A 71,763-nucleotide genomic window follows, 5' to 3' on the forward strand; every position below is an offset into this window, starting at 1 on the left:
TCTTTATGATATGTTTTGTAGCTGTAAAAACTTAATAATGCTACAATAAAATGATGCAAATATGTCTACACTGTACGCTTCAGCGTCTATTTAAACATAAAAAATTTTTGTGTTTTTGAAAGTTATGTATTAATACAACATATTAACAGTGAGACCAGGCTGGGGCTACTGTAGAAACATGACGATGCAAAATGGCGACTTCCATGTAAGGGAACCTGTGGTGTATGTAGATAAAAATGTCTCATTCTAAGGTACAAAAAACAGTTTATTATGTAAGGTCTACACCACTGATAATATGCTAAACTTATTATATTGCATTTCTGTCAAGAGATCCTTTTAAAGTTACACAATGCACATTTAAATGCCTATTCACTTCTTACTAAATATGACATGAAAAGCTGTCGGCCATAAAACGCTCGCCAACGCATCACAGAAACTAGGCACACCAGAAACCTCTTACATTTATTTAAACTTCATTTATTTTCAAATTACCAAAGTATTCAGAGGATTCAAACTCCGTCTTACACATTTAAAACACTGTCAACAGTTTATGTTGACAAATTTTCCTTTCGTTTTTATGCTGTGCACAATTTTTGTTCAGAATGATGTATTTTATGTACAGTATTTCATTTGTTCAGTCATACAGTAATTCATTCAGAACTCCATCAAGTTATACTGTAAGGGCCAAATGGTCTTGTAGAAAAAATGGTTCCAAGCTGTAACAGGGTCACTACTCTTAATAAATGTCCATTTAGTTACAGATATGTATACATTTTGTACCAATATTTAGGCACTAATATGAACTTTTATGTGCAAGGCGTACCTTTTGAAAGGTGACCATTGTCTGACAGTGTATTATTTATCACAATGGATCATTATAAGGTCTTTTCTATATCTTTTCTCCCTCATTGCATTTGATCAGGGCAGCAGGTTCTAATGTAACCTGAGTTTGTGTTCAGGGAGATGCTGGGGTCATCCGATCTCCTCTCACAATGACACAACTTCTCAGTGCTCCCCTGCTCAAGTGTCCCACTTTATCATGAAGAGTCTGTGTCAGTGTCGAGCTAAATGAAAACTAAAATGTAGATGTCTACAGAAAACCAGCCGGCTAATCAGACGAAGATGGATTTTATAACTCAATTAGGTAAAATTGACTTTGTATCCCTGATCTCAGTATAATTTTGCTCTCTGTGATGTGCCTTTCCAATTTCATAGTAACATCTTATCTTTCATTTCTTGCTTCAGACAAATCTGAGATGAACTGTATATATCTGAGAGTGTTTAAGATGAATGTATGAAGTAAATCATGGCAAATCAAGAGGGGTTGGAGGCTACGGCAGGTGTAGATGTCGGGACGGATGTAAATGGAGAACCGGACAGAAAGAGCACACATATAGATTCACAGGTGAGGCCATGGGGCAATGTTTAAGTTTTTGTGTGTTGGTAAGTTGATCAGTAATATGAGTTTTGATGATATTTTTGCTCCAAGACACAAATTTTCACACAGTATCCAGATTGTTCATTTGACAAACGTAATCTAACATGCGTTTCTGCAAATATCGTAATATATAAAAATTAGCATAGTGCATAGGTGATCATAATGTTTTATCATTTTGTACTTGTGTTCATGATTTTCGAGCATGAGGGTGTGGCATGCAACATGTGCATGTGGGCATCTGCTTAATTTGACTTGCAATATATTATTTGCATTGCTATTCACAGCAAATATTGGGGTTGTGCCCACACATTGAGTACAACTGGTTTAAATAACACATTCATCTGTGTGCATCATCTATTTGTTTCAGAAAAAGAAGCATCTAAAACAAATCTGTATAAATGATCATTGATTGTTTCTATGTGTGATGTATAGTAACTATGAGCGGGACACAAAGTAATGCTAAAGTTAGATAAATATTTTTACACAATCAACACACACATCTCTGTGAGTTATTTCCCCTTATATTAAAATCGTTTTTTAATATTTTACTATGTTCTTACCTCAACTGCGTGCCTAGGTCGAAGTGCTGCAAACTGAGTGCTCTTCCGCTGTACAATATAGTTCTCATTTTTATCCGCTTAAAAAAAATCGCCATGTTTTATTTGTGCCACCATACTTACTCGAGTAACTGCTCATGTAACAGTATTTAAATAAGGAAAACATGGAAGTGTTTGGTGGCTTCTAAACTCATCCCTGTTTGGATCCTAAGGAATGAATGGGGCTAGGCTAAATGCTAACACATTCACGACGCGCTGTACAAAGATTAAGTGCACACATTGAAAAAAGATAGGGATGTATTAATTTGTTTAAGTTGAGGTAAGAACATAGTTAAATATTGAAAATGGTGGTGTTTTCCTTTAACAGTTATCATTTTGATGAGTAGTATTTGTTTTCATTTCATTATCACTGTATACTGAGGTTTAATTGTAACACTATGTTACTGTAGCTAACCCCGCTGTGTAAAATGTTTTCAATCCCAGCTATCAGTTACTGTGAGTGAGATGTTTCAAAATGGTTATGTTTTAGGTAACAAGACAGTGATTGGGTTGGATTTGGTGACTTGCACACCCAACTCTTTGTTCAATATCTTAACCAAAACAAATCAAAACTTTTCACAAATTCACAGGAGATCATCTTCTGACAGTATGAGAAAAGACCAAAAGCACAGATTGCTCGACCCTGTATAAATATGTAAAGTAGCCGTGTTACAATTTACCCTGCGTTAGTTGGTGCCCCGCTCACCCCTACTGTATCCATGCTCTCACACAGGGGACAGTGGAGCAGAGAATAGAGGTAGTCTCTGTAACAGAGGAAGATATTCCTGCAATCGATAACCAAAACACGGTCAACGTCAGTCCTCTGGACAGTCAAAGTGCCAGTACTATACCAAACCACAGCACTGTCAAACCAACATCAGGAGACAGCAAAGACTCTCACAACAATGCTTCGACCCCGCCCAGCTCTTCAATGCCAGTTACCAAAGTCCAGCCCCTTGTTACAGGTATCAAGAATGTACATTATAATAATTCATGATCACATGATTTAAACATATTAAAACATAAGTATTAAAATATATGGGGGAGTTTTTACAAACACAGTAGTTTTTACAAACACACCTTACAAAAAAACAATACTGGTGTATCTAATGCAGCTCAAACAAGCATTTTAGTATGGGACTAGGATAAGGCCTGTCTGGGATACCGGCCCATAATTTTATATTAATAATTTATTTTATATGTTACAATGGTTTCCTCCTCAACCTCAAGTTATACTAAATTAGGAACAAAGAAACATGACTATGATTCATGGATTTGTAAATTCATAACTTTGTCCGAAAAGGTTTTTAAAAGGGGTGGTTGCACTTTAGTTTATGGTTCAATTATCCCTATTAAAGGTCCCATTTTTCCTGATCCCATTTTCAAACTTTATTTAGTGTGTAATGTTGCTGTTAAAAACATAAATAATGCCTCCAAAATCATAAAGCTCAAAGTTCACTGTCAGGCAATATATTTTCTTTAATAGAAGTCCCCTTTCAAAGCCTACAGTGAACGACAGGTTTGGACTACAGTCCTCTACTTCTCGGTTGAATGACATCAATATTATAGTTTTTAGGGTGACCATACGTGCCATTCTTCCCGGACGCATCCCGTCCAGGATTTTGTGTTCGTCTTCCGGACGTCATATTTGTCATAGAGGATTATTATTATTATTATTATTATTACAGAAAAGCAACCGTTACATTTTAAGGTAAGAATGAAACTACGATTGTATACATGGGTTTCAGTCATGTGACTTTTTACGTTATGCCGCCATCTTGAGGACCTACCGAGTACCAGTAGGCTACTGACAAGCATTGGCTGGCTTGCTACGATTTACGGATTTCTTATCTTTTACTGTCTATGATTCTTATGGATACGGGAAATGGCTACGAAAGACAACATGTCGCACCTCGACTGTCATGAAAAGAAACGCGACTTTAAAAAAATATACCTTGGTTTGGGTGTGATGCCTACTCAATCCCCGATACGTTCTTCCAGCCGCTGTTCGCTGCTACCGAACTACCACTATTTTACAACACTAAGGCGGCGCGTCACAACATGAAACTTTGCTCGAAGTATCACCTGGATCTCTACTCATGAACGCGAACATTGAGAACATTGTTTGTGTACACAGAGTTTAATAAAAAGAAAGTTTTGTACAACTGATTTTGGCTGTTATGGTGTCTGCTCGTCATCCCTGCCAGACGGAAATAATCGATTTCTGAATGCGAATGAATGAATCTCATATGAGGCTCCTTTTTCAACTAGAAGGTCAATATTGTTTTTCACTTGCGACAAAACAACGAATTATCTGTGCATTTATATGTAACTATGCTTTAGGAGATATCCATCTTTACTCTCCTCCCTCCTTACGTTCCATTCGCAGATCGATACATCTAGACTGGGAAGATGGCGGCGAGCGGAAGCCAAATCAACCAAAGTCAGTTGTTTAAAACCTTCTTTTTAGTAAACTCTTTGTTCACAAACAATGTTCTCAATGCTCGAGTTCACGTGTAGAGACACAGGCGATACTTCGAGCAAAATATCATGTTTTGTCGAGCCTTCTTAGTGTTGTAAAAATAGCGATTTTGATGCTCACAACATATTGAAGGCATAGCTTCTAGTTCTTTTGCGACCACTTCAGGTCCTCAAAATGGCGGAAGACAAGAGAGTGACGCCAGCTGAAACCCATGTATATCTTATGTTTTTAACCGAATGGCGTATGCGGTCAACAAATACGACTTCCGGAAGACGCACCGAAATCCTGGACGGGATGCGTCCGGGAAGAATGGCACGTATGGTCACCCTAATAGTTTTTGAGTAACCTTCGCCCACAGGAATACGTCAGTCGCCAGCTAAGCTAACGGCAAGCTAAGCTGCTGTCGAATCACAACCCACTAAACAAACTACACAATCAGAACTCGTTACGTATTTCTAAAGGAGGGACTTCATAGAACAAGAAAGACATCAGCCCGATTTTAGGACAATGAAAACAGCGGTGTAAAGCCAAGTGCATTGTGTGAAAAGTACTGCATTTTTTTACAAACGAAACATGAACACATTATTTGTTACAAACCATACACACAATCATAGCTTCTAAAACACAGGAAAACGGGACCTTTAACTACGGCTTTGCCTCAGTAAACTCCTGTAAGTACTGAGTGTAAGTACTAATAAACCGCCAGTATCCTAGAAGTATGCATGCTAATAAGCAACAGGTTATAAGTGAGAATTGGACCCTAAACTAAACTGCTATCTCAAATATAACTTTTGAATTTACATTATTGTGTAAAAATGTTTCCAAGCACCTAATTTTAAAAAGAGGCCATTGAAACTTAGCCTTGGTTGAGTTACTCTCAAGACACTGTGACATGTCATCCTCTTTAACCAATAACAATCTAGATGAGGAGAAAACATTACGTGGGAGTCTGTTTGCACGCCGGTTTGAGATACTCATTGGGGCTTGTGTACTGCTCGTCGTTATCTTTGTGTTGGGCATTGGATTGGGAGGTGAGTATGATGTCCTTGGTACGAAACACACCTGTAGTAAAAATGAACCAACACACAGCACTGAATTATTCACATGCTCTGTGTTGTGCAAAAGATGTCTGTTAGTCTAGGCATTATCTAATACAATTTTTTGTGTAAATACATTTTTATTCAGATTTAATTTTTTTCTTAATTTTATGATTTTTTGTTTACACTGTAATACAGTAATCATCATTAATTTCATTTTCTTATTAAGAAAAGAGTCTTATTAAGCATTTAGAATTAAGTACAACTTAACATTTTGCCATTGTGTATCAAGGGTGTGGTGAAATAAATATAGATCATTATTACCTATCCCACATAATTTAAGTTTAAATATCTTAATCTTTCTCATTAGTTGGCTTAAATTGTGTGGGGAAGTTTCGATGTGGTTCGTCTGAATGTATCAGCCTATCTGCTCAGTGTAATGGGAACGTAGACTGTGAGCATGGTGAAGATGAGCTTAGTTGTGGTAAGTACACTTCAAAAAATGCTTTCCCAGCACTGGGCAAAAAGGGAAAAACCCAGCCATTGGATGAAGCTAATCCAGAAAGTTCATATTTGATCCCTATAGATCATTATACGTGCCATTCTTCCCGGACTCATCCCGTCCAGGATTTTGTTTTCGTCTTCCGGAAGTCGTATTTGTCGACCGCATTTGTCATAGAGGATTATTATTATTATTATTACAGAAAAGCAACCATTACATTTTAAGGTAAGAATGAAACTACGATAGTATATCTTATGTTTTTAACCAAATGGCGTATGCGGTCAACAAATACGACTTCCGGAAGACACACCGAAATCCTGGACGGGATGCATCCGGGAAGAATGGCACGTATGGTCACCCTATATTTGACCCAACCACACACTGTAAAAAATCTGAAATGACTGTATTACTGGCAGCTGTTTGTTTACAGTTTTTTAAACCCAGCTCAATTGACGCACGTCGGCAAACTAGGGAATGAACTTGCGCTCCCTGGGCGGTTCAGCGCAAAAAAGGAGGCGTGTCCTGGCGCAAACCATCCCTGATGCTATTTTGCAGTTTCAAAAAACAATTGCGCCACTGACCAAAAAAAACTAGTCTAAAGTCAGTGGCGCGTTGCGCGTGGTTCACTATGCTATTTTAAGGGCGAATGCTTGACCATAATGTATAGCGTGCACAACGCGCATACACTTTGCTTATCTAATCTACACAGATGCAAGAGTTATTTTTGCAAATCATAAATTGTTACAATAAAAAATATTAACACATAAGATAAGGGAAAATCATAGTGGTGAGCATTGTGGTGATAGTTTTTATTTATTGTGTGTGGCTGCGTTAAAAAATTCTCATGCAAATAACGATTAAAATATTTTCATAAGTTTGTTGTGTGGTTGTATTACGTTTATTTTATGTAAATAATAATTCAAATGTTTTCATAAGAAACCTTAATGTATGCGTTTCTTGGGTCTGATTTCAAAGCCCCCAAACCCTTTCAGCGGTGAGGGTGGACGCAGCGATGTCCTCTGCTGGCGTCAGGTCATGTGTAGAGGCAGATCGACCTCCCGTTACACGGCGTGCCCGATTTATGCTGGCAAGCTTGGGATTCCCCCGTCTCCTGACATCATTGTAGCGCTTGGTTCAACGATGGGGATGCCAGCTGATGAGACAACTGTGGCTATTTCCTCTCACGCCTGTTTAATCTACGCTGATTTGAGCGGGTTTCTCCTATCCCCATACAAAACAACTTCTCGGTCTTTGACTGCTCTTAAAAGAACGTCGGTCTCCTCGGCTGTGAACCGCTCCTGGCATGCGCCTGGTAAATCCGTCATAATAATAGCAACCCGCCATGGAACTTGCGCACTTGCGTTTAAAGGGAATGTTGGATAGCGTTCTGATTGGTTTATTTGACGTTACGCCCAAACCACACCAATGAATAATGAACCTACTTCAGACCAACCCCTTATTGATTTGCGCCTGGCGCAAGAGTTATTTCTCCCGTCGGGAAAATAGCAACAGCGCCCAAGATCCACCCACACTTGCGCATTGCACTTCGCACTTGCGTTTCAGATCGTTAAAGTAGGACCCGAAGACTTATTCATGTTTAATGTTTATTTCTCTTTGAACAAAGTGTTGCCAGTAAATAACATAAATTTAAATCTACAGTAAGTTACTGGCAAACAGCTGCATTACTACAGCATTTTGTTTACAGTAACAGCCCAGGATAGGTTAAATTACAATGCTTTTAAACCCATTGTTGAAAATAACCCATGTATACTTATATAGTATACACTTGAAAAGAGCTGGATTGTTTTAAGCCATGGTTGAGTCAGATGTTGACAAGCCCATATAAATGTTTTAGTTATGATTGTTTGTGTTTCTTTGTATGGGAACAAGCATTTGGGGAATTTGTATAATACTCTCACACTCCAAATATGCACAAACATATAAAAGCGTATAAAGTTTTACATTTGCTTGTTTTGCTGGTCTGCTATAACATCCAATGTCCAGTATATTTGACTTTTATTTGAAATTTCAGAACATTTCCAGCACATTTCAAAGCACATTTAATTCTGTGATGAAAATAACAGCGATGGAAAAAAAATTGTAGGCTAATAAAATAACATAAGGACAAGTGGCCAAAAGTAGGACAAAAAGTACTATAGGACAAGTTTCTGAATTAACATTGTTGGTCCTCCTGAAACAACATTTTTGTCAACCAATCAGATTGTAGAATTACTGAATTCAGGTTCAATGAATAAGCGAAGCCTAATTGTTCCATGACAACAACACACCAAGGGTGCACACACACTATCCAAACCAAACCATGCCCCCGCGTGATTGTCTCTACTCCCCTAGAAGCACACACTCACACTGTACCTTTATCGATATGAGCTCAGGCGTGCTTTCATCATGAGGAAAATGTTTTGAACAAAGCAGGAAGAAAAGTGCTCTCTTAACACTGGAACCCATTGTAATGTTAAGTCTGTTTTTTTATTTAGAGTCATTTGGTGCACGATGACAAACAGCCCTCTCACATGCCTATCATATTGCTAAGTTGATCTGTTGCGTGTGCAGTGTAGACATTTATGTAACACTGATGTGTGAATAATAATTAACGAAAGCAGATGAAGGTGAGTGGTCACGCAACTGATGTCTCTCCTTTTGAAACACGATCTGGTCCGATTAGCGATCACACTGCGCCTTCCACACCTGAGCCTTACGGGGGGGCACACACCAGACGCGCAGCTCAGCGCCACGTCGAGTCACATCTAGGACAACTCCCAGGTATCGTAGAACCGGAAGTGCACATTAAATAGCGCAAGCTTAGTCAGATAGCGTCTACTTCAAAATGGAAAATATACGTTAGCAGCCAATGTTAATCGTTAATGATTTGGGACAAATATGATGTTATTTAACTCTTTCACCGCCAGCGTTTTTAAAAAAAGCTGCCAGCCAGCGCCAGCGTTTTTCATGATTTTCACCAAAGTTTAATGCCTTCCAGAAAATGTTCTTCTTTAAATATATAAACTCTGCTTTCAAACAAAAAAAAAAAAAAACGTTTCATCCTACCTTCAGTGGTTCTTTTGTAATCAGCTTTTGAATATGGGTAGGTTTCTGCAAAAACACCACATTTTGAGCAAAAAGCAGAGATAATTCCATTTTTGTGACGGACTTTTCATAGAGTTCCCATTCAGAGCGATCTTTAAAACAGACACGGACATGCAGCCGCTTGCCATAGGGCAATACTTCCGGGTTTAAAAAGTTGCGGATAATAGTGGTGGATAATAGCGGTATTGCGGAAAGACGGAAAATCTCGTCATTGGCGGGGAAGCGTTTTCTCTTAATTGACGAGATATCTCGTCAATGGCGGTGAAAGAGTTAATGTTAAACTATGTAAGTTGCACTTTGTGCGTACACTCATAGAAAACAAGGTGTTAAATTTTTTAGAACGGTGTGGCGCTGAACTGCAACCCCCGTCTGGTGTGCGACCCCCTTAAGTGAACTGCGCTCAAGCCCACCTCTGCAAGCCCGCCAGGGCGCGATAAACCAAACCGTACCCGGGCAGGTACATAGCGATCACACTAGTTAAACGAACCAGGCTTTGGGAGTCAAACACACCAAAGCACGGTTTGGTCAGGATAGTGTAAGTGCACCCTAAATCTGTCACAAAAATGTTTACCTATTTTGTTCTACTCTGGTGTAATTGCCAGCCTCCAATCCAGCCGAATATACAAAAACCGTCAAGATACACCTGAACACAAACCGTTTCCACATTCACCTGACTAACAACTGTCAAAATAAATCCTTTTCTATGTTTTTCACTTTGTTCCTAGCTACTAGTAAACATGACATTGTAATCTGCACTTTATGTTAGCTCATTGACAAAATGAGCTAAATCCTCTCTCATTGTATGTCGCTTTGGATAAGAGCGTCTGCTAAATAAATAAATGTAAATGTAAGGTTTAAAATTAATGTTAGCTTTAGGGCTTGTTTACATTCTTGACAGCCTACCTGTATTTGTCAGGAATGGGTAGGACAGAACCAAAAGGTATTTTAAACAACAAAAACTCCCTCGAGGGGGGTAAACAGGGCAAGAATTCAAATAATAACATTCAAGACAGGGCAAAACAAGACGGACTCCTGACGGTGTCGCACAGGACACACAAGGATCTGGCACAAGACATCAGACTAGAGATGCGCGGTTGGCGGTTACAGCCGCGGACTCCGCGGATAAACCGCGGATCGGGCGGATGACGTGACGAAAAATAATATTTTAATTAGATTCGGGCGGGTGGCGGATCGACTGCTTGTTAGCTGTGTCCTTCTAAGCATGCAACCTTAAAAGGTGAGCACTCTGTCTTTCAGGGTGGCAGCCTCAGAAGTTCTCAAAGAGAACTGAAATGAGACGGTCTAGCCTTCTGAGGACCCATAATTTGCGTCACCTGTTGCACGCGCCCCCAGTAGCCCCCACCGCGCCTGTCAGCAGAAAACAGCGGAGACATTTCTGACTTATTAAAATAAATATGTAATCAAAAATATTAATTTATTTTAGAAAATATGACACATTGATGTAGATTAAACTATTCAACAGTATATCAAATAATCAACATAAACAGAATAATATTAACACAAAACATAACTTATAATACTAAAACAGTGACAAGAAAAAGTTTTCTAATACACTTTTATTTAATAAAGGTTTTAATTGTTTGGGATAGCCTCGGCATGTTAAGAATCCATTCGTTCTATCATTAACAGCGCAGAGAAATGAGGACGCATTTTGACATAGCTCTTATCAACGCCTCAAAAAATGAGCATTAAAAACAAAGGAAATAGAAGCTCAGAAAAGGTTTGCCTGGAATAAGTTTTACAAAGTGGTAAATCAGGATGACACCAGTGCAGACTATGTAATTTGTGCGTTTAATTTAGGCATTACTTATTTATTTATTTATTTATTTATTTATTTTTGTCCCGTGTGCGCCGATCGGAGACTGAGTTCACTGCTGATATTCTAGAGCTTTCTAGTCTCGCGGCTGTCATCAGCAGCGTCTTGCATCGCCCAGTCAGCGGATGGCGGGCGGGTGCGGTTTTGAAAACTGGTCAGAAACGTTGGTGCGGATGGATGGCGGACGGATGATGAGTTTTGTGATGCGGTTGCGGATGAAATAATAGCCCATCCGCGCATCTCTACATCAGACACAATGGCATTAAATAGGGGAGAACTAAACTAGGTAATGAGGACACACAGGTGAAGGGTGTTAACTAATAATGAATAATTAACAAGGAGACAAGGGGGTGGGGTCAAGACTAGAGACGGCACACATAACACAACACTGGCCACGTGACTCTCCACACAGACACAAGACAAGGACACGGGGCTGTCAGGACCCTGTCATTAAAAACAAGACTAAACACATACATGACCGAAAAGATCCAGACACTATTGACAGCCCTCTGATTTTAGAGGTATGCTATGGTTAAGATTCGGGTGGGGCGTGTACATCAAAGCGTTAAAACGCCAGGCAGATGTCGACTTCTGCTTTGTTTATCAGTCATTGAACAATGCACTGGTAAAGTTTGGAAATGCAAGGTGTGGTACACTGCCTTTTGCTAGGCAAATATTGAGGCAGCTGTTAATGTCAATCAAACATTAAAGTGTGAGTTCTCTTTTGCTGTTATCTGTCATATTAACAGAAACTTTAAAAAGAGGATGTTTTCTCTGACCTTGATCGAGGGTGATAGGTGCACAAACACACAGGAGACAGAACTATAAACTTATGTCACCACAACGAAAAGCCCACCTCTCCCCTCATGCCACTAGACAAAAAGCGAATGACGTTGGACGCTTTTCCACTTAAAGCGCTCCTTCAAAAACAAGTGGTGAGGGAGGTGGCGCCGGAGCGGCTAAACAGCGCCCATACACATTCTTTCAAAAAAGGCACCTGCCATAAACGTGTTCTGTGTGATCGGCCCCCTATGAGACTATGTTTCTGTCAGGAATGATATTTCGAGACCAACAAAAGATGTTTTGACATCCCCTAAATACATATAAAATTACAATATTTAGCAGCCAGACGAATAAAAAATAATTCCTTTAGACATCTAAATGTCCTGTATTTGTAATGTCCATGGCTGTTGCTGAATACATGAATAATGCTGAATAATGTGTTATGTGTGTGTGTAGTGCGTTTGAGTGGTAAGAGCTCTGTACTTCAGGTACTCAATGATGGAGTTTGGAGGACTGTTTGTGCTGATGGATGGACTGATGACCTGTCGCTCTCTGCTTGCAGACAGCTTGGTTACTCAAGGTACTAAATACAATTGTGCATTTTGCAAAACCCTCCCTTCTCACACCCTGAAACTAATGAGAACAGCAGAATCCCTCTTAATAGCCGTTTCTCAATACCAAGTACGCCAAACTCGGACTTGTGTCCTTCGTAGTTCGAACTTGCAAGTTCAGACTCGGAAGAACGAACTCCTGACGCGAAATGCATTCTGGGAAACTTCGCTGTCATAAGTCCACACAAGTCTCCTCTGATGCATCCTCGATAAAATGGGCGGATCAAGAACACATCCGGGGATTTTATGTGAACTTGGGCTTGATGCGAACTTTGAATTGGAACAGTACTTGGGCCGCGACTGATGACGTTTCACAAGTCCACAAGAACGCAAGTACAGACAAGAACGCATGTTGAGAAACGGCTAATCTTTAGGTGTGGACTTAAGACTTAACCTGTCAGCAGTTTGTAAATAATGACATTTAAAATGTTTGATTGGTCTGTTTATTAGGCAGCCCTATCATAAGTCTATAAATATTTCAAGCATGCCATCTGTTGACCAAGGCAGTCTTGTAGATATGTTCATATATCAGTCCGGATGAGTGTTTACACCCTTAAAAAAAATAAAGGTGCTCCACCAGATGAGCTGGTGAAGAGCTACTATTATGCTTCTGCTTGTAACATAACGCTTTTTTTATTCTCCACTTTTCTGATAGATATGTGGGGTCAAATCCGCTTCCTCTATCTTCTATTGAACAGGACTTGCAAAGTAACCTGGTGTCAATAAGTCTGAACCAAACAAGTTCCAAACAACCCATCAGGATACACAGCTTTACTGATATCAGGTGTGATATAACACAGTCTCTTCATATTTTAGTTTGTGATGATTTCTTAAGCAAGCATTGCAAGCAGTTGTTCAAATGACATTGATAAAGGAACCTTCAAAATATATAATTGGGCCAGTAAGCAATATATAAAACACCTCGGGCCTTATTTTTAAAATGCTGCATCCTAAAATTGAATCTTACAATCATTTATCAAAAGTGCGTACTTTGATTTATACAACAAATGTACCGGTATGCACAGAAAACGTGCAGATGCTTCACTTTCAGATGTAAAATCTATAAACCGCAAATGAACTTGAAATTGTGTGCAGCTAAACAGTTTCAAATGTCCGCCTTTAAACGATACCTAATTAGTGTGCTTGGCAATTGTAGAAACAACTGTGCATATGTCTGCTCAGACCCTGATGCGATGCTAAGCACTTTTCCACGTCCAACTAAAACTACCTACTTCCATATACTGCAGTAGGCGAAAAGCATTACTCACATAGTTCAGAGGCCTTATACAAGGGCTGTTTCTCAATCGGAAGGCTGCAGTATGTTTCTCAAATCGGAAGACCCTTGGGGTCAATCTTACCCCAAAGCCACTTTTATTTAGTTAAAAAACATGGTTCCCTTCATCTCAGTGGAAAAAGATTTTGTGACTTTTCCAGATTATCTGTCAAGATTCATATAAAAAAACTGGGCTTGATTCGGTCATTCTAAAGAGGTGTAAAAAATTCACCAAAAGAGGCCCTTTGGGATTAAAAATGACCCCAGTTGAAATAAATGGGAAATGCAAAAAAAAAAAATGTTCTTGTTATTCATTAAATAAAATCAATGCATCCAGAATAAATCTGAAAATTTTGACATAGAAAGGTAGGCCTGGTACTAGAGCACAAATGCAATATAGAAAAGACATGCTAAATCACACACAAACAGACACACACAAACAAACAAACAAACACAAAGGTATGACTGCCACAGAGAACTTTTTTACAGAATTTGGCAAAAAAACAGCCACAGATGCAAAACAAATATGTAAAATGCTCACACAAGTGTGTGCGTGCCCACACACACATGCACAAACACACTCAAACACATACTTACACACACATAAAGATAAAGTCACAAATACGCACGCACGCACACACACACACACACACACACACACACACACGGACGGACAGACAGACAGACAGACACACACACAGAAAAACACCCTTACATTTAGTCAAATTTCTATGGCATTTTGTAAAAACAGATATTTCAAAATGCATCAAAAACTTTAAAAAAATTCTACTATTTGAAATAATATTTATTTTTAATGTCACTTCTAATGTTTATAATAACATAAATTCACAAAATGTTTCACTAAAGTATTGATGTTGAGCAGTTGGCCACATCAGTAAAATGAATGGGTCTCCATGGGCATCTGCTGGTCAAAATAATTTATTTCCTAAACTGTAACCATAAACTGTTTTTTTTTTTCTAAACACCAAATGGTCGAATTCAACACATAACATCTAGACCAATATCTAAAAACAATTTAAATCATATATAGAAAATAGTTTATGTGAATTTTTCATAAAAATTTGATATTTTACCAGCAAGCTAATGGTGTAGTTGAGGAATTGAGTGGTGAACAGGTACAAAAGTACTTCATATCTCCCAAAACACAGCATTTTTATATAGATCTGAAGTAAACCAAAAAAATGATATATTATTTGTATCATTAAAAATGTATATATTTTTTGTAATCACCCTTTTAATTTCTGGTGTCATTTTTACCCCCAGGGAACTCTAACATATATAGGAAAATAGGGTCCTGTGAGGGTTAAATAAACCAGGCTTGGTACGGCATTTATATGCAACCTCTGGAGGCTGCAGCCTTCCGATTGAGAAACGGCCCTTGTATGAGGCCTCTAAGCTATGTCCAGAATGTCTTACAGTATTAACTGAACTGCAAAAACCCGTTCACCCAGGAAGAAATGTGCTACAAAATGAAAAAGCAACAGCAGCAACATTCTTGCAACCCACCTAGTTAAAGTGACCAGATACAATGTCATGTCACATATTCTTGTATAATATCTGACATTGTAGCTTGTCAATATGATGCTGTGTAGGTTGCAAGAATGTTGCTGCTGTATGTATTTGCTAAGGTTTTATAAAGTAATGTACATTCTGGGTCAGTTACTTTCTCAGGGCTATCAAGTCTCACCCAGTCACAGTGAGACATACGCATATCAGCCAGTTCACACGCCACACCTTGTATTTCACACTGAGAACTGCTATACAAATAATGGATGAGGCGTAGATGTACACATGGAGGTTCTCTGCGGAGTTCATGGCTGCCTGGAATTTTTAGGTGTGTTCAAGCTGTTCCTAATTGAAAGACTGCAACCTTCAAATAGGGATGCTCCGATCAATCAGCCGATAGCGCTTGCTATGTTTTTCCATGAATTACTGTGAAATGCTGCTACATCCAAAAGCCAGAGGGCACTCTCGTACAGAAACTCAATATGCGCTGCAGACGAAGAACAATACACACGCAGCTCCAGGAAATGGCTTAAGGATATATTTATATTGCTGTTCTTCAAACTTATTTAGGTATTTTCATGATAATAAAGAATATGTGTAGTAATTATGTTTGACGAGTGTTGCTTTTTCAAATGCATATTATAATCGATTCAAACTAACAGTGATTTCAGATCGATAAGGACTTACTGATCAAAAACCGTAGTACTTGTAATAGCTGTGAATAAGATCAGCTGTCTGATTCCGAATAGTGATCGGCCACGTATTTTTAGTGAGATCGGCATTGATCGGAGCACCCCTACTTTTGAAGGACGTATTCTAAGACAGATTGCGTCACAGCAGCGCGACTGAAGGCTAGTAAGGCCCTGTCCCAAATGGTGCACTTCATGTAGACTTTCGGTCTCGTGGCCTTAAATTGCGCGTTCTCGCTTAGTCTACGAGTCACTAGGGTGTCCCATCTGTCATTTTTACGCTTTAAAGTGTGCTTATCAGCGCCTCCTTTGCCCCCTTGACACTGCAGCAGGCTTCGCGCACTTTACCAACCCAGAAGTCCTTTCGAAAGGGCAAACAGACCAATCGGATGACAGAAGGGAGGAGTTCACACTGACAGGCAACTTCTCTACCTATTTCCGGTGTGCGGCACGAGTCTGTCCCAAAATACAACTCCGTTGCAGCCCACGTGGACTTGCATCAAGGGTCCCTTAAGTCTGGACTACGTGATGTCATCAAAGTGTGGACTCTGAGGAGGACTACAAGTCCGGAGTGTGCCATTTGGGACAGGGCCTAAGGCCGTCCCAATTTGAATGATACTTAAAATGAAGCCTCAAAATGCATCCTTCGCCCTGTCCCAAATGGCACACTTCATGTGGTCTCGTGGCCTTAAATTGCGCGTGCTCGCTTAGTCTACGAGTCCGTAGGGTGTCCAATCCATGCGCGGATTTCAAACTGCGATGAGAATAAAATGATAGCTTTTAATATCTCTGATTGTTGTTTGTTTCTGTTCCAAGATGTTTTGTATGTCATGTTAAGGGTGTGTGATGATGAGAGGGATCATTTTAGTAATTTCAAAATGATTTAATTTACAGTGTGTATTAGCCAATCAGATTTGTTTTGACGACGTGGTTGCGGTTCAGCCTATACGCTGCGTATACACTCTTAGAACGAATGTGTTGGAACACAGCTTCTGGCCCTGTCCCAAATGGGGCACTCATGTGGACTTTTGGTCTCGTGGCCTTAAATTGTGCGTGCTCGCTTAGTCTACGAGTCCATAGGGCGTCCCATCTCTAATTTTTACGCTCCGAAGTATGCTCATCAGAGCCCCCTTTGAACGCTTGATGCAGCTTTGGCAAAGCCTGTACTGCTGTAGGCTTCACGCACTTTAACAACACAGAAGTCCTTGCGAAAGAGCAGTCAGACTAATCTGACGATGGATGGGAGGAGTTCACACTGATGGGCAACTTCTCTTTCTATTTCCGGCATGGCGCTCGAGTCGGTCCCAAAATACAACTCCGGTGCACCCTCGTGGACCCGTGTCAAGGGTCCCTAAAGTCTGCACTACATGATGTCATGTCCGGAGAGTCCCATTTGGGACAGGGCCACAGTGTCGCAAGAATCGACATGCAGATGACATCAAAGTCCTGCGAGAATGATTTGAGAAATCATACGGAAAAGTCTGATTTCATCCACCTGGATGCGCGGTAAAAGTTGGAAGAACAAGATGCGATGATTCAGTCAAAAACTCTTCAACTGCTTTGCAACCAGAAGCTTTAGCTAACTAAGATGAACTAAGGTAACTTAACTGAAACTAAGGAAACTAAATTATGAAAGGACTAGAGATTACATTACTATTGTCCTGTCATCTAGGCATCACACAACACCATTCCTAAGCTGAAATTTGTACGCTTATCTCTCTAAAACACACAGCTTAAAATACATGCTGATGGCAAATTCTGGAATCCTATTGTATGTGTACAGTAGGATGAGCAGTGCTGTTCAGTTGTCTGGTTTGGGGCCAGATCTGGAATTTAGATACATTTATATTATTAAAATACATTAAACTATTTTATTTTATTTGGATGAATTTGTCTGTCTTTTATCAGACTTACTAATTATAATAATTTCTGATTGTGCTGGTCAATTATAAACAATAGTAAAATTGAACTGCTAGCAAAAACTTGAGAGACTTGTGTGGGGCTGCAGGGCAGCTGCTGCAAACACCTGTGCCCCCCTCCCTAAAATATTAAATTACACTCCAAAAATGTATAAAACCTGAGAGCTGTGCTTTCTTTTCACTATAAAGGTTATTGAATTGGCATCATATTTCAACCTGGAAAGTTTTCTGCGCACAATACCACCTCAGTCATACCCCAGAACACCCAGGGTTTCCTTTGTTCTGAAGCCAACAGCTTAAAGTGCGGGGTGCATGATTTTTGAAAAAACACTTTGAAAAAGAGAGTCAGGTTGAGTATCAAACCACACTTGAAGCCAATCAGCAGTAATGGGCATGTCTACTAACGGACATCGTTGCCTGGGTTGCGTGTGGGGCGGGTCTATCAACAGAAGGTCTAGATTCTATAGAGACAGAGCGCCGATATGCAAATTTGAAAACCACGCCCACCGGGGGGGAAAACAATCCAACCGTCTCCATTGACTTTGTATTGCGAGAGGCTGCCTCCTTGTCATTTCTGGCTTATAACAAAAACAGAATAATGCCTAAAAGCTGCTGTGTGACAATATGTACAGCTAACAAGCCAAAGAACCCAGAAATAAGTTTTTATAAGCTGTCGAGCCGTAAAACCCAGCTTTTAAGGAGAATAAAGTGGATCGCCGACTACGTTTCCCCCTAGTGGACGCAGTTCTACTAATAGAAGTACTATGAAAAGTTGCCTGTTTCCACTTTTGTTTCTTTAAACGCTCGTTTTATGAGGTCGACAGCTTAAAAAAAACTTATTTCTGGGTTTTTTGCCTTTTTAGCTGTACACCTTGCCACACAGCAGCTTTTATGTATTATTCTGTTTTTAATTTTAATCTGTAAATAAGTTTTTATAAGCTGTCGACCCCAAAAACGAGCGTTTAAAGACACAAAAATGGAAACAGGCAACTTTTCATAGTAATACTATTAGTAGAACTGCGTCCAATAGGGGGAAACGTAGTCGGCGATCCACTTTATTCTCCTTAAAGACAGGGTTTTACGGCTCGACAGCTTATAAAAACTTATTTCTGGGATCTTTGGCTTGTTAGCTGTACATATTGTCACACAGCAGCTTTTAGGCATTATTCTGTTTTTTGTTATAAGCCAGAAATGACAAGGAGGCAGCCTCTCGCAATACAAAGTCAATGGAGACGGTTGGATTGTTTCCCCCCCCCGGTGGGCGTGGTTTTCAGGTTATGACGCGCGGCGCTCTGTCTCTATAGAGACAGAGCGCCGATATGCAAATTTGAAAACCACGCCCACCGGGGGGAAAACAATCCAACCGTCTCCATTGACTTTGTATTGCGAGAGGCTGCCTCCTTGTCATTTCTGGCTTATAACAAAAAACAGAATAATGCCTAAAAGCTGCTGTGTGACAATATGTACAGCTAACAAGCCAAAGAACCCAGAAATAAGTTTTTATAAGCTGTCGAGCCGTAAAACACAGCTTTTAAGGAGAATAAAGTGGATCGCCGACTACGTTTCCCCCTAGTGGACGCAGTTCTACTAATAGAAGTACTATGAAAAGTTGCCTGTTTCCACTTTTGTTTCTTTAAACGCTCGTTTTATGAGGTCGACAGCTTAAAAAAAACTTATTTCTGGGTTTTTTGCCTTTTTAGCTGTACACCTTGCCACACAGCAGCTTTTATGTATTATTCTGTTTTTAATTTTAATCTGTAAATAAGTTTTTATAAGCTGTCGACCCCAAAAACGAGCGTTTAAAGACACAAAAATGGAAACAGGCAACTTTTCATAGTAATACTATTAGTAGAACTGCGTCCAATAGGGGGAAACGTAGTCGGCGATCCACTTTATTCTCCTTAAAGACAGGGTTTTACGGCTCGACAGCTTATAAAAACTTATTTCTGGGTTCTTTGGCTTGTTAGCTGTACATATTGTCACACAGCAGTTTTTAGGCATTATTCTGTTTTTTGTTATAAGCCAGAAATGACAAGGAGGCAGCCTCTCGCAATACAAAGTCAATGGAGACGGTTGGATTGTTTTCCCCCCCGGTGGGCGTGGTTTTCAGGTTATGACGCGCGGCGCTCTGTCTCTATAGGGATAAGGGGCGTGTTTGTTTAGGTGATTTCAAATGTCAACATGGGCTTTCAGAGATCATGCACCTCACCTTAAATACTCAAGTTTCATGTAATTATTTTACATTATGCTTTTAATTAAATGCTTTAAAACATTCACTGTGAGCCCACACAGTCTCAAAGTCAAATATAATGAACACTAAACATCTGTTCCTCATCCATCTATATAATTTTGCTACTTTTTTCTTAGTAAAACCCAGTGCACTTTGGGGAGGGTAACAACTCTGAAGTGTATAGGTAAGCACAAGTATATATTATAATTTAATGTATTATTAATTGTTATATAGTTATAGACCTTTTTCCTGGAAAACGCTAATTATACCAGATTGTATGTGAAATTTATGTTCAGATTTATACTGTTTATATATTTTTATCTCACTATTACAAATTGTAGCAATGATGTAGCAAAAACGTAAAGCTGCGTTTATGAATAAAGAGGTCATATCAGTCGTACATCTAAAAATGTTTTGGTTAAGTGTTGCTCTCTCTTCATTTTTTGTGTATATATATTCAGCTTGTGGCTCCAGACCTCAGTTCAATGCTCGTATAGTTGGTGGAAATCTGTCGGTTGAGGGCCAGTTTCCCTGGCAGGCCAGCTTACATTTTAAGAGCGAACATCTGTGCGGAGGCTCCGTCATTACATCTCGGTGGATACTGACTGCTGCACATTGTGTGTACGGGTGAGTTTATACAGTGTAAAAAGTTAGATCAACGTAAAAAATTACATCGATTACCTAAAATCGTTTTTCAACTTATATGTTTAAGTGAAAAAAAACTTGAAATTAAATTTTTAAGTTGAAATTATCAATTGAAGTAATTTTTGTAGTTGATCCAACTTTTTACAGTGTAATTTACAGTCCCTAACGGGTATAACCATAAGTCATGTGATTTGCTTGCTATGCTTATTGAGGAATTAAGGTACATTCACATTATAAGCAACTATCAGTAGCGGAGCGAAACGATCTCAATGGAAGCTCGGCAGCATCCGGAGACACGAGCCACAGTGACCGTTTGCGCGTGAGAAATGTTTAACTTTATGCAAATTATGAGCAACATTCGGGAGCGACTATACGGACTACCGGCACATCCGGGAACTTGACTGTAAATTTCGTCACCGCCCCTTTTTTGGGGAAAACAAACCAGACTTCCCATTGACTTCCATACAAAATAGCGGAACAAAGCAACGTTTGTACACAGCCGATGAAATCACTCAGATTAAACATGTCGAATATTTATCTGTCCACCCTGCCTGCTATAGAGCGCGAAAGATACATTAACACATTTAATTTGGTCAATATAAAAACATGTCCCTTTCATTCTCACAGCGTCAAATTTGTGTAACAACGCCATCCAGTGATTGCTGGAAATATCGCTAAGCCAGTTAGTTGTATGGCTGGACGAAAAAGTTTACTCAATACTCTAAATATAAAGACATAATATATAAATACGAAGTAACTTTCAAATACGAAGTAAAATCATTCACTGTCTTCCCTGTTGACCCAATGAGGTACGAGTAAATATCCGGGTAAGACACCTCTGGCCAATGGGAAGCGTTGTTACACAAATACCCCAGAAGCTCCTCGAAGTGGCAATAAGCATATTTATATCACAGTTCTTAAAACTAGTGATGGGTGAAATGAAGCTTTTCAAAGCTTTGAATCCGTTGAACCAATTGCATTGCAAAATGATTCACTGTTTCGAAGCTTTTGAAACACCATACACGCTGGTGACACCTGCTGGTCAAAATGTGTAAGTGCAGCGAGATCTCAAATATAATGATCTTTTACAAACAATTGCAAATATGTTTAAAACAGTGTAATGCTTTCAGTATAATTTACAAATAATTCACGTGACCATTAATTTGAAACAAAAGATTCGTAAAGGTTTCGAAGCCTCACAAAGCAGTGTTTCAAAAGCAACCATCACTACTTTAAACCTTTTCAAGTATTTTCATGATAATAAACATTATCTATAATGATTATGTTTGACGAGTGTTGCTTTTTTAAATGCATGTTATAAATGACTAAGTCTTTGGGGCGGTTTCCCGGACAGGGTTTAGATTAATCCAGAACTAGGCCTTATTAATATTGGTCATTTTGGAGGTTTTTACAAAAAACAACACTGGTGTGGAACTTGAGACAAAACAATGGCACTTAAGATGTTTTTAAAATAAAGGCAGCTCAAACATGAATTTAAGTCTGGGACTAGGATAAGCCCTGTCCGGAAAACCACCCCATAGTGTTTTTATTGATATAAGAACTTCCTACTGATCAAAGAGCCAAAATACATGAAAGAGCTGTGTATAATATCGCCTTTGTGATTCAGAATAGATATCAGACTGTGTGTCACGATTTATCTAACAGTCACAAATAAATCTTCAAAAAGTTCAAAAGATCAAAGTCTGGCTTCTTTTTTTCAGATTCGCCTTTCCTACGTTTTGGACAGTGTTTGTGGGATTAATAGAGCAGCCGCTGAATGAAGCCAATTCCATTGGAGTGGAAAAGATCATCTATCACAGCCGCTACAGACCCAAAGGCTTGGACTATGATATTGCTTTGCTTAAACTGGAGCAGCCTCTCGACTTCAATGGTATCTTTAGCAAAACCACATGCATTTTTTCAAACCTGACTTTTAAGTGTAATGGCTGCAGGCGATGTAAATTGACTCATTCTCTATAAATCTGAAATGATTGATATATATGATCCCATGCCCGTTTCACATTAATTGTTATGAAAAGCTAGTTTGGTAAAATGGTGTCTCTGTTTTCCTGAGGTTTGGTCGAACCTATCTGCCTTCCGAATTTTATGGAGCAATTTGAGGATGGAAAAATGTGTTGGATCTCTGGATGGGGAGCCACAGAGGACAGCGGTAAGTCTGCTTAGGATGATGAATAAGGGTAAAAACGGTACATTTTGCAGAACATTTGAGATCTATTTTATTAGTGTATTATTTGTTTCCTGGAGCTTTGTCATGCCGTACCACTTGAGTTGGTAACCTATAGATTAATACTGTATGATTTTAAAAAGTTTATTTTTATTTTTAATTATTTTTTAAATGAGGTCAGCATATAATTTATATAGAATTTGAGCCAAAGGCAGTCTTTATACTTTTTACCACCATTTATCACCCGCCAGTCCAGATGATTGTCTGAAATAGAGGTTATGCAGCAGACAGACGGAAAACAGCATCAGATGGGCTTTCCCCTAGTTCTCAGACTGAAACTAAAAAACTTTATAAGTACATTGAAAACAGTCTGACTCAGTTGTGGTTGGGACACAATTACAGGAAAAAGGGAAGAGGGAAATTCCTTAAATCCATTTCAAGTCATTTCTTGATGTTTGATAAAACATTCTGTAGCAATGATTAATTCATCCCACTCACTGATTCATGGCCAGATGACTACTGTGCATTGTTGTACTGAAACTCATTGTAACTATCATGATTTAGGTGACCCAAGTGTGTCTATGCATTCTGCACCTGTACCATTGATCTCCACGAAGGCATGCAGTCAACCAGATGTTTATCAAGGCTACATATCACCAGGGATGATTTGTGCAGGTTACTTAGAAGGTGGCACAGACTCCTGCCAGGTTAATAATTATGAATCTTTAACTACTTGACTTGACTTGACTTTTATCAATGTCGTGGAAATTTGTCTCTGGCTTCACAGTACAACAAAACACATAAAAATGAAGGAAAAATAAAGAAAATCACATCAATCATTTACATTTAAAGGGGACATATAATGAAAATCTGACTTTTCCATGTTTAAGTGCTTCTATCAAACTATAAAATATGAAAAAGGTCAACCCAGTAACTTAGTTTTGGTAAACTATTCATGTAAAAAATAGGTCATTGAAATCTGTCTCTCCTTGTGATGTCAGAAGGGGATAATGCCGCCTCTTAATCTGTACTATCCAACCACGGCACGGCATTTTAAAGGACGCACCCAAAACGGCACATTTTTGCTCACACCTACAAAGTTGCAATTTTAACATGTTATAATAAATTATCTTAAAAATGTCTTGTGAAATGTCCCCTTTAAAATTTTGACAGCACTTGGCACAAAAGATATTTGGTAAACTTGGATAATTGGTAAACACTGGTACTAATTTCAACAATTAAAACTCACTGTGAATGGGATGGGAGGCATTCTTGATTATCTTTATAGCCTTTCCCTTGACTTTACATCAGTAGAGATCATTCAAATTGTTCCATAGATCATTCGAGAGAAAAGTATACATTACAGGGATAGTTCGGCCAAAAATGATATTAAACCCATGATTTACTCACCCCCAAGCTGTCCGAATTGCATATGTCCATCGTTTTTCAGACAAACACATTTTCGGATATTTTAGAAATTGTTTAGATCTTTCAGTTGATTAAATGTAATGTTACGGGGTCCACGACCTTCAAGTCCAAAAAAAGTGCGTCCATCCTTCACAAATTAAATCCAAACGGCTCCAGGATGATAAACAAAGGTCTTTTGAGGGTAATCCGTGCGGTGTTGTTGTAGAAATATCCATATTTAAAACTTTATTAACGTTAATAACTACCTTACGGTAGCGCCGCCATCTTAGTCGCGTCCGCATTCAGGATGAGAGCTTACGCAGCCTACGGAGGTTACTCTGCTGCTGCTCTGTGCCCCCGCCCTCCGAATTTGTCATACGTCACTAAGAAAAGTGCGTGCACTACGCTAATACTCTCTCCTGAATACAGAGGAGTCTAAGATGGCGGCGCTACCGGAAGGTATTTATTTACGTTAATAAAGTTTTAAATATGGATATTTCTACAACAACACCGCGCGGATTACCCTCAGAAGACCTTTGTTTATCATCCTGGAGCCGGTTGGATTTAATTTGTGAAGGATGGACGCACTTTTTTTTGGACTTGAAGGTCGTGGACTATGGGTGGAGCCCGTAACATTACATTTAATCAACTGAAAGATCTAAAACATTTTATAAAATATCCGAAAATGTGTTTGTCTGAAAAACGATGGAAATATGCAACTCGGACAGCTTGGGGGTGAGTAAACCATGGGTTTAATACATTGATCTATATAAATGACTGGATTGCGCATGACGTCACACTTGTGAAGCCACCGCGCCGCCATGTTGGTATACCCAAACGTTCTATTAAATCCATGGACGTTATCAGATTTTAATGATAAAACATCACTTTACTCGTCTTCGTTTTTATATGTGAAGTTACCATGTACATTATTACAACACTAAAGTCCAAGGCATGTAAATAGTTATTTACTGAAAGTTGTACAATTTGCGTTTTAAACAGTTATTATACATTCAACTTTATTACAGATTCAGATCAGCAGACAGACCGCAGCATATTTTGTATTAATGACAATAAACGTGCTCTTGAAATCTAAATAAATAATCATGCTTTGTACCGTATGTGCATGCAATAATTTGCTAGTTTTGTAATTATGTTATCTAAACGTACATGTTACCTAAACTTATTTAGAGAAATAACGCTGACCGTCACAGTGAAGCTGAATGTCAAAAAAAACTTTATTTATATCCGTGTCATTAACAAATGCAACAGACACACTCACCTTAACGGTTTTTTATAAATCCATTATCCTGCCCGATTAAAACATAAACATTGCAAATAACACCAGAATTAACAAATAATTAACGTACACATATCCTAAAAATTAACCTTATGTAACTGATACGCTGTAAAGGGGGTAAATTTTGATCCTGATTTTGAATGGAAGTTAATGACGCTCTCTGCCGGTTGGGTATACCAAGATGGCGGCTCGAACTCTGCGCTGGCTTCACCTCACGCAGTTACGTCAAGCGTTCTATGCGCAATCCAGTCATTTATATAGATCAGTGGTTTAATATCATTTTTGGCCAAACTACCGGTATCCATTTAATTTTTTTTCAACCCCTGGGGAGTCTGCTGACATTGGCTTAACTTCGCACCCACTTACATATGTTAAATTTTTACTACGCTCGCTAGTATGGTTAATCTTAACAGCTGTAATCTGCTGTTTATGTTTTATGATTTTTCTGTGTTTTTTCTTGGATCTATAAATGTAAAGCTGCTGAAACAATTAAAATATTGTGAAAAGCGCTATATAAATAAAATTGAATTGAAAAATTGAATTGAAATGAAGTATTTCATAATTCTGAGTAATAGTTTTGTGTTGGTGATAGGGTGACAGCGGTGGTCCTCTAGCTTGCGAGGATTCCTCGATTTGGAAATTAGCAGGGGCCACGAGCTGGGGTCAGGGCTGTGCAGAAAAGAACAAACCTGGCGTTTACACTCGCATCACACAATACCTTACCTGGATACGTCTGCAGATGGAGGTCAGGATAGTGATTTTGTGTATTTGTGAACTGAAACGTAATGTTTGTGGTTAGTCAAAGAAGACAGGTAGTAAGATGTTACAGTTTTTTTCAACTGCTTACACACAAAATTATTACTTGTCACACATTTTCTAAAACCTGACACTCAAACACCAGAACCACACACTAAATCTGCAAAACCATACACTAATTTTTGGCCTTTTACTCAGTCTTCAATTTCATTAAACACTTTTTGCCAAACACAACACAGAATTTTCTATGCAACATACAGAAATCTGACAGGAAGTTTCTTGATTTCCTTTTATAAACACAAACAATCAAAATTCCAAACTAATTTATCAGTGCCCTCCTCCCATGTGCAAACACTTGTTGCTTTACTTAACAACAACAAATCATGACTTTAGAAGTGTCCTATAAATAGGCCAAAGGTCAAGTAATAGCTTTTGGACAATGGATGCCCATGCCATTGTCCATGAACACATTTATGTGGATGAGGTGGGCTTTAATCTCAGTAAAACCAGAAAAAGGGGAAGGAATGTCATTGAACAACGTGGCGGAAACATTACAATGTGTTCACAAAATGGTTTCCTGCACCATCACGCCACACTTGGCCCCATAACACTCATCATCACATCAAACAATTTCTGGAAACTATTCATGACATGCTTGTTCAGAGTCAGCAGAATGAAGACCAGGCAAGATTTGTCAACATGAAAAAATGTAGTGTTTCATCATGCCCATCAGGTCCAAAACTGGTTTGCTATTCATCCCCATTTTTCTGTTGTCTACCTGCCTCCATATTCACCATTTCTAAATCCTATTGAGGAGTTTTTCTCCACATGGCGCTGGACAGTTGGATACGCCACACAAGACGGTTCTTTCCACGGTGTCTGGCAAGAGAGAATATGGCATGTTAAGTGGATGAAGTATTGTGGCCGGACCCAGCCCGGAGGAAAGATGGAGCCTTGATACACCCAACCATCCCCACATGCAAACACACACGTTTGTTTTTACACAACATGCAACAACACTACATTTTGATGTATATTTTTTTAACAGTGTGTATATGACATATTCAAATATTACATAATAAGTATAAGACAAATGTTTGCTTTTGAAATATGTTTGTGATATTTTGACTGTGGTGTTTCATTTTGAAAGAGTTGTGAGGCATTTAGCATTTTGTGTGTGCAATTCTTGAATTTGTGTGTTAAGTTTTGAAAAAAAAAAAAGAGGAAAACTTTGAAAAATGTGTGTAAGCAGTTGAAAAAAAACTGTAAATGGATGAGCATTGGAATTTACTGTGGGGAAGGGTTTTCACAATGATTTTTTTATTGTGAAAACAAAAACAGTGAGACACACATCCCATGATTTTCATTGTGAAAGAATTGTGAAAGTTATATCCCGTGACGTGATTTTCAGAAGTTTTATCATGTGATAAGTAAAAAAATTGTGCCACCTTGTGGATTGCTGGCTGCAATAACTATCAACTAACAATTTTCTCTTTGTCTACAGAGAGAAGAAATGCTAAATCCTGCAACTACCAGCTATGATTATTCAAACAACTTTGTATAATGTATAATAATTACTCATGAAAAACTAAATTCTGTAACTACGTGATATACATTAATGTAGGGGCCATTTCACCGAATCGGTGTTTCCTCAGGACATTATACGTATAAAAATGCAAGCAAACTCTTAAAACACATTTTCTTATTGTATTAAGTGTCCTGCATGTTAATCTAACCTCAAATTTAAACTTTATATTTTAAAACATCAAATATATACTACATAGAACACTAAAAAACACCACTTGTTATCTGTCCCTGCTTACTATTCTCTATATTTTACCTTTAAATATAAAGCATAAAATTCTTCAGATATATTTCTTTTTTACATTTTTTTTGTGTGTGTCCATATCCCATCTTTGCATTAAATATTTTTTACCATTAAACAAAAGAAATGTTATTTTAAATAAAATTTATTTTAGTCATGTCCCCAAGATTTTACTCAGTCTAACACGTTCCCCCTCTACAAGTCACATTTTTTAAAGAGGAAATTACATCATCTGGATCTTCTGAAGGCCATGTGAAGATCAAGTGTTGTTTTTTCGTTTTCATTTCTGTATATTTTATGATATTGATGCTGACTGTGAATGTCAATCTTAATCTTTTGTCCTGTTACCTATATTATTTCAGTGATGTTTTGTTTATTTTAATATACACATTTTTTGGTAAATCACTAGAATGTGCTATAGGACATATATTTAATGCAGCTATATTTCATTTATTTGGCAAAGCTAAAAACTCAGTCCTGTTACCAAAATGCCTCCAAACTCAATTAAGAAACCATATTAAAGGTCCCATTCTTTTCTACAGTGCGTAACATTTGTTCATGTTTCACGTGTAAAAAAAACTTGGTATTTTTCGCACAATTTACTTATCTGTATAGCGCTGTTTCACTGTCCTAAAAACGGGCTGATGTCTTCCTTGTTCTATGAAGTCCCTCCTTCAGAAATACGTAACGAGTTCTGATTGTGTAGTTTGTTTAGTGTGTTGTGATTCGATAGCAGCTTAGCTTGCCGTTAGCTTAGCTGTCGACTGACGTATTCCCGTGGGTGGATTTAATGCTGCGTTCCAGGCAGGTTTTTAAACCCGTGAGTTACGACTTCAAAACCACGACTCACGACCTTATGCGTTCCAGGCAGCCTGTAACTCGTGTTTTTACATCCTTCTACCGGTGAAAGTGCACTGGAACGGCAGTCAAACCCGTGACTTCCCACCCGTGAACTCGTACTAGATCGATGTACTCCCAGTTCAGAGTCGTGAGTCGTGATTTTGAAGTCGTGAGTTACGGGTTACAGGTTGCCTGGAACGCAGCATTAGTCAAAAACAGTTCAACGTCATTAAAGCAGGAAGTAGAGGACTGTAGTCCAAACTGGCTGTTCGCTGTAGGCTTTGAAAGGGGACTTTTGTTAAAGAAAATATATCGCCTCGCAGTGAACTTTGAACTTCATCATTTTGCAGGTATTATTTATGCTATAATAGCAACATTACACACTAAGTTTGAAAAATGGGATCAGGAAGAACGTGACCTTTACAAAACGAATTTCCGGAAAATAAAACGTGTTGTTATATTCCGTGTTAAAAAAAAAGATAAATGAACTTCAATTTTGGCGAGTTACAGCATGCAAATGGCATCAATTTGCTGAAACGGCTCATATAGAAAAAACTGTAAATCATGTTCACTCAAATTGCAAAAGGTTTTATTTGGTGTAAGTAGTCTTATACAGTACTTGCTATTGTTTTAAGTATATTAACCTGCCAAACATTCATCTGATGTGTCATGATTCATTACAACGAGTATAACTGACTGACTTTACACTTTAGAGTTTTCCAGACACAGAAATGACAATATGGTTGAAATATGTAATAAATAGGGAGAAAAACAAACTAGCCACATCCATGCAAAATCTATTTTCAATGATGCAAAATGTTTTAATATGAAATACAACTATACTTTTACAAGCCTTAAACAATTCCCAATAACTGTACTGAATGTACAATATTTAGGCTTAATCGTACTGTAGACAATCCAAATTCCAAAAGCATTGTGTATGTCAGATTAAAACAATACTGTCCTAAACAAAAAACAAAGTCCCCTCTGAAACGAAGAAACATCTTCAGCGTAAGAACAAACATTAAAAACTGGAAGATACTAGAACTCATTATTGAATATAGTCAATGCGTTAGGCTTTCTGTGCTTATTAGCTAAATAGTTTTACAAAAGAATATATAAGGCAGTTTTGTAATTCTAAAAAATGTAAATCCCCTGAAAGCAGGGCACATAGCTATACTGTTTCTGTACATAAATATTCCTTATAAAACACAAACTAATAAAAAAAGAAAAAACACTTTTTTTTTACAATGTTCATATATAAAAATAACAATCTCTTTTGTCCTCAGACTCTGTCAATAATAATGAACACACCAAAGAAAAACATTAGCATGCAGTGTGAATAAAACCAGCACAAAGACACACTTTCAAATCTTGGCATTCAAATTAGTTATAGAAAACAAACATTTACTAAAGGAGCTTAAAAACTCCTCCGTGTGTTTACTTGCAGTTTTTCGTCTATTTCCATGAAGTGTAGTATTTCATACCTAAAAGTGCACTTACCTGCACAGCTACGCAATAAAAACAGGCAACTCTTCACGCGCGACACCCTTCTGTAACATTGTGCTATCTGTAAACTGTTCATGTGAGTTTGTTTGTATTGTAAAGGCATACAGTACTCAAATTTTTTTTGTAGTGCACAAGTATCAGCTTGGCTGAAAATCGATAGAAGCATGCAGTGTGCGTTCTGCAATCCACGTAGCTTAATCAGTAACATCTAAACCCAATCCAGTCATGTTGGCAGATGACAAATGCGAGTCGTCGTCGTCTTCGCTATCTTCCGTTTCATCCTCGCTGTTATTTTCCATCAAAACTTGTTGCATGGCAAGAGTTGCACTGTCTGATGAAAGCGCTTGGAAGCCGTCTACACTCATCCCAACTGTAACCATGCTACCTGCACACAACAACAACAACAACAACATCATTTTATTTTTGAAAATATTCCTTACTGGAAAAGCATTTAAACACATAATACAGACCGGCCGACCTTGGACATTTTTTAGGAGTAGCAACTTACTGCAGAGGCGCAGCACGGTGTGAGGTCAGGCACGTTTGCTGATCAGTATTGACCACGTTCACATGCTCATTCACCACAACTTAATACTAAGCACATAGATAACATCATATCTAGTTATTCAACATACAAGAAGACTATGAAGAACTCTTTTAATAAAAAAAATTATAATTAAATGTTTGTTAACTCTTTCACCGCCATTGACGAGATATCTCGTCTATTAAGAGAAAACGCTTCCCCGCCAATGACGAGATTTTCTGTCTTTCCGCAATACCGCTATTATCCACTAGGTGGAACCCGGAAGTAATGCCCTATGGCATGCGGCTGCATGTCCGTGTATGTTTTAAAGATCGCTCTGAATGGGATCTCTATGAAAAGTCCGTCACAAAAATGGAATTATCTCTGCTTTTTGCTCGAAATGTGGTGTTTTTGCAGAAACCTACCCATATTCAAAAGCTGATTACAAAAGAACCACTGAAGGTAGGATGAAACGGGTTTTTTGTTTGAAAGCAGAGGGTCTGTTCTTTCATTTGGTATATTGTATGTTTATATATTTAAAGAAGAACATTTTCTGGAAGGCATTAAACTTTCGTGAAAATCATGAAAAACGCTGGCGCTGGCTGGCAACTTTTTTTTAAAACGCTGGCGGTGAAAGAGTTAAAACTACAGGGTTCCCACACCTTGGCTAACTTCAAATTCAAGGACCTTTCCAGGTCCAATACCTTGAAATTCAAGGACTAAATGTGGGACACCCGTTACATTCTGTTATCTTTTAAGATACATTATTACAGTTCCCTTTCGAGGGAACTCGCGCTGCGTCACTGCGGTGACATTTTGCGGACGCCTCCAAGGGTAAGTGTGTCTGAATGTGTATATCAAATTCAACCAATGGTGAGGTTTAACGACAAAGACAGGGTGACGCGGGAGCCAGGAAGTATATCGCTATGTGAAATATTGCCAAAGATGGCGTTACAGGGATGCAGGAAGTATGGCAAGGGAGACGCAGCGTCTTGTTCCCTTCTCAGGGAACAACAGTTACATATGTAACCTGAGACGTTTTCATGTGTCAAACACAACTATGCAAAAAAGCATTTTGGTATGAATCAACATTCGCATACAGAAGATATAAGCATTTAAAAAGAACAGTTTAGCATGTGTGCTTAAAAAGTCTAGCATTTTTATGATATTATCCTACACTACACAGGGAATAATATGTAAACATTTTTTTTTTCAGAAAACTTTTTGCGTAAAATAGATTCAAGCACTTTTAATGACTTGTATCTATGCATGTATATTTTCAAAAAAAAAAACAAAAAAAATCCCTTGAATTTTTCCCCCAGATACACAAACTTTCAATGATTTCAAGAACCCGTGGGAACCCTGAAACTAGTTATATTTCCTAATTCAACTAAGGCCTAGTCTTGGTTTAAGATAATCCCTGTCTGGGAAAACACCCCATAAAGTAGGGAATATATTTCATAGTTTTCTGTGCTTTGATACACTTCAAAGACATTTGGCATAAGGTAACTACAATCCCAAAAAATAAACAGAACTTAAACATAATTGAAAATTGTATTGGCCTATGGCATATGTCTTTAATACATGGGACATTATGGGGTGGTTTCTCAGAAAGAGATAAGCTTAAGCTAGGACTAGGCCTTAGTTTAATTAGGAAAATAACTAGTTTTAACAAACATGCCTTACTAAAAACATTACTTTTTTCTTTTTGAACCAAAACAGAGGGCACTGATGTGTTTTAAGACATCTGTGCAAGTTGTTTTCAGTTTGGACCGCTGCGTCTAATCCCTGTCCGGGAAACCGCCCATATAAATAACAAAGAATCAACAAATTGCAAGTATTATCCTTTTTGACAATTATACTGTATAAATAACAGAAAAAAAAACATTTCTATGGCTTTTAAACACACATTACTGCTATGTCCTTTTGAACCAGATTTTTTCACTTTAGGCTATGCAATATTGTTTTGATATAGGCTAGGGCTGGGTCATATATTGAAACAAGCTGGAACAAATATTTCCTTCAGATAAGCAGGCATAGGATTTGAGCTATCACGCTAGGACCTTTATACTTGCTTTATTTTCCAGAAGTTTGCAGCAGGGCTGTTGATATGAAGCTGTACTGGGGCACAGGCCAACCACTAATTTTACTTTATCATACCTAACATAAACATTATTAATATGTTTTAAGGCACACATGGCATATCAGCAGATTTGCATTCTACAGTACTGATGATAATGAGTCTTTTACAAGAATTTATAATAACAATACTTGGCTGCTACTAAAATAAAGAGCATGATCGTTTGTGTAGAATATCTCTGCATGTTGTATATGCAAACTGTTTATGTAGTTTCCTAAAGTAGATCTAGTGAACTAAACAGTAATAAAAGACCATACAGAATAGTAGGCTACACATTAATATGTTGATTTTCTCAGCAATAATGCAATCCTCTAGACTTGATTTTGATTGGCTGATATAATTTGTTTTACCTCACTCATCATCTCTACATTCTGCATTCAACCAAAATAAAAAATCTGATGTCCATCTACAGAAGCCAGAAATGATCGAGTCAGAATAAGATTACGAAACTAAAGCTAGTTTCTTAATGATTAATGTTTTCTTGCGTGCTGTCACCTGTATTTCTGAGTGAACGGCGGCTGTGTGCTACAAAAAAGAAACACGTACAGATGCTCATGGACATTGATTTCTGCGTGCTCACGCCAGTTTGTACTTTCTGTTAAAGGCAGGGTGCATGATTTTTGAAAAACACTTTTGAAAAGGGACTCGGGTCGAGTACCAAGACATACTGGTAGCCAATCAGCAGTAAGGGGCGTGTCTACTAACTGACATCGTTGCCTGGGTTGCGTATGTGTGGGGCGGATCTATCAAAAGAAGTTCCAGATTCTATTGGGGTAGGGGCGTGTTTGTTTAGGTGATTTAAAATATCAACATTGGCTTTTAGAGATCACGTACCCCGCCTTTAAATGCGACTGCAAGGTGTTTACATGTGTGAATTACGTTTCATACAGCTCAGTTTTGTGCCGCTATAAACAATGTAAATGAATATACTGGCAAATAAAGTAAAAACTTTAGCTTGAGGCACAACACTTGGGCAAAACAGATTTACACTGGAGCGATGCCCCTGGTTGGCAGGCTTATTAAAATAGATGCAATAAAAAATTCCCATACCCTGCCCATTTACCTTTGAAACAGTGTTTCCTCCCTTGTAAAACCACAGTATGAAGATGGACCGAGAAGGAAGAAAACCAATTCCTCTTGTAGCTTTAACGAATTTAACTCTTTCCCCACCATTGACGAGTTAACTCGTAAAAGAAAACTCTGCCTGCCAATGACGAGTATTTCCGGCTTTCAGCAATACCGCGTTTATCCACCAGGCAGTGCTCTTTCGCAACTTATACAACCCGAAAGTTTTGAAAGCAGAGAGTCTGTTCTTTCATTTTATATATTGTATGTTTGTATATTTAAAGAACATTTTCTGAAAGGCATTAAACCTTTGTGAAAATCATGAAAAATTCTGGCACTGGCTGGCAACTTTAAAAAAAAAACACTGGCAGGGAAAGAGTTCAAATTAGTGCTATGATTGGTCGAAGTTTAATTTTCCCAACAGGTTGCTGCCCAATGCGTTTATGCCCATAGACGAGTTGCCTAGTGCACAAATGCACAGACAGTTGAACTAAAAGCCATCAATGACTATTCGCATATTTTGAAGTGACAAATCGTAGCGTAGTTTGATGTCTAAATGCGTATCTGCTGCCAAAATGCGCAAAGGTTGGCAGGTCTGCACAATACCAATGACAAAGGACATTCTTGGTTTATGGCAGAAGATATTTTGAGGTAATACCATCTGGCATTGTGAGCTCTTGCTGGGTTCCAGGAGAGACGATGGAGTCAGACCAGAAGCGATGTAGCGGGCGGCTCGGAGCAGTTTTCTTCTTAGCTTTGGTTGTCTCTGAGGAGCTGGCATCCAACATTGGCTGCAAGATCCTTCTACGAGCATTGATGAACCTGAAACATAGACCCATTTGACATCATAAATACAGAAACATAAGGAACACAAAGGTGCTGGCTATATAGTGCCTTTTAAACCATTCACCTATAGGCTTTCTATGATGTTTAGGAGGCCTTCGGTAGCTAAGCATTACACAACTGTAATCATAATGGTTTTAGTTTACCATCATTTATTTAAATCAGCACTTCTCAAAGTCCAGACTCCTGACTCCACTTTGTACTTCACATGCAATAATTGATCTAAACTTGTTATATAAAGTTGTTTCTTAAAGTTATAAGCATGTTTATTAAAAAAGGTTTTGTTATAACCAATGGTTCTGGACATTTGACATTGATGATCATTTAAAATGGACTTTTGAATATAAACTTTTGAGAGCCCCTTCTAAATTGTGTAATGGTCAGATTGACTTACCAATTATTGACTTGGAGTAAAGTCAAGTTAGTCTGAGTCGCAATCTGTTTCTTCTCTTCTTCAGTAGGATAAGGATGCTAGATGAAGAAAATGAGTGTTTATACATTTATACCGGCTAACAAAAAAAACAATTCACTTAGTAACTTTAGTAAATTGAGTTTCCTCACTGCAATATGCTGGAAAAGCCAGGAGCGCATGACATTGGTGGCTTGTTTGGGAAGAACACCGCGTTTGTTTTTAGGCGAGCTGTCATCTGCACCAAAGAAACTCAAGTCCTGACTGAGCTGAAGTTGGAGCTGTCAGGAATGAACACAGTTTGAGTTTAGTTGTGATCTGCGTGTAAACGGGTTACCTGTAGTCTGTGTAATGCAAACCTGTGAGTTCTGAATATGTATTCCAGGTGAGATGGCTTGTGTCACAACTTGCCCCTGTGGTGTGACTACGGTCACTGGATGATATACTGTGTTACCTGCGCACAATAAGGATATTATCAGGGTGAGAGAAACTCAGAAACTATTTAAGATGATTTAAAAGAAACGTTCATCCCAAAATGAAAACTTTCTCATTATTAATTTACCCTCATGTCAATTGAACCGCCAATGTCTCTCTTTCTTCTTCAGAACCTAAACGTAGATTTTTAAAAGTGTTTTTTGTTACTATGGGAGTGGACAGTGACCAAGGTAATCAACATCCATTACCATAGTAACCAGAAAACCCCTCTAGCTTCAAAAGGACTTTGAAGTGTTAAAAATGAATAATTCCACCTGACTTGTCACATATTTTAAGTGTCCTGAAGACATTTACTTCTCTATTTCTTGTTGTGGTTATTTTAGTTGTCAAAAAGAACAAAAAAAATCTGTGTTTGGTTTCTGAATAACAAAGAAAGACAATAGGGATCAAACGACATGAGGGTGAATAAATAATAACAACGTTTTAAAAGTTTTTGGGTGAGCTATCCCTTTAATGTGTAATGTACCTGTAACCACTTGTGATGGATTGACTGTTGCCATGGTAACACTGCCTTGTTGAAGGCCTGATGTAGGCACCACAATGCCCTGAGGGCTGAGGGCGGCCGCGAAGGAGCTGGACATCTGCAAAAACAAACAAAATCTCCTTAATGTAAAACACTCGCTGTGGTTTAAAGGTGCAGATGTGGTTTTAAGTGTAACTTTTAGAAGGATCTTTTGACAGAAATGCAATGTAATATACATGACTATATTATCAGTAGTGTATAAAGACCTTACATAATGAACTGTATTGTTTTTATTACCTTAGAATGAGCTGTTTTTATCTACATACACGGCGCATCTCCTTATATGGAAGTAGCGGTCATGTTTCTACAGTATCCCTTAAAGGACAAGTTCGGTATTTTAGACTTAAAGCCCTGTTTTCAGATTGTTTATGGTGAAATAGAACGGTTTTGACTGAAATTTCGACATTTGCGGCTGCCCTGAGAATTTTCGCGTGTTTGTGTTTCAGCTCAGACCTCTACAATGGGTTTAATGGTGCACTGGAACAATCCTTCCTAAAATGCATTAAACTTTCGTTTCCAAAGACGTGAAACTCACCGAGTGGTCAGGGGTGTTCACTGATATGCTCACACAAAAATCGCTGCAAAAGATGCTTTCCAACAGCTGTTTTAGCATTCGTTGTTAACTTGTGGACCTATTTTTCCAAACGCCTCACAACCGTACATTCTTCCGCTAAGAGCTTGAATAATAGACACTCCAGCCCAGGTGGTGGCGCTAATCCACCATTGCCAATAGCAAGAATAGAAACAAAGTTCCCGGCGCGGAGTAATACCGTACCTCACAGGACATCTAATACAAGTCAATGGAGTTGGTAAAAACTACGATAAAACCTGTTGAAATGCATCTTTTGTAGCGATTTTTGTGTGAGCATATCAGTGAACACCCCTGACCACTCGGTGAGTTTCACGTCTTTGTAAACGAAATGCATTTTAGGAAGGATTGTTCCAGTGCACCATTAAACCCATTGTATAGGTGTGAGGTGAAACACAAACACGCGAAAATTCTCAGGGCAGCCGAAAATGTCGAAATTTCAGTCAAAACCATTCTATTTCACCATAAACAATCTGAAAACAGGGCTTTAAGTCTAAAATACCGAACTTGTCCTTTAACCAAGGGTGAACAAAATCTGTTCTGGAGGGCCGGTGTCCTGCAGAGTTTAGCTGGAACTTCCCTCAACACACCTGCCTGAAAGTTACTAGTCTGCCTAGTAAGACCTTGATAGCTGGATGAGGTGTGTTTGATTAGGGTTGGAGCAAAACTCTGCAGAGCCACCGGCACTCCAGAAGCAGGATTGGACACTCTTGCCCTAAAAGGACAAACTGTTTTATAGAGTGCTTTGTCATTACGTAGTCTCAAACGATGACGTGTTTGTCCTGTGCCAGCTACCAAAGCTTCTCTATGCGTTTAAAAAGGGAGGGGTGGACTAAGTTGTTGGTTGCAATTCGCAATATCACCGCTAGATGCTGCTAAAAACCTACACACAGCACCTTTAATGTTTTCTGTAAAGAACTTTTGCACTTTGTTAAAAGCGCTATAAAACAAAGTTATTAGTGCATAAAGTTGTAAATGGAGGACAAAAAGGCATTAACAGTACAAAATAGGGATGATCCAATCGACCGGCCGACGATTGGTATCAGACGATAATGGCATTAAAGGAATAGTCTACCCTTTTTCCATATTAAACTATGTTATTACCTCAACTTAGATGAATTAATACATATCTATCTTTTTTCAATGCGTGCACTGTACAGCGCGTCATGAATGTGTTAGCATTTAGCCTAGACCCATTCATTCCTATGGTACCAAACAGGGAAGCCACCAAACACTTCCGTGATTTTCCTATTTAAAGACTGTTACATGAGGAGTTATACCAGTAAGTATGGTGCCACAAAATAAAACTTTTTTTTGGTACCATAGGAATGAATGGGGCTAGGCTAAATGCTAACACATTCACAATGTGCTGTATATTGGAGTGCACTCATTGAAAAAAGATAGGTATGTATTAATTCGTCTAGGTTGAGGTAATAACATAGTTTAATGTGGCAAAAGGGTAGACTATTCCTTTAAATGACTCGATCGGTACTCGCTAAATTTGCTGATCTTGTGAACCAATCTTTTTGTTTACTTTTATCATTATAGGGATCCTGAATGCGGCTGCAATTAGAGACAAATTTTTTACGCATTGCGAGCATTATAACACATTCCTTATGTGCGATGTGCAGATTTGGATTTCTCTCTCTGCCTTTACAGAGATGTGTATTTTCTATGAGGACGTGCTTCGGTCAACAGCGTAACGCATCTTCACATCCCCATCAAACAGCGTATCTATTGCGGACAATTGCATCCTCATACCAAACGTTTAATATATGCATGCATTCAGCATCAGTGCACTTGAACAGAGCGATCTCTCTCTCATGTCTTAAAGCTACATTAACTCAATCTCTTAAAGGTGACATAGAATGCTTGAACATGGTATTTATCCTTGTTCTGTGATGTGACATGTAGACAAAAAAATTTTTGTTTGGGTCTGTAATGCCTTAGAAGCTTCCTAAAAAAGATAGCTCTATTAGGGTGGGGGGTTTTAAACAAGTGGTTTTGTACCTATTTGGCTCCCCCTACTGGTTTAACTTGCAATCTCATTACTGATTGGCTGACTTTGCTGCCACTCAAAAAATGTAGCCAATTATTTTAAAGTGGAGGGGCAGTGAGATGCCTGTGATGTCATAAGCATCAGTTTTTCAGATTGGGCCGTTTTCTGGCTGACATTTCTAAAAGAGGAATTTCTATGAGACTGAGATGTTTAGCATGTTTAGCACTTTTTGTATGTTTGTGAATGCGGGTAGACTACCATTATTCAACAAAGACAATGTAAAAATGGTTTTTCATTCTCTGTCCCCTTTAATAAAATCAGTCTCTGCTCTTGACTTGGGAACTGTTGTACTTTATACAAATGCGTGTATATTTAATTCATACAGTATAGATTGTAAAAGTGTTTTAAGCTCATACTGTTGAGGGTAAAATAACATTTGTAAACTTACTGACTGCATTGGAAAAATAACCCAAAATGGCATGTGCATAATTATTTGCAACACGGTGTAATATAGTTAACATTATCATTTAAGAGTGAATAGACTTTTAATATTACACAAGCTGTTTAATTGACACGGTAGGGGTGACCTTGAATAGTCGAAGATTCGATGCATCGATAGGAGAAGCCTGATTCAACTACCAATCTCACAGTCCAATCGTCGCAGACGTGCTATGAAATGAGGATCATTCAATTTTGGCCGTATATGGGTGCACACATTATCTGATTTCACATTTAACAGCTTTCTCCCAATATATTAATATACAGACTATTATGATAATGCTATGCAAATAATATGTGAAGTAGCTTTCAATAAATATTTTTAAAATGCGTTAATAAATCTAAAAAAAAAACCCTGACAGAGCTACACGTCCATATGGGAAGAGGTTTACTGCATTTCAAAGACAAAGCTGGCAATTCTGTCTATACTTTCGTTTTTTTTTTCTTTATTTTATTTTATTTTATTTATAAATCACTCTGGGTTAAAGAATCATCCGGTGTTTCTGTATATAAAGTGAATACAGAGATGATCAAAGTCAAAGTAAGCAAGCAGGTACTTTTGTCCAAAATAATAAAGAGTTGTGTCTATAAAATCAATATTTTCAGTGTTTATCTTGTTATAAATAAACATGAATTGTATATAAAGCTTAGTTTTTATCATTTACTGTAACAATCACAAATTATATGTCATTTGTCGTTTTTTGGTCATGACTGCTTTGATGCGCTAAATAGCTAAATGAATTTTAGCCAGGGTTTTCCAAAGGATCACATTTGTTATTTTTTATGTTTAGTTATTAAAATGTTTTTGTTATATCTTTGTGTGATGTTCTGTAGATTGTGGCTTTAAAATGTTATGAGGAATCATTTAACAAATGTTTATACTGCCTTTCATTTTAACTTAAAAAAAAAAAAAAGATAAAAATGCATCGTCAGTTTTGTCTTCGTTCATCACTTGAAAGTTGTTTCTGTGTGCTGCTTGTGAAAGAAAATAAAAGTTGCCCATTTGTACCTGGTCTGGCCCTCTCCCAAGTCCCAACCCATGCATACACATAGATGATTCGACTAGAGAAAGATTCGACAATTCTGATTCGAATATGTAAATCCTTAGTCTATGACACCCCTATGACATGGCAAAACATAAAGGAATGCCAAAATGTACCCTAATCCTGAAAAGTGCAAAAGTAAGTACAAGTATCTACCTGGTCGTGGACTGGAGAGTACGGGCTGTCCGAGTCTCCACTAAGCAGCGTCTCGCTGTTCATCTTGGTCTTGAGGCAGGAAATGTAACGACTACAGAAGTCCTTGCACAGATCACTGACTTTCTCCAGCTCTAACAGATGAATCCTCAGCACCTGGATGGCCTTGACCATCTAAGAACATAAAAAAACACCAATGTCAGTATCGATGACAGGATGGTAGAAATTAAGCAAAACTTTGAAACGGCATCTGGGCTACTCCTACCAAGTTATCAAGGTCAGAATCGTCACTGAAGAAAGCCTTGCCCTCTTTCTCTTGACTGTGAACGAAGTTCTGAATGTCCACATCAAAACTGGCAGAAGATACAGCGTCTGCACCCTGAGTGGACTGCTCACACTTCTCAAACAGCAGAGCCAGAAGAGGGAAAAGTGGATGTCTGGGATTTGAAAACAACCATGTTTGTTCAAAAACATCTTACACATCTAACACCATAGGTCTTGTATAATATGTAATACAATAAACCTGTCATTATAAAGTATAAGAGGTAAGATTTTACCTAAGAGCTTTTGAGTAAATTATGACAACAATCATGTTACCTATAAATAGAGGATTTGTCAGCATCCATTTGTGTCTGCTGTTCAGACGATGCAGGGGTGTTTGATGTTCCCATGTTTCCATTGGCAAAGCCCTTTTCAGGGTCACTGTCCAAATGCTCCATTACCTGCATCTAATCCAGTGATGGGATTGTCAACATCAATGTAGACTTTTATGGCAAGATTGAAACAGTTTGAGATAAATGAGGCAAAACACAAACATAACATAAAAGGAAAAAAAGAGGTTTTAACATCAAACCCCATCTATTAAAACACTGCACAATTGCAAGTGAATAGGACAAATGAATAATATATAAGCCTAAATAATAATAATTTCTTTATTTTTCACTGATTCTTATTATTTGATGGTCCAACTAAAGCAGTGTCCTTTTGCTTAGTGTCATCTTTAAAATAACTTATTACATACATATATTGAATTGTTTTCCCCACTTTATTATTATTACTACACTGTATTTTGCATATGCACAGTACTGTTATACTGTACAATGTTTTACTGTATAATGTTTTCTGAAAAAAAGTGTTTAAGCCGACAAGTAGTGTTTACTTTAGTTTAAGGTCAGCTCAGGCTTTACTGTGAAAAAGCATGGATAAAAATTCACCAAAAAACAAAACAAAACAAAGCTCATCTTTAAAAAAGGTTTCAATAGAAACTAAATTAGGGATGCACCGATATAAAAAATTTTGGCCGATACGGATAACTCTTTATATTTGGGGGCCGATAACCGATATATATAGGCAGATACATATTCATATTAATTTCACAATGAAAAACTCCTAGACCGCGGACATCTTGTCTTTGCGCTAGACTAGCATACTCTTCTTGAGCCCGCAACACGTGTCATCTTCGTGCTATGTCACAGAAAGCACCAATCAAAACTCCACATGGCCAGCAATGAGCAAGTGAAGTGGTTCAACAAACTGAAATAATCCATCATTTATCGGCTTTCATTTATCGGCCTAATTTTGCTATCGGACCGATAACCGATGTTATTAAAAATAAGCAGTTATCGGCCGATAACGATATGTCGGCTGATATCTCGTGCATCCCTAAACTAAATGTTAAGACAATAAGGGCTAACTTAATTGCAGATGTTTAATACTTAAAGGAAAATGATGACTTTTTGGGATTTTAGCTTATTCACCATATCCCCAGAGTAAGATAAGTCCATACATACCTTTATTATCTCTGTGCGTGCCGTAACTCTGTCTGACACCCCCACCGCTAGCCTAGCTTAGAACAAAGACTGGAAGTAAATGGCTCCAGCTAGCATACTGCTCCCAATAAGTGACAAAATAGTGGCCAAGTGATTAGTGCAACTGAGCAAACTCTCTGCTCCTTACCGCGGGTCTTCTTGGGTGCTGCAAGCAAATCCCTCCACACAAGTAGCAGTGCTTCGCCTTCTGAGAATATAGTTCCCAGTATATATACTGTTAAAAGATGGCTGTGTCTCATATGACCTTGTTATTTGTACAATCTGTGACTATACAAATTCCAAAATATAAATAGGAAAATGTTGGCTTTTTTGTCACTTATTGGGAGCAGTATGCTAGCTGGAGCCATTTACATCCAGTCTTTGTGCTAAGCTAGGCTAGCGGTGAGTGGATCAGACGAGAGCTACAGGATGCAGGCAGATGAAAAGTGTATATGTATGCACTTATCTAAGAGGCTGTTTACACTTGGCATTAACATGCATTTTCATTGATCGGATCACAAGTGGACGACGTTAATACCAGGTCTAAACGGTGTTCAAAAAGTTTTGAGCTCGTCCACTTTCGACCACTTTCAACCACATTCAGAGGTAGTCGAAACCCTTTTCGATTGGATTGCTTTTGTAGTGTAAACGCACATGTGGTTGAATGTGTTCGAACAGCCACACGCGACTGCCTTCTCTCCGCCCATTTATCTAATCTGAGGTACTAAACACAAGTTTTAAGTCTTTTTTTACTTCTGGTGTGAACATACGGTGAACAGCGCTATTTTTATCCTTTCATTGATACAACTAAAGCGTCTGATCTCCGTAGTTTTGTTTTGAAAGCGTGTGAAAGTTGCGCGATCCTATTTCATCAATTGCGCTGAAAATTCAGAGAAAGTTCAAACATATACACGTACAAAACTCTGTGCAGCATGTTTACTTGCTAAACAAGCAGTGGCGTGTCCATATAAACTCATAATTACTCCCGCTCGCGTTTGAATGACAGAATAGAGACTCACCCACCGTCTCACAGACCACCCCCTCATAGTACTGTATTCAAGACAGAAGCGTTTGAAAGTGGACAAAAGAGACGGATTTAAATACCAGGTGTAAACGTGATGTGTCTCTCTCGTCCACTTGTGATCCGATCGATGAAAACACATCTTAATACCAAGTGTAAACAGCCCCTGACTCAGACGGATATGGTGAATAAGCTAAAATCCCCAAAAGTTACCGTGTTCCTTTAAAGTTACCAACCTAAGCAGTTGAGGGACATCTAGTGTATACTGTAAGTATCTAATAGTCTACTGATTAAGAGTTGTTAGTAGTTGTTAAACTTGAATATATCATGCCCACCTGCTGGTCTCCCTCTTGATATTGCTCTATAGACACAGAATGGGCAGCCATCATATTCAAAGTGGCCACTGCCAACACTGGGGCATTATATGGGCAGGCAGAAGGAAGTGACCTGAGAATAAAAGCACACAAACTTATATCTTTAGTTGTTAAATAGCCCACCCAAAAATGTAAATGTCACCATTATTTACTTGTTCTTCACTCACTTACTCCTAAAAATGTACAGTGACTACTTCATAGAATAAAACTGAATGAAGACTGGGACTGTCAACACCATTAAGTGTCCCACCACAGGACCAAGTCTTCTTAAGCAGGGTTTTCAAACTGGGAACCAGGGGCCTCCGGAAGGTCTTAAGGGGTCCCCAGACCCAGAAAAGAAAAATTTGTAAAGGTCTCCCAACCTTTTTTTACTGTTTCATTTCTAGGTGTTCATATTTATTTCAAAGTATTTATCACTGATTTTTTGCTACCAGAATTGTTTATACTTCTAGTGTTTTGTTACTATAAAGTTCCTAAAGTTACTAAAGCAGAATTCCTTGTAAAGCTGCTAGTAACAAGATTTATTGTGGTTGTACTTGAACTTGAAATGTTTCTCCTCAGGTTTACACATTCAACCTTACTCTAATTGTAGCCAATTTTTTTTATTTGATAAAACAATATGTTGTCTTTATAAAAACCACACTATTTATTAGGGGTGTAACAATACATTGATATGGATCGATACATCAATTCCTCACGTAAGAAATCGATTTGAGGTAGTTTTATTTTGACACTTTCCAACATCCTCATTCCTTGAAATAAAATCCACCTACGATTCCACCAAAGCGAGTTTTTTTGTTTATTTTCATCTTCCAGTGAATGCGATGCAACAACAAAGCAGTTTTAGCAGCGAAACAGACAAAAGATGAGCGTGTGTTTAGCACTGATATCGAAATCGGTAAATGAACCGAACCGCCATCGCCTCAAAGAATTGTCCGATGTATCGACAAAAATCGCATCGCTGGCAGAGAAAATCGATTTTGTATGAACTGTCCGATTTAAACCCCTAATATTGATCTAAATTGATTGAATGTTTCTTCATACTTTAAAATAAATAGAAATAGATATACTTCAGCAAGGGGCCTCATGAACAGTTCATATTTGGGGGTCCTTAGCAACAAAGTTTGAAAGCTGTGCTAAAGTAAAAGATACAGCTCTGTGTAAGGGACCAAAATTGTAACAGCACCAAGTCCTCAGACATTATCTTTATTATATGGAAAGGAGTAGTCAGGATATCATAAAACACTGACACATTGTGTTTTATAGAAGCAAGCTCTGTAAACAACAAAGGTGAGACTATAATAATGAAAGTAATAGGATTTTCAACTAGGCTACTTCTTCAATTACAACACGCATAACAAAACTTCATATGTAATATTTTATTATATAGGTGCAATTGCATGACAACTGAAGTTTTCCTCTCAGTGGATGGCATCTGCTTATTCTACAGCAAGGGTTTTCACACACTTTTTGATGGCAGGCACCACCACATATGATGAACCTTTAGCAAGCAACCCCTTTTCTAAAATAAATATCCATATTTTTTATAAAGTGTGTTAGGTAAAACGTAATTGTGATATAAAGAAAGCAAATTGTTTACAAACTAAAATAATTGGCTACACATACTGTTCAAAATTGTTGCTTTGTCTCATCTCTTGAAATTTTCTGGGGACCAGTTTGATAACCCCTGTTCTAGAGGACAATAATTTTTGGACCCAACTGTGTCACGAGCAAAGATAAGCAGTCAATAGTTTTGTAAACTTTTAGGACTAAGTTAAACAAAAAAAAGTATGGCAAAATAAAAGCCACTTTGGCCAATTTTGGTTTTGTATTCTTTACGCTGTTATAAAGTGGGTTTTATGCATTCACACCTTGCTCCTACAAACAAATGGCATACTATACAAAACTTAATCCAACTGGTATTAGCATGTAAATGCATTTTGAGCACTAGTGACTAGAGCACCATACGCCATTTCCATGTTTTACAACACACACCCACTCGCTAGCGTCTCGCACCTCCGATCAAGTGGGCATCCAGAAGCCAACACTTTGTTGTTCACTGATTTTAACATTTAATCAACATGTGAATTAAGCATGTTTTTGAAATAATATGCACATATGTCGTTGACTAATGCAACGAAATAAATTTACGGTCGCGTCGTAACTTATATTAGCAAGTGCACATGAGTCAATATCAACTCGAATGTCATAATTTTGTGTAACGTTATAAATAAAAGAAACTCTCATTTGCAAAACCTAAATCTGTTTTAAAAGGGAATTGTTACAATTATTCAATGTAAACAATAAACGAAGGCGCTCATGTCAGTCCGCGGCAATATGCATGTTCGTTTAGCCATCAGCTCCGAGTTAACGTTAGTAAATAAATATCGTTATCTAGTATAAATAAACAGAATGGCAAATGTATAATTGGTTGTAGCAGCGTTTAGTAAAGAAAAAAACGCAATCATTCCTTATGAAAAAACGTAAAGCTAGTCGTTGTTAGCTAGTGCTCTAGCCTGTTAGCAAACACAGGGTCTCTATAGCAGCACACACAGCGCGTGCTGTTAGCGACCAACCGCAGAACAAGCTTTCATCACAATCGAATTATTCAAGTTTATTTAATTTTACAAGCCAGGTCATCGATGTTACCACGGGTTTAATATCCAGTTCAAGCAAAAGTATCTGTAATTACACTTTATATTAAAAGCAAACGTAATTATTTTGTCTAGACAGACGAGTGTTTTCTCTATCGCTCGTTTGGCCTGATGAGAGCGGTGAAAGAGGGAGACAAGGAGCCGCCAAGACCCGGGCCTTTACTTAGCGCTCGCCCTTGCTAGAATAGAGACCTCCTGTCGTCAAAAAATATTCCGACATTTTTTTTCTTTCAAAGATTTTTACACTAGGACTGACTCGACTGTCCCATGCAACTCCCATGAGCCCCCAACAGCTACACGCTCTTTCACTCAGCTCCAGGCATTTTTGTGTGTTGCTCGGATTGTTTGATTGATAGGGAACGGAAAAGACGAGTTTGAGTGACAGCTTACCTGGGTGCCAATCTTCGTCACACTGACAAGCGTTTGCAGCAATCGGGATCCGCATTTGTCGCGCTGCGTCATCACGCAAGGGGACGCAGGGCATTCTGCTCCTGAATATTAATGAAGAGGGAGGAGAAATGACGCCTCAGTTTTAGCCCACTGTGAATGTTTTGAACACTCCCCGTTATAGGATTTTGTCATAAACTGTAAAAAAATAATAATAATAAAAATAGGATTTTATGTTGAACGCCAAAATGTTTTGTTTTTCTAAAGATAATAAAATACCTTTTCTGCTGGCCCAGTTCAGCCATTTGTTCAGATTTTACTATCCCTACCACTAATATATTTTATTTTTAGTAACATTATTTTTGTTCAGCTTTTACTATCCCTACCACTAACATATTTTGTTTTTTAGTAACATTATTATTATATTATTATTTTATCAGCAAGGCTGCAAATGGCAGAAATGCACCAGGGACTCTAATAACAACATAACATTTTCCTCCTAAGTATGCTTTCGAGAGTATTTAAATCACAATAACTTTTAATAATAAAGTTGTCTCCAGGTTCAAGAAAATTTTTTGTGTGAAAATTTGGATGTTTTATTTAATGGATATTTTGAATAAGAGGAAAAATCTGAAGTGAAACAATTTCAGTCATACAGTACCCCTGTGACTGTGAGGTATCATGTGACAAGTTTGATGATGCTTTATAAAAAAGTTGCAATAATTTTTTTAAAAATGCTATTAAATTGTTTAAATATAATTTATTTCAAAAAGTCTATTCAGTTTAAGGTTGAACCCCTCAAAATTCACTCCCGGGACTCTGCCACCCCACCCCCCATTTCCAGCACTGAATATCAGATAATCAAAGTACAATTGGGTAGTAGACGCATTTCATGTTCACACCTCTATTGTCTACACTGCTTGAAAGGCATTCAGTTGGCCTGGATCAATCCCACAATCCATAACACCATTTGTATTGTTTAACCCTGGTTTGCAAGTAGAAAAAAATCCTGTATAATGTTAAAATTGGGTGGAACTGGATCACAATAGGCCCACATCTAATTAAATGCCAAATTATATCTGACACACATTTAAAATGTATGGCTACTGCAGCCATAGCCAAATTATAATTATGTAACTAGTGAACCAAACAGTAGTATTTAAATGTTTTCCTAACTCTCCTACTAATTTGTATAAAAAGCTTTAAAATTATCCTGCTTGTGTTTGTAGATATTAAGACACCATAGAGCAAAATTCCTAAAAACAACTCAAAACTCAGATAAAGTTAAATCATATATTTTAATATCAAGATTCTGGCCCAAATCTTAGGAATTGTCAACATGTCATCTAAAGAACAAGGGAACATATGGAAAAAACAAGATAGCGAGAAACTGAAGGCTCAGTGACTGGGTGAGGGTCTGCCAGAGGAGGGCTGAGGCAGACGATGTTTAGACATCTCTACATCCATATCAGCAAAGGTGTACATGTTGTAGTGGTGGTGCTGTAGGTTCTTGTATGTGGTGTTATCAAAGGGTTCAGGCTCTGGTTCTGGCGCTTTCACTGGTTGTTGTTCTGGAAAGAAAGTAAAAAACATTTAAGACATGTAGAACTGGAAACATTTATTTTATCCAAGAGAGCAAAGGAAGTTATAATCTGACACAATTCCTTACTCTTCAAATGGATTTCTGAATGTGTACACCTTTCATAGTGATACAGTAATCACTAAAGTAAAACCCCCAATGTGGTCATCAACATCACATCAAATTTCTTCCTGCACTACTGTACTTCTGTCACTTATGAGTTAAAATGAATTAAATATAGCAAATTGCAAATTATCATGTTATTATTCTACTTTTTTACCATAAAAGTAATAACATAAAAAAAAAAAGAGTTAAACCATAACTAATAAAAAAAACTCCCCACATTTGTAAATTTCAGCTTATTAGAGGGAAATGCATTCAGCAAGGTATTTAAATGTAAATAGGACAAAGGAAATGGAGTGAGATATTATGAATGAGACAGATCAGCATCACATATTCCTAGCCTAAAAATATGAGTACTGGAAGCTGTAACTGGATAATAGATTAGCTTTGGTCTACTGAGAAAAAACATGATGACACAAATTTAATAACTCACAAACTAAGAGGTGTACATAAGGCAGTAAATAAAGTCAGCACTGGAAGTATATGTTCATATAAATGGGGACAAAGAGTGAATAAGCAAAGAATAAATGTTGTAAAAACATTTGAGAGAAAGACAAGCGTGAAAACGGTGCTTCTATTGCCCAAAAGATATCTCTAAAATAATAAGAGCAAACTGCTTGAATGAGTAGACTTCAGGAGGGGTAAAATGATTTGATAGAAAAATAAAAAAATACTTAAAAAAATACCAATCCATTTGTTGTGATAATATTTGTTGTATGATAATTCACACAACAAGCCACAATAAACAAAAAAATATTTAGTTATTTAGATTATGAAGTACATTTAAATATACATTCTCATCCCAAGCTGTTTAGTATATATTTTATATAAGCAAAACAAAACACCATTCTACCCCTTCAAAGTCTTTACACAGTGATTTCTTTACTTGAGGTTGACAAATGCCTGTATTGTTGGATGTCCGTAACCATATCATGAACAAGATGTTTTCTTATATATGCATAGTTGTTATTGTTTCATTCATTCATTTATTAAGTGTGTTACTACATTCATTTATTTATTCAACTATGGTTATATACACTCACCTAAAGGATTATTAGGAACACCATACTAATACTGTGTTTGACCCGCTTTCACCTTCAGAACTGCCTTAATTCTACGTGGAATTAATTCATCAAGGTGCTGAAAGCATTCTTTAGAAATGTTGGCCCATATTGATAGGATAGCATCTTGCAGTTGATGGAGATTTGTGGGATGCACATTCAGGGCACGAAGCTCCCGTTCCACTACATCCCAAAGATGCTCTATTGGGTTGAGATCTGGTGACTGTGGGAGCCATTTTAATACAGTGAACTCATTGTCATGTGCAAAAACCAATTTGAAATGATTCGAGCTTTGTGACATGGTGCATTATCCTGCTGGAAGTAGCCATCAGAGGGATGGGTACATGGTGGTCATAAAGGGATGGACATGGTCAGAAACAATGCTCGGGTAGGTCGTAGCATTTAAACAATGCCCAATTGGCACTAAGGGGCCTAAAGTGTGCCAAGAAAACATCCCCCACATCATTACACCACCACCACCAGCCTGCACAGAGGTAACAAGGCATGATGGATCCATGTTATCATTCTGTTTACACCAAATTCTGACTCTGCCATCTAAACGTCAGAAATCGAGACTCATCAGACCAGGCAACATTTTACCAGTCTTCAACTGTCCAATTTTGGTGAGCTTGTGCAAATTGTAGCCTCTTTTTCCTATTTGTAGTTGAGATTTGTGGTACCCGGTGGGGTCTTCTGCTGTTGTAACCCATCCGCCTCAAGCTTGTGTGTGTTGTGGCTTCAGTCAAAGTTGCTCTTCTATCAGCATGAATCAGTCGGCCCATTCTCCTCTGACATCAACAAGGCATTTTCACCCACAGGACTGCCGCATACTGGATGTTTTTCCCTTTTCACACCATTCTTTGTAAACCCTAGAAATGGTTGTAAGTGAAAATCCCAGTAACTGAGCAGATTGTAAAATACTCAGACCGGCGCGTCTGGTACCAACAACCACACCATGCTCAAAATCGCTTAAATCACCTTTCTTTCCCATTCTGACATTCAGTTTGAAGTTCAGGAGATTGTCTTGACCAGGACCACACAGCTAAATGCACTGAAGCAACTGCCATGTGATTGGTTGATTAGATAATTGCATTAATGAGAAACTGAACAGGTGTTCCTAATAATCCTTTAGGTGAGTGTGCAGTACAGTACAGTAGCTTAAAATGAATTTGTAAAAATCAGATTGCGTGTGTTTTTTGTCATTCACAACAAGATCAGATTCCAATCAGATATGTAGAAAAATCAGATTTGGACAGACAGTGTGAACGAGGTCTAAATGTCGTGTGTTATGGAAAGACGGGATGCTCCTTTAGCAATGCACAGGAAAGAGAGATCTACTAAACTACAGTAAAAGAAAAATTATTTTTGTAAAAACTCCATGTTTATTTCTCTCCCTATTGACCAACCTTCTTGAGGAGAAGTAACATGGTTAATTTGACGTTTACTATGCAGACAGAAGAGCAGTAACTGTTGAATTTCTAAAAAGCCATTTTAATCCTAAACCCAGGGTACATTTAGTCAAAGCAGCAGAAGTAGTAGATGCTAAAGAAGCTGTCATGCAAAGTCATGCAAATTTTAGTTATTTAGTTAAATTACCAAAATAATTCACCCAATGAAGATGAAATGCTGTGAAACTATGTGAGGAAAGCGATTTGTGCAAGGGAGACAAGCAATAGCAATCCCACTGTAGCCATGAAAGATATTATTGTTAAATAAATGAAAAGAAAAATGTGTTTGTGTGGAGTGTGCTGGATCCACAGAGATAAACTGAATAAAGATGATGCATGGTGTACCCTGATGTGTCTCAGCCTGGGACTCTACGGCATCAGCGGCCACAGGTGCAGCATCTTTCAGATCTTCTGAAGGGGTCGTCTCAATCCCTGTCGCACTATCGACTTTGGCCACCATCTCTGATGAAGCCTCACATTCAGGTTTAGCCACAACTTCTTGAAGAGCCTCAGAGATAGCATCTATAGCTTTGGCAGGACTAGATTCAACTTTGGGGATGGCCTTTACATTAGCAGTCTCTTGTGCCTGTTCTAGTGCAGCCTTTGCTTTGGTTTCTGGTTCAATTTCAATTATTTCTTCATTAGAAGTCGTTTTAACTTCTGTAGCAACGTCCACCATCTCATCTGTTGAGACAACTTTAATGGATTCACTGGTAACTTCAGGAATTGCTGTAGTTGTGGAGGAGGACAATATAGGGGCAGGGTCTATAAGGGTCTCCCTCTGGCTGCCTGCTTCAGTGCTTTGGGTAAGCAATTCTTTGGGCTTTGCTTGCTTTACAGCTTCAGCATCTTTTGGTGATTCTCTAACTGAGGCACTGGGTCCAATAATTGAATCACCGTGCACCTCTTTCTCTGCAATATCTACTTGTTTTTGTTTGTAAACTGAATCTTTCTTTTCATCTGCTGCTTTCTCTCCAGATTTGTCCACTGGTTCACTCTTTGGTTCCTTCTCAGATTTTTCATCATCAGAATCAGAGTCAGAATCACTGGAGGATGATGAAGAACTGTCCTCCTGATCTTGCTTTACTTCTGTCTCAGCTTCAGAGGCCCTGCTTCCTTCACTCGCTTTATCGACCTTATCGGCATGTTGGACTTCGGTGATCTCAGCTTCTTTTTTGATGACTTCAGCTGCTGTATCAGCAACAGGGCTGTCAGTTGTTATCTCATCAACATCAGTAGAAGAAATAGTCTCAGCAGATTCTGTTGTTTTGGTCAACTTTTCTGATGTTGCAGATTCAGTGACAGATGGAGGCTGTATTGTAGTGGCAGCCGCAGCCAACACAGAATCTGCCGTCACAGTTTTTGCACTAGACTCAGTTAAAGATGTGTCTTTGGGAAATCCTGCGGCAGACCCCTTAGAAGGGAAGGCAACTGTGGGCTTATAGGCCAAAACAGAGGCCCTTTCTTTGGCTGAGAAAATGGCAAATGGGACAAAAAATATATAAGATGGTTTCTGTATTACATTGAAGAAATCCTCCTGTTCAATTAAACCAATATTCCCATAAACACCAAAGTTGGAAAACATTACACATCCTATCAGTCCTGTGAAGTCATTGAATGGGTAAAGTCTTATCTCTTCCAAATTGTTTGCTGATCCTACACTGCAAAGTACCAATGAAATCCTACAAAATGAAATTAAAATTAAAGTATAATAGAGATGAACAAGACAAGGGTCTTCCTTTACTAACACAGGGATTGGCTTCATTGACTAAAGACATGTCTTCCTATTCTATAGCTCCCATACTGAACACTGCAATATTTCCTATTTATTTTTATCTAATTTAAAGGGGACATTTCACAAAAATCTGACTTTTCCATGTGTAAGTGCTATAATTGGGTCCCCAGTGCTTCTATCAACATAAAAAATATGAAAAACAACAAATCAGTAACTTAGTTTTGGTAAACAATTCTCCACAAGCATGTGAAAAAATGTTGCTTCTCTTGTGATGTCAGAAGGGGATAATACCGCCCCTTAATCTGCACTATCCAACCACAGCACTGCCATTTAGTGCAGAGATCAGCTCATTTGCATTTGAAAGGACACACCCAAACGTCACATTTTTGCTCACACCTATAAAGTGGCACCTATATTTTATCATGCTATAATAAATTATCTATGTGGTATTTTAAGCTAAAACTTCACAATCACAAACATACTCTGGGGACACCAAAGACTTATTTGACATCTTATAAAAGCCTCGTGAAATGTTCGGTTTAAATAAATAAAAAAATTGCTAAATATTGTGGTTATTATCAAATATAAAAAATCCCTTATAGTTCAGAAAACATGTATGATGAAATGTTTGTTAAAATGCATTCATCCAAAATATCTAGAAAGCTCCAAGAGTTTTACCATTGTAAACGTCTGCACCCTTGACATTCTTCTATGTTAATGAATATGATAATTACATGAAAATAACTTTTACTTGACAAATATTACATAAACACAAGTAATCATGCAATAGAGACAACCATGAGTGAAGTTAAATGAGTATAAATGCGTGAACATGAGAAAAATCAAACTTAAGAAGGTTAGGTAATGTGAAATAAAAAGCATGCGCTTACTCTTACTCGCACCCTTTGCCTTCTTTGCTGGTTTGGGTGGGGCGTCCGCTTTAGTGCATAGTGCTGCAACAAGTGGGGTAGGGTGTGTGCCCCAGCTTTCACGCATGAGACACTACATAAATACAAAAAATCACATTGGGCATACATCTTTTCTAAATACATCTACAAGCCTAAAAAATCCTTCAACCCGATTAGACAAAAATATTAAGTACGCATCAGCTTTTCCCACTGCCGATTTTAGAACAGACAACTGTTTACTTGTCATCACTAACATCGCAAGCAACAGGCGCTTAATTTATTACTGGCATATATACAAAGTGCTATATTTATATGCTATCTTTATAGAAATACAACACGAATTTTGTATTATTACCTTGAGAGACCCAAGTCGACCTAACCTAAGCAGGGAAGTCGCCATCTTTGTCCTACTGTTATTATTGTCCGTATGGAAAATGTCACTTGCAATTCGGTCCATAAAGTTCCGAGGAAAATGGCGTACCAAAATATTATTTAAAAAAACAATACTTTAACTTGTTATAAGTGTAATTACTCTTAAGTTATGGCTCAGTATGTAAATACAAAACCAAACAAACTGTATAAACCCTTCTCTTATACTAAATGTACAACATGTGTCATGCATCATATTTTTAAAACTTAAAAAGTAAGCATGTATGTATAATGCAAAAAGTTATGCAAAAATGTAAATAGAAATGTTAAACGGAAATGCCCTTTTAAATGCCTAATTTAAACCTTTGTAGTTCAATTTATAAATCCACTTATTTATTTCTCTTTTTAAATCGTTTTTTGAAATACATTTTGAAATTCCATTATTTAATTAAGAATTTGTAAATGCAATTTAAAATGATGAAGTTATTGAGTGTATTATGTTGTTTTTGTAAATTGTTATATTACTTTGAACTATTTATTAATGGATTAATATTTCATTTCTACATTATTTTTATAATCTCACTTTTTATTGCCTACTAAAATGTTACATAATGATTTGTTTTGTAACTTTGTCTATTTATTTATAGATTAATTAATGAATTTTTAAACAAATCTATTAATTGCTATTTTTATTGTCCAGGTAGTTATTAAATATTGAAGTTCTTTATTACATTTTGCATGACTCTTAGTCCTCCATAATGCACTGCTGCTATTTGACATGTCTGTTAAAAAAGATTAGTATTTTATGGTGTTATTTGTAAATTACAATGACTGTATTCAAGATGTCCTTAAGTGTCCATTTTACTAGGTAACATATTAAACATATCATTTTAAGTTCTACCTCATATTTGCCACTATAATGGAAGAATGACCCCCCCCCCACACACACCAAAGCTCATTATACAGTTTTATATAACCTTTAAATACTTTATTTTGTACTAAAACATTTCATTAAACATAGCCAACCTGTAATAAAACAGCTATCACTGAAATCCATTAAAACACTCATTTTAAAGACCAATTTTTCATAAACGTATTTCACAATAATATGTTTTAATTATTATTGAAAATAATAGAAAACATGTTTATTCAACTCTGTTCCCAAATATTTTAAAGACACTTCCTGACAAGCAGTAAAGCAAACAGAAAGCATATATTTCACAGCTAAGCTATACACAAAATATTCAGTTTCACATTAAATAATTGCACTGAGGCACAGAAAAGACTGGTTTACTTTGAGGACCCCTCATCAAATTTAGGCTCTGTAAATGGAAAAAGGATCATATTAGTTATAATGTACTTTAGAAAATTCAACTTTACCACAAGTGCAGTCACAACCAAATCAAATCATAAATCCAGACTTAAAAGACAAATCATCACAATAGTTACAAATGATAACAAAATCACAGTCAAAAGTCAAAATTTAAACTTTCCGTTTCAATCAAATTACCAGGGAATTTGAACTCTGGGAAGGAAGTCAAGTCACCGCCACCATACAGTCGCTGTAGTTTTGTTATTTCCTCAGCAAGAGCTTTCTGGTAATCAGGTCCAGCATCAACAAGACCACCAGTAGCCCTGAGTAAAAATGAAAAGTGCGTTATTTATAATGCAAAATTAATCAATATTAGAAGATACGTAATAAATATGCAACAAGTTGCTTAACATAGCATTGTGCTCGATGTCTGAGGTTGATGTTAGTGACCAACTGGCTTATTAACCTCTTTTAATAATGACTCATAAGATATGAGAGAGTAAAATAGTAAGAGAGCACTACTCACTTGCTCTGTGTGCTGTATGCACGAATTGAATCTAGAAAAAGATTTTGAATGGGATCCAATCCAGCTGAGAGTCACAGGAAAAAACAAACAACAATTACTGAGCAGTCATAATATGCTTAAATTACACAGTCATACATTTATGCCATAAATCATGTACAACAGAAAACCTTTAAGCCCTCATATACAGTGAAAGGTATAGTGGACAAAACAGGTACAGTAAAGAATTAAGGAAAAGGAGCAGGTCAGGCTGTGAGTAACTACTACAAAGGTTGCATCTTCACTGAAATGAAACGGAAGCATTTTATAACACATGAGTAACAAGACATTGTCTTTTTACCTAAAACAAATGGTTAATATAACTATTCAAGCAGTTGTTGTATCCCCATATAATCCACTGCATCCATTCCACATACAGCAAACAGACTGCAAACTCAATTTCAGTGAAAGCACCACATTGGGAAAGGAGGTGAGGAACAATATACATTTCAGAATTATCTCTCATATATTAACCACCATACACAGGAAAAGATAAAAGGATAAACTGACTTATTAATGCAATCCCTTAGGAAAAAGAGTGAGACAAAGACAAAGTGTTCTTGGGAATGAAAAGGTGACAAATTACATTTACGTTACTATATAAAAACAAATCATCATTAACTTTAACATTTACCATAACAAAAAAACAGCTTTTGTTGTTCTGACAAAGTTTTCCATTAACATTTACAAAGTAGCAAAAAATGTAGTCACACTTACAGATACAAACACTAATAGACCAGATGAGATTGGCGTCAGATGCAAAAATAATGGTATATGTTTTGCAAAAAAACTATATGAGGCGCAATGGGTACTACATCAAATATAAAATGACAAAGATGGAAGACCAAAACACAAAAATCTATTAGTAAATGAACAAAGAGACAAAACAGATGCATTAAGAGTCAAGAGGAAATGAAAATAGTGAGGGAAAAATTGTGCAATGACAAACAAGCACTGCAAGACACTTTGAGTTAGAAGCAAACAAAAATAATGCAGGCATGCACAGAGACGGATGACAGAGGAAAAGATTGGCTATGTTCATGGACAGAGTCAAGAAACTTTAACATAATCCAACTGTCAAAATTTTTAGCATAAAATGAAGTCTCTGTCCTTGCTATAAATGAATATAGCCGGAAATGGATAGTTCACCCAAAAACGAACACAGTGTCTACCTCCGCAAATATCAACAGCACAATTAAATTGTAGGTTGCCAGGTTGAGGTCAAAAATAAGTTCACAATTATGTGATGTGTGAGTAGGATGCGTTTCAAACAAGATGGCAACCGAATAATATATTGATGTGATTATTCATATAACAAGGTAGGGTCGTACAAATTACCTGCGTTTCCTGGAAGAAATAACAAAACGGGAGGGGTGCAGGAGATATGTGTGAAAAACAAGAGACTCCCGGGAAAAACAGGATGAACCATCCACTCTTAACCAGAAACCCCAAAACAACACTTTTTAAAAAAATCTGTGTTTAGGTTCTGAAGAACAAAGAAAGATGTTGCGGGATGAAACAACACGAGGATAAAAAATAATTTTTGGGTAAACTATCCTTTAACGGAGTTAGGCTGGGTGCACACAGTGTGTTTTTCTGTCCAACATATGCTGCTTTTTAGATAATAACACCAGATCTTAAGAAAAAGCAAAATTTTTTGAGTCCCATAATTTGTCTAGACAGCAAACACCACCCTGTGCACTGGGCTTGATGCTGAGCTGCAGTAAAGCTCGTTTATGTGCAAAAGAATAACACAAAGCTGTATTTTTTATAATTATAATCCTACAAAATTTAGAAACAGAACTGTAATGAGGTTATACTACTTCAATTCTTACTATTATCATTACAAATATAGAAAACCCATAAATGAGAATAAACTGTTGTCAAACGTGTGGTGCATTCCAAAATATGAAAGAGGGGGTTTAAGGTGGTATGGTGTGTACCCTCAGGCTTCTCCACAGCTTCAGCTGGAACATCTGTAGCATCCGTGATCACAGGGGCAGAATCTATCAGCTCTTCAGGCGGAGCTTCATCTGCAACTGACTCTTCAACCTTTACAGCAGGGACAGCTTCAGCCACAGCTTCTGCAACAAGCTCAGTGACAGCTTCTACAACAGGGACAGATTCAACAACCACTTCTTGGACAGATTTATCTTCTGTAGGTGTGGCTTCAGAAGCTGGTGCAGTAGCATCAGAAATGGCTTCAGCAGGAGATGCTTCAGCTGCAGGGACATCAGAGGTGGTAAGTTCAACAATAGGTTCAGCAGCTGTGGGGATAGATTCAGAAGCAGGGGATGATGCAAAAGTAGAGGCTTTAACTGTAGATGCTTCAGCAGGGGCTGCGGCTTCAACTGCAGGTGCTTCAGCTGCGGCTTCAACTGCAGGTGCTTCAGCTGCGGCTTCAACTGCAGGTGCTTCAGCTGCGGCTTCAACTGCAGGTGCTTCAGCTGCGGCTTCAACTGCAGGTGCTTCAACTGCAGGTGCTTCAGCTGCGGGTGCTTCAGCTGCAGGTGCTTCAGCTGCAGGTGCTTCAACTGCAGCTTCAACTGTAGGTGCTTCAGCTGCAAGGGCTGCAGGGGTTGTGGCTTCAACTGTAGGTGCTTCAGCTGCAGCTTCAACTGTGGGTACCTTAGCTGCAAGGGCTGCGGCTACAGGGGCTACGGCTTCAACTGCAGTTGCTTTAGCTGCAAGGGCTGCGGCTTCAACTGCAAATGCTTCCGCTGCAGGGGCTGTGAATTCAACTGCAGGTGCTTCAGCTGCGGGGGCTACGGCTTCAACTGCAGGTGCTTCAGCTGCAAGGGCTGCAGTTTCAACTGCAGGTGCATTAGAGGCAGGGACAGCAGCTTCAGCTGCACATGTAGAGGCTTCAACTGCAAATGCTTCCGCTGCAGGGGCTACGGCTTCAACGGCAGGTGCTTCAGCTGCAAGGGCTGCGGTTTCAACTGCAGGTGCATTAGCTGCAGGGACAGCAGCTTCGGCTGCACATGTAGAGGCTTCAACTGCAGGTGCTTCAGTAGGGACAGTGGCTTCAGCTGCAGGGGCTACGGCTTCAACCGCAGGTGCTTCAGCTGCAAGGGCTGCGGTTCCAACTGCAGGTGCATTAGCTGCAGGGACAGCGGCTTCGGATGCAAAAGTAGAGGCTTTAACTGCAGTTTCAGCTTCAGGGGCAGTGTCTTCCACTGCAGGTGCTTTAGCTGCAGGGACAGAGGCTTCAACTGAAGGTGATTCGGCTGAAGGGGCAGTGGCTTCAGGTACAGTGAGGATGCCGGCTGATGTTTTTGCTGATGCAGCGGCAGTTACAGCAGGAGCAGCTTTTGTATCTTTCTTTGGGAATTCCACATACGCTTTGTGCTGGACAAGTTTCTCTATATCGAAGTATGTTTTTGCAGCTGATTTTTCTAAGGTGGAGGAGGAAGCAGGGCAAACATAAAAATGTAATCATTTGATTCATCATGCACATTATCAGACCCCAAGGAAGACTACTTAAAATCACAAAGCAAAAACACTTACCCAGGTGCTTCACCGCAAAGGAACAGATCAGCATCTACCTTGAACTTCATTATTTTGACTCATGTAAGCAAAATATAAACTCTGGTGTCCCCCTGATGTCGTAGACATTTTTTTATAACAAACTCTTTTGGTAGCAACACTCCACATTAAAGCCTTTATAAATTATCCAATGCAAAATACCCAAGTTTTAAAACTTTATATAGGCCCACACCATGAACACAAGTGTTTGAATCACATCATAATTTTTAAATAGAATATTAAATCAAAATACAATAACAACACATAACTGAGTGCCAAATGGGTGACATATTTTTGTGGGCAAAACCCAGAAATGTTTTAGCACCTATGGTTCCATGGTCCTTAATGGTTTTTATGGGGTTTTAGTTAAACTCCTTGGGTTAACATAAGCCCAAAATGTTTTCACGTTTTATTCTACAACATAAAACGGCAGTAATGCCCTCACTTGTGACTTTTTTAAAGCTTTAAAGTGTCTTTAAAAGGGTGGTTGCTAACAAGTTGCTACATAGGACTAAAGACTTTGTTGAGGACTTTAAACGTCATCATGCATGAAGATCTCAGTAACAACGCAACAAGGGAACATGTTTAAAATTTGTTTAATAAAGTTTGAAAGAGCTGTCGAAAGCTTGGTAGTGATGACATTAATGCAGAGAGACTGTGGTGTTTAGACTGTGGCTAAAGTTAGCTTTTAATTTCTAGTAAATGCATTTAGACTTTAAAATTCATAAAGGTTGTGTTCATCTGAGATGATTTTTTTTTGGACAAAACGGGGGCCATAAACTTTTGTAAAACACAGAACTTATTTTTTTGTGAGAATCAAAAAAGGCTATAGGAAAAAATATGGTCTTTTGGTGAGGAAACCAGTGTCCTGCTAACGTCCGGGTTGGCATACAAAACTCTATTACACTTATACAGGGTGATGAGAAGTTTTTAAGAAGATTCATATGATTCCTAACATTATAATCTCTTAATTATTTTTTATGTTTTAGAATGTACACTGTTAACCCTGATTTTGTTTGAACCCAAATAAATCAGCACACTTAGGAAGGTTTCACATTTTTGTGCGATTGCCTGGTCCGAACCCGAGTTCGATTGCTCCCCCCTCCCCATGCCCCCCATGGACTGTGTTCACATATTATTTTTGCATCCGAACCGCAGTACGCTTGCATCATCAAGCTGCAGCCGGCGCGTTCTCATGTTGCTTGGCAACCGCTGTAAATGAGAAGACGACAAGTGTGATTGATTAACTGCAAGCAGAGAGATGATTTCTGAATGCCTCCGCAAAAATTGACGTCGGCGGAAAGACCGCATTGTCATCGAAACGACTTTAGTATGTTTGGGGCAGACAGACAAAAGTGCGTTTCTGTATTATTTCTTTGAAAACAAAACCAAAGGTTTAAAAAAATAAGAACAAAACTCAAGCAAGCATTCTATGCATTTTGTTGTCAAGGTAAGTGCACGCACACAAACACACACGTCTGTTTTGGTGGGACATTCCATATAATACGTAATTAACAGTGATTCACTTCCGCGATTTGGTAAGATTGCGCTCACATTAGCAGCGAACCGATCTGGAGTTCACATGAACCGGACCCCATACCACCCTTTTTAAGCGGACTCGAGTACGTTTCGCGGGTGCGCACCCGAGTTCGGAAGACAGCGTTCACATCATCCAAATGTACCGAACTCTGATGTCAATCGAACCCGGGTGCGCACCAAAAGTGCTAATGTGAAAACGCCCTTAAAGCTCCAATGTGTAAGATCTACTCCCATCTAGCGGTGAAATTCTATATGAAAACCAACTGAATATTACTTTCCAACCCCCCCCCCCATTCGGAGCGCGTTTTAACTCCTATGGTGGCCGTTTCATGCCAAGGTTAACATGGCTTCCAGTACAAAGCAAAAGCAATGAAAAATAATGAACAATTTACAGCCTTCTTTGCCTGTGATCCATCATAGCACACAGATTTATGTTAAACATGGAAAAAGTCAGATTTTTATAATATGTCCGCTTTAAATCACATACAAAAAGCAACCATAAACGTAGCTTAGACACTGCTTTTTCATCGACACAAAGAAAAATATCCTAGATGCTGTTACACTTGGTATTAAGATGTGTTTTCGGCGATCGTATCACAAGTGGACGAGAGAGACACATCACGTTTACACTTGGTATTTAAATCCGTCTCTTTTGTCCATTTTCGACCGCTTTTCTCCAGATAACTGAGGGGATGGTCTGTGGACGAGTCCCTCTTCTGTCATTTAAACATGAGTGGGAGTAATGACGGGTTTAAATGGACGCAAACTAATATTATGTCACTGCTTGTGTTGTAAGAAAACATGCAACACAATGTTTTGTCCGTGTATATGTAAGAGCTTTCTCTGATATTTCAGCGCAATTGCTGAAATAAGATCAAATTTATTTCACACGCTTGTAAAATGAACCTAATGAAAGATCAGCCGCTTTAGTTTTATCAATAAAAGGCTAAAAATAACGCTGTACACTGTGTGTTGGTGCTAGAGGTCAGAAAAGATTACATAAATGGGCAGAGACCGGGGTGTGGCTTTAGAAACACATTCAACCACATGTGTGTTTACACTAACAAGACGTAGTGTTAGTTAGCCAAGAAACTATAAAACTTTGAGTTTACACCATAGACTGTATAGATTTAAACGAATATGATGAATTACATGTGGAGAAGATAGAAAGCAGGCAACTTCTTGAGCTTCATTATTTTGGAAAACTAACGCTAATCCAATGTTGACTTTGGTCTTGTTGTTTTTCCTGTCGCGTTGTCATTTTAAATCTCTTTTTCGCTTCCTTGGCGACTTGTTTTAATGTCCTTGAGAATAGGTCTTGAACTATTCTCAAATCTGTCTCAAATCAAAGCCTTAGTTCACGGGATCATCATGGTGTTCGGCTGTTGTAAAATCCGAAGGATTTCAGCCTATGCAGGTCGCATTGCAGGCTGCATACGTCATCAAGCCTGGTTTACTTAAATTAACTGAGCATTACATTAGCAAGCCATAAGCATATTACATCAATTTACAATTAACTAAGAATAATTGTCAGCTTCATAATTGTTAATATTCTGAAATAAGACGATCTTGATGACGTATGCCGCCTACAAATGCAAACCTTAGAAGGCTTCAGCTAGCGGCCAGCGTGAGTTTAGTCTAAAAGCGCAAAAGTTGGAGCTTGAATTTCAGGAATGTCCCTCGTCGGCGAATGTTTTTCAAAAATGGAGGCACAACATGGATTCAGCCATTCGAGCGACTCGCCCTTATGTATTCTACATAGCAGATTCTACACTTACGAGAATACTATTTTTTATTTATTTATTTATTTCGAATTGAGAAAAGTAAATGACAATAAAAAAGTAATTTACATTAGCTCACCTCATTCGAAAAGGGATAGGTAGAAGCCCTAGGCTTATCAAAAACCTATCCCCAAACATCACAGTACCTAAAGCTCACATCAAACAATTTAAAATCAAAAACACAGCTTTTAAAATAAACACACAAAAAAAATTCATCAAAAAAAAGAAAAAAAATCAAAATCAGGCAGTAGCAGTTTTCCAACTCACCCCTCTCTTATATACTTAGCGAAAATAGATATTTTAAACCTTTTTTTAAATTGTAATATATGAACACTTTCTTTTATCTGGTTGTTCAAACTATTCCACAATATCACTCCACGGATTGAAATACACATTCTTTTAAGCTCAGTCCGAGCTGATGTCTCATATCTAAAGTCCTTCTTAAGTTATAACCACATTCTATATCTGTAAACAATTTTTGTATGTTCCCAGGTAGTTGTTTATTTTTTGCTTCATAAATAATTTGAGCAGTTTTTAAATCTCCTAAATCATTAAACTTTAGAGTTTGTAATTTTAAGAATAATAAATTAGTATGTTCATGGTATCCTACATTATTTACTATCCTTATAGCTCTTTTTTGTATTGTAATTAATGATTGCAAGGTTGATATGTAGATATTACCCCATACTTCCACACAATAATTTAAGTATGGCATAACAAATGAACTATACAAAATATAAAGTGCTTTCTCATTCACTAAATTCCGTACTTTCATCATTACACCAACACTTCTTGCTACTTTTGCTCTCACATATTTAATATGGGGTTTCCAGCAGATTTTGTGATCAAGAATCACACCCAAAAATTTATTTTCATACACTCTTTCTATTTCAATATTATTAATCATAATTTTTATTTGTTTATCAATCTTACGATTTCCAAACAACATAAATTTGGTTTTCTCTAGATTCAATGATAATTTATTTAAATCAAACCACTCTTTTACCTTATTAACTTCAGCTGTGACCATGTCCAAAAGCTGCTGCAAATTTTCCCCAGAACAAAAAATATTGGTGTCATCAGCAAACATTACAAATTTAAGGAGGTTTGTAACCCTGCATATATCATTTATATATAATATAAATAATACTGGTCCCAAGATCGACCCCTGAGGAACTCCACAAGTGATCTCTCTAAATTCTGATCTGTAGACTCCCATTTGTACAAACTGTAATCTATTACTTATATAGCTTTTCAACCAATCCAAAGCAACCCCTCTAATACCATACATTTCCAACTTATTAACCAATACACTATGATCAACCATATCAAAAGCTTTTTTTAAATCTATAAAAACTCCCACTGCATATTTTTTATTGTCTATAGATCTTGTAATGTCTTCAATCAACTCCATTAAAGCCATAGATGTCGATCTACTTGATCTAAATCCATACTGACTCTCAACTAACAAATTATACCTCTCTACAAAATTTTCTAATCTTTTAGCATACAATTTTTTCCAAAATTTTCGAAAACTGTGAAAGTAAGGACACCGGCCTATAATTAGTGAATTGATTTCTTTCACCAGATTTATATAATGGAATTACTTTTGCAACTTTCATTTTACTTGGAAATACACCTGATGTGAAAGACTAAAGGAGTAACAATTGCAACAATGATTTCCTTAATTAAAGCAATGTCAATGTCATTCCAATCAAAGGATTTTTTATTCTTCCATTGATTAACAATTTCAAAAATCTCATTTTCATTGGTTGGTTTCAAGTATATTGAGTTTGGATTATTATTTAGAAAATCCATCGCCGTCACCTCATCTACTTGTTTCTTTTGAATTTTAATTTCTTCTGCCAATCTTGGCCCCACATTTACAAAAAAATCATTAATTCCATTAACCACTTCATTCATATTATTTAGAGATCTCTCATTGTCCATGAAATTCATAAGTAGGTGGAAGTAATTACACATGAATGAGGGCATATTTTTGAATTAACTACACAGTGTAGGTTTAACATAAACCCTGAAAAATTTCCTTTCCTATAATGCACGAAATGCATGAATAATTTTTGAGTTGAATCAATTTATTTTTGCTTATTTAAATCTCTGGATTTTTTTACCCATCATGCATTGCAGCATGCAAAAATTAACTGCTTCTGTTATATGAGTGTTATTATGTTGCTTATTATTTTTGTGGTGAAGTTAAGAGCTCATCTTTTCACTTCATGAGATTTGATTAGTGTCACCATTATTGAGACTTGTGTGTTAAGGTCTCTGTGTGAAGTTGAAAACTTTGTTTTACTTGAGGTTACCTTTGCTTTGCAAGGTGGCCTCCCCTTTGAGAGGCAAATATTGTAGAGTTCACATTACAAGTTTTACAATTACATTACAAATTGACATTTTAGGGCAGCGAGATACCATACGTTTTTTACATTTAATCAACTTGTAAAGGCTTAATTTTGATCTCTTTTTAAATTTTTATTTTAACTCTTTAAAATAGCTTCTTCTGTCATTGGGCTACATCAATAAGGCCTTGGGCTTCATCAAATTATCATCAATGAACAAAGGGATTGGCAGAAACCATTAATGCTTATTCATGCAGTTCAGGCTCTGATTATGATATGTCAGGGTGATCACTAAGCATATGATTGCAAAGAACATCTGCAAGCACAACACCACAAAGAGAATGACAACTATGTTAAAGGGTCATAAGGATCTTTCTACACATGACTAGTTTAACTTTCATACACATGACCAGTTTAACTTGTTTAAAATGCTTAGAACATAATTTAAGCAGTGAAGCAAATAATTTGTTGAATATGAATTCCAGCATAAAAGATCACTTGTTTTTGTCCTCTGGAGTGTAATGAAAGGATGACTCATAGATTAGTGATATAACACCTAACTCAACTTGAACTTTGACGATAAGCAAATCTGATGGTGTGAAAACAGATTTTGGTATCAAAAAGTATATGTTTCAACTCACTAATGTTGTATAAAACATTCTTTAGCATACAAAGATCAGCGCTGTCTCGTCTCAGTTGTACAAGTCACAATAAATCCATCCTTTTATGTACTATAAATATGGACCTCTAATGCAGATTTCTGCAAGAGCAAAAGCATGCAAATCTGGGTAAAAGGGTCTGTCAAATGCATTAACATAAATCATCGGTTTGGTATAATAAAAGGTGAAAAGGGTATTGGGTCAATGAATAAATGTTACATCACAAGCGTTTAGTGTGTTGTCACTATACAACAAAGCTATAGAGAGTAAGAGCAAACAAAGCTCATTCTGTTGCAGGTTAAAAAACAACAGCTGAGGTCAGAGAGCATGACAGATGTCTACTGCATGACATTTACCCATGTACAGTGTCAGATCAGATGTACAGCGATGCCCTACCCTTAGATTCATTTAAATGGCAGAAAAAAAACACACCATAATACATTATAATATTATATAATTATGAAAATATGAAATGTAAGTTAAATATGAGATATTTATTTACCTTTGTTGGACTTGGACTTCTTGTTGTCTCCAGATTTTGAACTCAGAAATACAACAGGAACTCTTAAAGAACTCCAACTCCCTGTCTTCAGACGCTATCACACAAACAACAGACATTTGAAAAGAGACAGCAAATGATTTTATGAAGTGCAGTTTACACAAATCTTTGCTGTAGCATAAGAACGTGTTTAGCAAATTGTACACAGTACAGTGCCCCTGGTGCTTTATGTTCAACTGACAGTATATTCATACAGGCAAACGTTGGCAAGTTGTATATTTGAATCACGATGTGATATTTTATGCATCGAGTTCGATTGGATTAAATGGTGAGGCGATTTCACCATGAGCTCCGTTAGCTTGTTTTTACAGATAAGCAGACTGCACCAGACTGTTCTGCACATAATTTAGTCACGTGATTAAACAATTGTGTTTGTAAATCACTACAACGTGCATGCATATTTTATCATTGTATTACCCTGAGCGTGCCGAGTCGTCCAGTCCTAAGCAAAGATGCTGCCATTTTTACTGCTGAATTCCTAAGAAAACAGTTGCTTGGCATCACAGATCCTGACAACGTAAACATCGTACAATTAAAAAGTGCAGGTTAGAGAGACATTGCCTTCGATTTTACCTGACAAGACGTTCAAATCGAAGCTCCAGTTTCAAAATGCTAAGCTTAAGACTGCAGTTTAGTGATGACAAGTACAAGTTCGCTGCATTAAGCAGTGCATTCAACTATGCTGCCCCTTGCATAACTGACACACCCCTTTAAAACATCACTAACACACACATGTGTGTTTATTAAATCAAATCAAATATTACAATATTTAATTAGATTTTGTTTCTAATAATCGTCGAATTAATAATAATTAACGCGAAGTGAAAAATGTCTTTCAATTTGCACACAGTGTTCGACTTTACGGAGACATGCGCAGACTATTTGGTGTATGACAACAAAAGACCGCGAGAGCGACTCAAAAACCCATGCTATCGCGGTATCTCGATGTCATACGCTGGTCAGTCTTCGTAGCGCCGCATGAAGTCGATCACACCGTCCTCGTTCTGTTTAGAGGGAATACAGCTACGGTCAAATCTCGCGAGATGTTGGGGTTGGTGTTACGATTAGGATGAAAAACAGCGTTTCTAGCTAGAATGAATGCAGCTATGGAATCATTCCCGTGAATGTTGGGATTAGAATTAAGTTTAGGGGTAGGGTTAGGATAGAACAGCGCTTATCTGGCGATATTTCACGATTTTGGCTGTATCTGTATCCCTTCTAGCCACAGTGAGTTTATGTGTATGACGTATTAAATACGCGACTGAAATATCACACGTGAGCGGCTGTCATCATGGCGGTAGTCTGTTCAAAAGGAGACTGGTTTGTTTCAAGTTGTTCTAGTACTTTATTTGCAATAAACCTTAAAGAAACTAGGTAAGTAGCTGTATTGTAAATCCATTCAGTTACTTTTTTATTTTTGCAGCAATGTTGGTTTGGCTTGTGGTTAGATATTTAAATTAATGCATCACTATGTAATGTTACTGTTGAATCAAATATTTAATACAGCTTAACAGTTATCTCCTTTTGAATAGACTTGAAAATACCAAAATATTTTTATCGTCAAGTGCATGTTTGATTTGGAAAATGGATATAAAGAAATTACATAATACATTTCAAAATATGTTATACATGTTAGAAAATCAAAGGTTTAATTGAGAACCTTTATCAGTTTTATCAAAGCATAAAAACCACAAATTATTTAAAAACAAGCCTTTTTAAGACATGATTTTGTTTTATACATTCTTTTATTCATGCAGCTAAAAACAATGTGATGTTATTTACTTTCTCTCCTTAATCTACATATTTTTTTCTGATAGAGATTTGTTTGTGTTTGACTGCGCAAAAGCAGAGAAGAGACCAAAGGAGGCTGATGGCGATGATAAAAGGTACGTTTTTAATCCATGAGTACTTCATATCCTGAGTATTAGGATGCAAGATTGTAACTGACATGACTCCAAACATCATCAAACTATTGTATCTTTATGCAATACAGTAGTGGAGGAGGATCAGAAGAGAAAGACAGTGATAAGATTCTTGCATTTGCTGTCTCAGCGTCTGGGAAGCACGTCGCACTGACAGATGACCACAAGCGTCTGGTTCTCTTCAGTACCGAGCCATCGTGGCAATGCATTAGTACACGGTAACTGCACAGTGCACACTCTTTTACGTATAATGAAACTGAATAAGGACGGGGGTTGGTCAAACTCTAAAAAGATAAACGTTGTAGCCCCAAATGTATAGGGGAGTAGCTTGGCACTTGCAACAGCAGGGTTATGGGTTCAATCTCCAAACTAATTTGCTTTGGATGAAAGCGTCTGTCTAATGTATAAACTAAAATAGTGCCATATTTGATTTAAGAGATACATCAGAAAGGACTTTCAGAACTACTGTCAATTTCAATATGACTAATAATTATTTTCTTGTAGGTGGGTTGTGCGGAGATGCACATCTCTTGTATTTACCCAGACTGAAGATGAAATCTATGCGGCCGATAAGTCAGGAGATGTGTATTCATTTTCTGTTCTGGAGCCACAAAAACCAGGAGAGCTGAAGCTGGGACATCTCTCCATGTTATTGGCTGTGGTAAATCTAACAAAATAATGAAGGATTGTAATCGGACTGTTAAATTCATAGCTCTGTTAAATTCATAGTGCTATTAAGCAAGTATATGTGTCTTAAAGGGACACTCCACTTTGTTTTTTGAAAATAAGCTAATTTTTCCAGTTCCCCTTCCGGCATAATAATCAAGGACTTTGCTGCCGTAACATGGCTGCAGCAGGCACAATAATGTTATGCATTGCCCGAAAATAGTCCCATGCTATTAAAAGTAACCAAGGGGACTGTTTTCGGGTGCTGTGTAATATCATTGCGCCTCCTGCAGCCATGTTACAGCAGCAAAGTCCTTGATTATTACGCCAGAATGAGAGTATAGTTCCTAACCATATCGGCCTAGAAAATCACAACTTTTAATTTTCCGTCGGTCTTAGTACACGACGTAACTACAGAAGAGTCAAGTTTTAAATAGAAAAAATATTGAAACTCTTTGGTTGTTTTTTAGCGCGATGCTAATGGTCTAATCAGATTCAATGGATTATGCTAAGCTATGCTAAAAGTGGTACCGCCAGACCTGAAGATTGGCTGAATGGATTCCAAAACTGTAAAAATCAAATGTTTCACTCTAGGGGAGCTGGAAAATTAGCATATTTTCAAAAAAAAAGAGACAGCCCTATTAACTTTCATAGTATTCTTTATTCCTACTATGGAAATCAATGGAGCTTCTAATAGGTTTGGTTACAAACATTCCTCAAATATTTTACTTGTATTCAGCAAAATAAATTTATACAGGTTTGTAACAACATGAGTGAGTAAATGTTTTTTTTTTGATGACTTTTGATCCCTTTAATATGTGGTGAAATATTACTTTGTTTGACATATTTCATCACATTTTATAAAAAAAAGAGAAAAAGTTTGCATATATAAGATGATATCTCAATAACTAAATGCCTTTTGTGTTTATCTCTCCAGACTCTCTCTCCAGATGATAAGTACATCATAACGGCAGACAGAGATGAAAAGATCAGAATAAGCTTCCGCCTCCAACCGTTCAACATTCAGGCTTTCTGCCTAGGGCACAGAGAGTAAGTATGGACGGTGGGAATATGTTTTTTATGGTGTTCTGGTTTGAACTTGTTTTGTTTCTCTTGGGCAGATTTGTCAGTGCATTGCTTGTGCCTGCAGGACATCCTGACTGGCTCCTCTCTGGTTCAGGGGTAAATGCATTTTTATAGTTTTGTTGTTGTTGATGTTCTGGTGGCATAGCAGTATAAATACTTACTCGGTCAAGGTTATATTTTCACAGAATGTTTCAGAGGATGATTTAATGTAGAAAACATGACTTAAGCTGGGTTTTCACAGGCTGGGTCACACATTTAAAATGATAGCAGGACTGACACGGTTGTTTTTGCAGGATGGGACAATGAAGATTTGGCATTATGAGAGCGGTCGACGGTTGCACAGCCTTGATTTGAAGCAGCATGCCATTTCACACAAATCTGATGAAGACACAGAAAAGGTCATTTGCACAAACAGCATTTTCATTGGCACTTTTCTGGTAACCCAAGCAAAAATGTTTTTGCATAATATCGGAGTTTATGCCAAATTGCTGTGTTTTTATTTTATATATTCACCTTCCTAAGTCTATATTTTCAATTTGCGCAATTTGAAGGGTAATAGAATCCCAACTGCTGTAATTTTTATTATCCACGGGAAAAATATTTATTTAAAAACTAGCACAAATAATATAATGAAGTGTAAAATTAGAGGCCTTCAATTTGTATTAACTGGGGATGCTTAACTATCAAAATTAAAGGGACACTCCACTTTTTTTTGAAAATAGGGTCATTTTCCAGCTCACCTAGAGTTATACATTTGAATCTTAACGTTTTGAAATCTATTCAGCTGATCTCGGGGTCTGGCGCTAGCACTTTTAGCATAGCTTGGCACAATCCATTGAATCTGATTAGACCATTAGCATCGCGCTATAAAATAACCAAAGAGTTTTGATATTTTTTCTATTTAAAACTTGACTCTTCTGTAGTTACACTGTGTACTAAGACCGACGGAAAATTAAAAATTGTGATTTTCTAGGCAGATATGACTTGGAACTATACTTTCATTCTGGTGTAATAATCAGTGACTTTGCTGATGTAACATGGCTGCAGCAGGCACAATGATATTATACAGTGCCCGAAAATAGTCCCCTTGGTTACTTTCAATGGCAGGGGAATATTTTTGGGCAGTGCGAAATATCACTACGCCTGCTGCAGCCATGTTACAGCTTTTAATTTTCTGTCGGTCTTAGTACATGATGTAACTACAGAAGAGTCAAGTTTTAAAAAAAAAATATTGAAACTCTTTGGTTATTTTTTAGCGTGATGCTAATGGTCTAATCAGATTCAATAGATTATGCTTAGCAATGCTAAAAGTGCTAGCGCCAGACCCGGAGATCAGCTGAATGGATTACAAAACGGTAAGAAACAAATGTTTCACTCTAGGGGAGCTGGAAAATGAGCCTATTTTTTTTCTTTAAAGTGTAATGTCCCTTTAAATGTAAAATAATACTAGAATGCACAAGTTCTGAAAGACTTGTTTTGTTTTATCTTCTGTTCTTAGAGGTTTGCTGTTAGCAGGATTATTAGCTCACCAAATGGACGACACATAGCT

At 37.7% G+C, this 71,763-nt stretch overlaps 5 protein-coding genes across 8 annotated transcripts in view; 2 read left to right on the plus strand and 3 right to left on the minus strand.

Annotated features, from left to right (window-relative positions):
* The first annotated feature begins 647 nt into the window (after positions 1-647).
* On the plus strand, positions 648-30,117 carry tmprss3a (transmembrane serine protease 3a). Its single transcript, XM_065292999.2, has 14 exons — positions 648-1,144; positions 1,246-1,405; positions 2,768-2,999; positions 5,440-5,547; positions 5,924-6,037; positions 12,237-12,360; positions 13,047-13,175; positions 20,167-20,213; positions 20,491-20,656; positions 22,396-22,565; positions 22,749-22,844; positions 23,424-23,566; positions 26,159-26,311; positions 27,827-30,117. The coding sequence occupies exons 2-14, from the start codon at positions 1,307-1,309 to the stop codon at positions 27,884-27,886; spliced, it is 1,641 nt and encodes a 546-aa protein (XP_065149071.1). The 5' UTR covers positions 648-1,144; positions 1,246-1,306; the 3' UTR covers positions 27,887-30,117.
* A 5-nt stretch (positions 30,118-30,122) lies between these two features.
* Positions 30,123-46,569, minus strand: pknox1.1 (pbx/knotted 1 homeobox 1.1). Its single transcript, XM_065293000.2, has 11 exons — positions 45,606-46,569; positions 43,941-44,052; positions 41,374-41,504; positions 41,042-41,213; positions 40,780-40,950; positions 36,438-36,552; positions 35,836-35,930; positions 35,629-35,757; positions 35,462-35,538; positions 34,883-35,046; positions 30,123-30,881 (listed from the first exon to the last, which is right to left on the minus strand). Exons 1-11 carry the CDS (start codon positions 45,629-45,631, stop codon positions 30,691-30,693), a joined length of 1,383 nt encoding a protein of 460 aa, XP_065149072.1. The 5' UTR covers positions 45,632-46,569; the 3' UTR covers positions 30,123-30,690.
* A 1,730-nt stretch (positions 46,570-48,299) lies between these two features.
* ndufv3 (NADH:ubiquinone oxidoreductase subunit V3) lies at positions 48,300-54,351 on the minus strand. Of its 3 annotated transcripts, none has more exons than XM_065292990.1 (4): positions 54,230-54,351; positions 53,869-53,968; positions 51,577-52,701; positions 48,300-48,591 (listed from the first exon to the last, which is right to left on the minus strand). In XM_065292990.1, the coding sequence occupies exons 1-4, from the start codon at positions 54,329-54,331 to the stop codon at positions 48,419-48,421; spliced, it is 1,500 nt and encodes a 499-aa protein (XP_065149062.1). In that variant the 5' UTR covers positions 54,332-54,351; the 3' UTR covers positions 48,300-48,418. The 3 variants fall into 3 exon arrangements, with proteins under 3 accessions (XP_065149062.1, XP_065149061.1, XP_065149060.1); XM_065292989.1 differs by having other exon boundaries at positions 53,863-53,968; XM_065292988.1 differs by having other exon boundaries at positions 53,857-53,968.
* Positions 54,352-55,207: 856 nt separating this feature from the next.
* LOC135782609 (uncharacterized) lies at positions 55,208-67,384 on the minus strand. Its single transcript, XM_065292991.2, has 7 exons — positions 67,114-67,384; positions 66,958-67,018; positions 66,484-66,577; positions 58,061-59,515; positions 56,082-56,145; positions 55,754-55,878; positions 55,208-55,565 (listed from the first exon to the last, which is right to left on the minus strand). Exons 2-7 carry the CDS (start codon positions 67,000-67,002, stop codon positions 55,534-55,536), a joined length of 1,815 nt encoding a protein of 604 aa, XP_065149063.1. The 5' UTR covers positions 67,003-67,018; positions 67,114-67,384; the 3' UTR covers positions 55,208-55,533.
* A 253-nt stretch (positions 67,385-67,637) lies between these two features.
* wdr4 (WD repeat domain 4) overlaps positions 67,638-71,763 on the plus strand; it is a 6,113-nt gene continuing 1,987 nt past the window's right edge. Inside the window, exons 1-8 of one of the 2 annotated variants that reach the window (XM_073811962.1) lie at positions 67,638-67,914; positions 68,358-68,426; positions 68,537-68,680; positions 68,967-69,123; positions 70,066-70,178; positions 70,250-70,310; positions 70,508-70,612; positions 71,713-71,763. The exon at positions 71,713-71,763 is cut by the window's right edge and continues 14 nt beyond it. In XM_073811962.1, coding sequence (XP_073668063.1) covers positions 67,832-67,914; positions 68,358-68,426; positions 68,537-68,680; positions 68,967-69,123; positions 70,066-70,178; positions 70,250-70,310; positions 70,508-70,612; positions 71,713-71,763 — 783 coding nt within the window. In that variant the 5' untranslated portion in view covers positions 67,638-67,831. Of the gene's footprint in view, positions 67,915-68,357; positions 68,427-68,533; positions 68,681-68,966; positions 69,124-70,065; positions 70,179-70,249; positions 70,311-70,507; positions 70,613-71,712 lie in introns of both variants that reach the window. The other variant, XM_065292997.2, reaches the window with a different exon arrangement.

The sequence above is a fragment of the Paramisgurnus dabryanus genome, chromosome 15 (assembly GCF_030506205.2).
Source record: "Paramisgurnus dabryanus chromosome 15, PD_genome_1.1, whole genome shotgun sequence".
NCBI classification, from domain to species: Eukaryota; Metazoa; Chordata; class Actinopteri; order Cypriniformes; family Cobitidae; genus Paramisgurnus; species Paramisgurnus dabryanus.

Bases quoted from the DNA above. Each gene is read 5' to 3' on its own strand.
- tmprss3a (XM_065292999.2), top strand. From the start codon at position 1,307: ATGGCAAATCAAGAGGGGTTGGAGGCTACGGCAGGTGTAGATGTCGGG. The intron at 12,361-13,046 runs GTACTAAATACA...CTTTTCTGATAG, and splicing joins AGACAGCTTGGTTACTCAAG to ATATGTGGGGTCAAATCCGC. The intron at 20,214-20,490 runs GTAAGCACAAGT...ATATATATTCAG, and splicing joins AACAACTCTGAAGTGTATAG to CTTGTGGCTCCAGACCTCAG.
- pknox1.1 (XM_065293000.2), bottom strand. From the start codon at position 45,631: ATGAGACAAAGCAACAATTTTGAACA. The intron at 41,214-41,373 runs GTAACATGATTG...TTCAAATCCCAG, and splicing joins GACAAATCCTCTATTTATAG to ACATCCACTTTTCCCTCTTC. The intron at 35,758-35,835 runs GTTTGCATTACA...CATTCCTGACAG, and splicing joins TACATATTCAGAACTCACAG to CTCCAACTTCAGCTCAGTCA.
- ndufv3 (XM_065292988.1), bottom strand. From the start codon at position 54,331: ATGGACCGAATTGCAAGTGACATTTTCCATACGGACAATAATAACAGT. The intron at 53,969-54,229 runs GTAATAATACAA...GTATTTATGTAG, and splicing joins GTCGACTTGGGTCTCTCAAG to TGTCTCATGCGTGAAAGCTG. The intron at 52,702-53,856 runs GTAAGCGCATGC...CCATTTTCTCAG, and splicing joins GGCAAAGGGTGCGAGTAAGA to CCAAAGAAAGGGCCTCTGTT.
- LOC135782609 (XM_065292991.2), bottom strand. From the start codon at position 67,002: ATGGCAGCATCTTTGCTTAGGACTGGACGACTCGGCACGCTCAGG. The intron at 56,146-58,060 runs GTACACACCATA...TGTGACTCTCAG, and splicing joins AGCTGTGGAGAAGCCTGAGG to CTGGATTGGATCCCATTCAA. The intron at 55,879-56,081 runs GTGAGTAGTGCT...ATTTTTACTCAG, and splicing joins GCATACAGCACACAGAGCAA to GGCTACTGGTGGTCTTGTTG.